This window comes from Gopherus flavomarginatus, chromosome 22 (genome assembly GCF_025201925.1).
Source record: "Gopherus flavomarginatus isolate rGopFla2 chromosome 22, rGopFla2.mat.asm, whole genome shotgun sequence".
NCBI lineage: Eukaryota > Metazoa > Chordata > Testudines > Testudinidae > Gopherus > Gopherus flavomarginatus.
The window spans coordinates 1,752,169-1,821,538 of record NC_066638.1 but is presented as its reverse complement, the minus strand read 5'-3'; the positions used below and the strand labels follow the sequence as shown (position 1 = coordinate 1,821,538).

General features: G+C 47.6%; 5 protein-coding genes across 8 annotated transcripts in view; 1 reads left to right on the top strand and 4 right to left on the bottom strand.

The window, feature by feature from the left end:
- LOC127039033 (uncharacterized) overlaps nt 1-4,290 on the bottom strand; it is a 9,421-nt gene extending 5,131 nt beyond the window's left edge. The window contains exons 1-5 of the mRNA XM_050932149.1: nt 4,159-4,290; nt 3,157-3,292; nt 659-758; nt 113-282; nt 1-21 (exon numbers count right to left, since the gene is read on the bottom strand). The exon at nt 1-21 is cut by the window's left edge and continues 103 nt beyond it. Of these exons, the coding sequence (XP_050788106.1) occupies nt 1-21; nt 113-282; nt 659-758; nt 3,157-3,285 (420 nt within the window). The 5' untranslated portion in view covers nt 3,286-3,292; nt 4,159-4,290. The remainder of the gene's footprint in view (nt 22-112; nt 283-658; nt 759-3,156; nt 3,293-4,158) is intronic.
- A 2,395-nt stretch (nt 4,291-6,685) lies between these two features.
- MEAF6 (MYST/Esa1 associated factor 6) lies at nt 6,686-16,842 on the bottom strand. 4 transcript variants are annotated; one of them, XR_007770856.1, is made up of 9 exons: nt 16,696-16,842; nt 15,725-15,840; nt 15,021-15,108; nt 14,280-14,325; nt 12,719-12,911; nt 9,465-9,507; nt 8,623-8,681; nt 7,947-7,980; nt 6,686-7,442 (listed from the first exon to the last, which is right to left on the bottom strand). XR_007770856.1 is itself a non-coding variant. In XM_050932150.1 (8 exons), the coding sequence occupies exons 1-8, from the start codon at nt 16,789-16,791 to the stop codon at nt 7,434-7,436; spliced, it is 612 nt and encodes a 203-aa protein (XP_050788107.1). In that variant the 5' UTR covers nt 16,792-16,842; the 3' UTR covers nt 6,686-7,433. The 4 variants fall into 4 exon arrangements, 3 of the variants coding, with proteins under 3 accessions (XP_050788107.1, XP_050788108.1, XP_050788109.1); XM_050932150.1 differs by lacking the exons at nt 8,623-8,681; nt 9,465-9,507 and adding an exon at nt 8,786-8,815; XM_050932151.1 differs by lacking the exons at nt 8,623-8,681; nt 9,465-9,507 and having other exon boundaries at nt 16,696-16,841.
- A 6,843-nt stretch (nt 16,843-23,685) lies between these two features.
- SNIP1 (Smad nuclear interacting protein 1) lies at nt 23,686-30,916 on the bottom strand. Its single transcript, XM_050932131.1, has 4 exons — nt 30,739-30,916; nt 30,252-30,354; nt 26,035-26,624; nt 23,686-25,320 (listed from the first exon to the last, which is right to left on the bottom strand). Exons 1-4 carry the CDS (start codon nt 30,900-30,902, stop codon nt 25,056-25,058), a joined length of 1,122 nt encoding a protein of 373 aa, XP_050788088.1. The 5' UTR covers nt 30,903-30,916; the 3' UTR covers nt 23,686-25,055.
- Nucleotides 30,917-31,365: 449 nt separating this feature from the next.
- On the top strand, nt 31,366-40,270 carry DNALI1 (dynein axonemal light intermediate chain 1). The gene is made up of 6 exons (XM_050932144.1): nt 31,366-31,758; nt 34,347-34,486; nt 35,343-35,512; nt 36,492-36,670; nt 37,123-37,287; nt 39,912-40,270. Exons 1-6 carry the CDS (start codon nt 31,678-31,680, stop codon nt 39,945-39,947), a joined length of 771 nt encoding a protein of 256 aa, XP_050788101.1. The 5' UTR covers nt 31,366-31,677; the 3' UTR covers nt 39,948-40,270.
- A 4,852-nt stretch (nt 40,271-45,122) lies between these two features.
- On the bottom strand, nt 45,123-68,694 carry GNL2 (G protein nucleolar 2). Its single transcript, XM_050932105.1, has 16 exons — nt 68,579-68,694; nt 67,196-67,280; nt 66,173-66,267; nt 64,373-64,512; nt 61,480-61,664; nt 60,685-60,751; nt 58,533-58,691; nt 57,893-58,006; nt 55,968-56,096; nt 55,486-55,590; nt 54,754-54,912; nt 54,461-54,568; nt 52,501-52,928; nt 49,048-49,127; nt 48,224-48,321; nt 45,123-45,304 (listed from the first exon to the last, which is right to left on the bottom strand). The coding sequence occupies exons 1-16, from the start codon at nt 68,640-68,642 to the stop codon at nt 45,158-45,160; spliced, it is 2,163 nt and encodes a 720-aa protein (XP_050788062.1). The 5' UTR covers nt 68,643-68,694; the 3' UTR covers nt 45,123-45,157.
- Nucleotides 68,695-69,370: the final 676 nt, after the last annotated feature.

Below are 69,370 nucleotides of genomic sequence, written 5' to 3'. Positions count from 1 at the left end.
GCTCCGTCCCCACTCCTGGAACTGGGAAGGGGAGAGCAGGTGAGGAAAGCCCCCTGCCTCCCAGCACACTAGGGAGGCAGCAGTGTCGCTGTGGCATTTGCCTGAGGCCTACCTGTTGATGGAGCTCCTGCTGCTCCCTCAGCAGCTCCAGGTACCTGCTGCTCCACAGTAATTTCTCTGCCCGCAGCTCAGTGCTGACGTACTTGACTTCAGCCTCCAGCTCCATGAGCCTTTCCAGGACGGCAGTGTTGGCATCCTGCAGCCTCTGTAGGTCCCCAGGGCCTAGGAGACAGCAAGACACCCCCTGCTTGTGCAAGTGGCCACAGCCCATGAGTGATGAGCCCCACGGGGATCCAGCCTCATGCTGCAGAGCTCTTGCTCCTCTCCCAGCTGCATGGCCTGACCCAGCTGATTGCTGCAGCCGTAGGGATGAGCAGACCACGTCCCCTCTGGCTATGTCTGCACTGCCCGGGGAGAGCAAAGTGACTAGAGACCCAGAAAGCATCCAGAGCCTGGCTCATTGCCTTCTGGCTGCTCGGCACAGCTCAGCGCCTGCATTACAGCCTTTGTTGTCCGGTGGGGAAAGCCCAGCACGCCCCGGACGCTGCAGGACACCGCTGAGCCGGGGCAGAGCTTTGTGGCTTCCCAGAGTACTCACCTGCCCCTGGCTGCTCCAGGTCAGGAACAGGCGGGCACGTGCCATCCCCCTCGCAAGCGTCGCTGCCACTCTCCAGCCATGATCCCAGCGCTGCACTGACCTGCAAGCCGATCAGCCCCAGACATAGTGCCGGCACTGTCACTAGGGCAGCACGTGCAGCCCCATATACGGAGATGGCTTGACCTAACCCAGCTCTCACCCCTCGGCCTGGGTACACTCAGCCAGGACTTGGCTACCAGACAGCACAGGGAACACAGCCCAGGCCATCACTGCATCAGGTAGTGGGGCAGGGGGACCCACAGGCTGCTATCTCTTTGCTTTGGTATCAGACACACACGCCTATGGCCCTTCCCAGAGGCACAGAGACGGGGGAGTCAGAGCAGGGCTGAGATGTTCCTGCTTCCAGAGCCAGGGAAGGAAAAAGGCTACAGCTCAGCAGCAGGAGGGCCAGGAGCAGGAGACTGAGCAGGAGCCAGCGGGAAAATTAACCCAGAAATGCCCTTAACTCAATCAGCTCAGCAATGACAGAACCACACATACACACATTTGGTGCCATGACCCACCAGCACCAGGCACAGGGCTGTACCGGGCGCGCACACACACACTGGGTGCAGGAGTGACACTGGGTATGGGATATACTGGATGCAAGCGAAACATTCTGGGCATCATGGAGGGCCCTCAGCAGGTGGCAGGTGACTGTCCCCCTCCCCAGTAAGTGCAGGGATCTGGTACAATGTGTATGAATGGGTCTGGGATCTGATTAATGCCCCCACACTCCCAGACCTCTTTCCGGGTGGGCACAGCCAACCTGCCCCTGTTTTATAAGCACATTCCCTCCACTCAGGATGCACGGGCTCCAAGTGTCTTGATCTCCAGCTCTATTGGCTCTGAGTGCACAGGAGGGCAGAAACGACGTGGAGACATTCGGCTTTGTTGGGTGCCCCAGGCTCTGGAGACTCGTGTACATGGTCACGGTCCGGAACAAGGAACACCGTGAGAGCTGAGCGTACCACTGCCGAGGGTATGACAGTGGAGGCAAGGGACAGAGCCAGCATTTGCAAGAGCCATTTACCTCCTGCACGAAATGGAACATGAGCTCCCAGAAAACCTTGTAGCAGAACAGCGCATGCTGGGGAGGAAGAGGAGAGATGGGTGAGAATAGCGTCAACATGAGACTTGGAGCAGCCCGGCCAGGACAGAGGACAGGCAGGCCTTCCCCTGTCTGTCTACCGGAGCCTTTCCCGGAGCACCTCTGGCTGTGCTGTCTGGCCTGTGCTGGGTCCGCCGGAGTTACGCCAGCCTGGGCACATGGCTTTCAGAGTCTGTGGGGACCAATGAAGCTGGGTTGTTAATGGGGCAGGGGAATAAACTCTATTGGGAAACGCAGAAAGCATAGAGGCAGGATTTCCCAGCTGCAGCACCACGAGGAGAATGACACCCAGCCAAGCCCTTCCATGGCACTCACAGCGCTGCCCTGCCACCTTTCCCAGCACAAATCCAGCATGGGCTGCACTTAGCTGGGATGGGAACACTTAGTGCTCCAGGCCTCAGCGCTGAGAGCTCCCCATTCCCTGCCCCAGGAACCACCAGCTATCCCTGCACTTCCTCCCCCAGCTTCCGAGCAGTGCCAGGGACCCTGCCCTTCCAAAGGGAGACATGACCCTCCACAGCCAGAGTCTGTTAACCCGGCCCCTATCTCACTTCTGCGGATGGCGGCGGGGTCATTGCAGAAGGTGCAGTCCCCACCTCGGGTAGGAAGACAGGCCCACATTAGATCTGGGTGACGTACGGTTTTTACATTGAGTTGGGACGTTAGCATGAGCAATAGGCATGGAACCAAAAAGAATGAGAGCATGAGAAAGACGACTCGTGTCAAACTTGTGGTGACTCTTCGAAATACCCGTTAGTTTTGTTAAGGTTTGGGCAAAGGAACAGAAATCAGAAATCCTGGTTAATAGGATACCAGATGCAGTAAATAATTGGCTATTTAAGAAACTTCTTCATCTGGCCATGGCTAAGGTCAGATGATTGGTAATGACAGCACGATTGTTAAAGGGGATGAAAAAAGTAACCTTTGAAAGGGTTCATTGCTGATACCTGCCTGACCATGGTGGACTCAACCAATATGGTGTCAGCACCCCTGGGGTTATTCTGAGTGCTGTGAATACATAGTCAATTGCTTGTTCTTTAGGTGTGTTTAGAGTAATTGTATAAATACCATTCGGCTTTGGATTTAATGAAGGAATTTACGGTTAAATTAGTGTCAGTGTGATCCTGTGCATAAATCATACCCATTCCAGCAGCCTGCCTGGCCTGGGGTGCTCCCAGCCACCCTGGGGTGCTCCCAGCCTTACCCGCCCAGGGGGCAAGCCCTCACACCCAGAAGTCAACACTCAATTTGTGTCTGTGAAACTTGCATTTCTAGGAAGGGCAGGAAACCCCCACTGGTGTCCGGGTGTGGCCCAGCTGCCCCCCTCACTGCCTCGGATGACACTAACCCACATCAGCCTCCACAGCACCAGCAGCCCAGACAGGGACGTCCTTAACAGAGACAGGAGCCACCTGCACCCGGCTCGTGAGCGAAGCAGCCACTGCTGGGGCAGTGATGGGGAGCTAGGTTTCCTCATCAAGTCCCTAAACAGGAGAAACCAGGAAGAAGAGTCAAGGCCAGGCTCCTGCACTGCCATCACATGCACCCCCGCCAGCTGCTGCCTGATCATCCTCATTCGCTTGATTGTTCCCTCAACTATGTGCTGCAGGAAGCTTCCAAGAGGGCTAATGGCGTTGGGGGGAAAGGGGTGCTAACTACAGCGCTGCACGTAAGACACGGGAGGGCATTGTCCCACTCTGTTAGGCAGTCCTGGGGCCTCAGCTGGAGTTCTGTGCCTGGCTCGGGGTGCTACACTTTAGGAAACACACGGACAAAGAGTCCAGAAGGGAACAACAAAAATGATCAAAGGTTTAAAAAACCTGACATGTGAGAAAAGATTAAAAAAAAAGGGCCCATTTAGTCTTGAGAAAAGATTGTGGGGCAACCTGAGAACAGGCTTCCAATATGTTAAGGGCTGTTAAAAAGAGGACAGCGATCAATTGTTCTCCATGGCCACTGAAGATAGGACAAGAAGGAATGGGCTTAATCTGCAGCAAGGGAGCTATCATTAGAAACTTTTCCTAACATCTAAGGACAGTTCAGCTCTGGAACAGGCTTCCAAGGGAGGTGGTGGAATCCCCATTATTGGAAGTTTTAAAGATCAGGTTGGACAAACACCTGTCAGGGATGGTCTGCGTTTACTTGGTCCTGCCTCAGCAAGCGCAGGGAACTGGACCTGATGACCTCTCGAGGTCACTTCCAGCCCCACATTTCTATGATCCTTTAATTACAGCCAAACATGAACTATTCCCTGAAGAGGCTGCGACGCCCTTTAATCCAGACAACTAGGCTCCTGTATAGAATGGTGCATACAGAAGAGGGCAGGTGCCAGCACCACCCCATCCCCTACCTGCCTTCAGGGCGCCAGAGCTGCAGGAGTTGGGAAGTGCTGGGCTTGGAGTGAAACACTCGATGGAAGAGTCTCGCTCTTTGCAAGGAGCCGAAAAGGCTGGGGAAGGCAGTGACCGGATCTGCTGCTTTCTCTCCGCTGTTTATGAGCTCCTGGCTGTTGCTAGGCCACCTGCTTGGGACTGATAAACTCCTGGCTAATCCTCTCGGTGACCAAGGCAGTGAAGGGAATTAGTGGATTTTCCCTGCTCCCCCTGTTGTGTCTATGAGGAGTTTTTCCTCTACCAGCCCATGCCCTGTGCAATGGGGAGGAGTGGGTCTGCTGCGAGGAAAGGATGTGTCCTTCTCTTCAATGCCTTCTTCATTACCATGTATTCAACACTGTCTACATACACAACCCTGTGGGCATATGCAATCAATGCACAGGGCTAGGGACAGCACACCTGGGTTCTATTCTTCCACAGCTCTGAAATGTTTACATTTAATAATTTCTGTTCATTAGAAAAAAAGCACACAGAGGGAAGAGCAGAAGTTCCATGTTCAGGAGGACACGGTCAATTTCTGAATGCTCCTTTCCTAACCCTAGAAATTAACTGGTGTTTGGTTAATTGACGTTAAATAGCATCTCATCTGCTTTCCACGCTGAATACACAGCTGGGAGGCTGCTAGTGAAGTGAAGGTCACAGTGTTGGCTCTTACTCTGACAATTAGATGTGGGAACGAGTCCCTCTGGCAGAGCAAGCCCTCGGGAATGAGAGCCTGGTCGTTTCATTTCTCCTGTGTCTAAATGGTTACAGTGCTGCTATAATTCAATATGGCCTGAAAGGGAGCTGCAGGATATTAATATAACCAGATTTGCTTTGACTGTGAGCAAAGCATTTGCCATTTCATTTGCACACTCCAGTCACTGAGGAGACTCCTGAAATGTCAGAGGCTGGGGAAAAAACATTGCTTGTTGAGGAGGGAGCTTTGCCTTCTTTTTTTTCTTTACAGGGACAGATAACAGCTACAGCTCAGACTATCAAACCTGCCTAGGGCAGGGGATTTCTGCTCCCCTACATGCCTTTAGCACCCACACACACTGGGATAAAAAGTGAGTCAAAATGTCAGCAACTGCCCGGAAGGCCGGGGAGGAGCGAGCAGCTCCAGGAGGTAATTTCAGTCTATACATTTCATAACAGGGCTTCAGCTCTAGAACGAAAACATCTCTGCAGCCAGGCGGGGTTGGGCCCAGGACTGATGGATGGTCACATCTCTGTTGGCTACACTATTGTTAAAGAGAATGAAAACCACATTGCATGGGGTTGCAGTTCAGTGTTTGCACAGGTACAAAGTTATCGTCCCATGCCCTGCCCTGCTTCTGCTATCACAGGGCTCCTGGCCCAGTCTGAGTTCTCTGCCCCTGTTGCTGAGCTGAGTAGGGCACCAGACAGTTTGCATTGGAACAAAGAGATTCAGGAGGTGGGGCGGCGGGGAGCACAGGCCTCTTGGGAAAGGAGAGAGTTGATTATTTGCTGAGTCACCTCCCACAGATTCAAAGCCCAGGCCCCAGCCCCAAAATACCAACCCCTACCACTTTGCTGATGGCTCTGCATTAACCTCGCCCCCCTTTATGATCATTTCAGTACAAATCTCCTTCTGCATAAGTGTCTACGGAACTATAAGTGATATAAGTACATATCCACCAGCCAGAGCACAGAGTGGACAGATGACTACATCCTGCTGTCACAATCAGCGCAGCTTCCATTCCAGCACACGATGCCCTGCAGTCTCTCTCCTTTGTATGTCCATCACATCCTTCCCACAGACACTGGCTGGGAGAGGCAGCAGTTTTTCAGAGGTCAGAAAAGGTTCACCAAAGATTCTCTACCAAGTTCATGCCTTTCTGCAATCCCTGCTTTGGGCCAGGATACGGGGAATTAGCACAGGAAAAGCTGTTGTGGGTCTTCCATGCCACCCAGGCTGAGTAGCCAAAAACTCAAGGCCAGGGCTTTGGAGAGGTTTAAGCAAGGGGCACAACTCCCTTCCAGAGACTGTAACATGAGAACAAAGGTGCTAAAACCCCACTTGGCCCCAGGTAACACCGGCAAGTGGCACTCAAAGCTCTGCCCACAGGAAAAGGCAGTACCATGTTCCTGATCCTGGCTAGGACACTCATCCCTGCATGTGGCCGCACTGGTTCTGAGAACAGTCAGAGCTGCTTGCCCATTACCAAGAGGTATTCCTGCAACGTCAGCAAGTGGTCACTTCTGCCCAAGATCTCTCTAGTTGTGAGTCGTGAATAGTTAGCACATAAGGAGGCTAGTTCCTGGCTCCCTTGACAGTCACCACTGTTGTGTGTATACAAGGAAGAGTAAAGGAGACAATTCTTAAGAGGCTCATGGAGCCGCATAAACATGCAGTATCTGAAAGTAGAGGAATTCAGGAAAACCTCACAGAATAAATGGAGAAGAGTGATAGAAATTCTTGAGTGGCTTAGAACAAAGAAAACATAGAAACATCTCCAGCTGCACAGCAAGACACGAGAAGAGAGACAAACGTGACTTTTATTGTTTTATATACAAATGACAGACGTTTGTATTAAAAAGAGAATCCACCCAACCTTTAAGAGCAAGACGGCTTTGAGCTCCAACCGTGCCCTGAACAAACTGGAGGGAAAGTGTTAAAATCAAAGATAAAGGAAAAGGGTGAGCCACTGTCTTCTCTACTAAGGTAAGAATTCAAGTGGATTGTTCTGCAAAATGAACAGCCTAATCAGATTTAAGGAAGAAAAATCAAAAGCCAATTTGTCAACTGTACAGTTTGCTTTAAAACCAAACAAACAAAATATCAGTATTAAAAAAATAACCTAACAGATTTATAACCTGCATGGGACACATGGAGCCACGCCCCCATTCCGGTATAAAATGAAACAACAACATCTCTCAATGGTTATTACAGACAATGGTGATGGCAGCAGCAAAACCAGCTGATTGCAGGGTGAGTGTTGCCAGCTGTGAGGGAAGAATGTCGCACTCGGGAACCAGAGACTGGTGACACCACAGCTTGGTCCTCCTGCATTTCAGGTGATTTTAAATGACACAAAGTACATGGTCCAATGTAGCCAAACAAGACTATTCCCCCCCCCACACGCTTTAGTACTTTTGAGTGAACTACTCCTATGTGCAGACACTCGGTGGGAGAGCTGCCCACTGTGCTCATTCAGTCGACTGATCTTTTTCTTAGTGTGGACTCAATGTGGGGGCCTAGATCCAGGAAGCTTCGGCACCGATGAGTCTAGTAGTCCTGCAAATAGAGGAAAGGGCAGGACATTAACATCCCCCAAAGTACAACCCTGCTCTCAGAGCTGGGAAACTCAGCTTTCACACGCAGCCACGTGACGCACACACATCACTCCTTGCAGGCAAACAGAGAGAAGAGAATTTTATTGTAGCTGAACACCCTCATCTGCACATCAAAATCTTCAACTCAGAGCTACGCCGACCAGTCACCAACAGGTTTCCATTTACTCGATTAACAATCACAGCCAGAAAGGGGTGGAACCATTTTTCTTGAGTAAAACACATGGGGCTCTGAATTGTCCCCAACACCTGGTACCAAGCAGCAGATAAATCTAGCTATGATAAACTCAGAAGGAAATTCCTCATTTCACACCAGCTAGTCCCCCACCATGAAAATATAAGAGCATAAACCATGGAGGATGCAGACTCTAGAGTGCTGGGGATTAGCCTGCAACCTCAGAGTATAGACTAACAATAAAAACAGTGACACAGCAGGACTGATACTTACAGCTCGTGGCTTTTTGTTTAACTTGAGATCAATCCTGTGATGGGAAAGATAAAAGAAATGTCCATTTCAATACATTACACTTCAACAGGGGTTCCGAGAACCAGCTACAGCATATGGCACAGGCTACAACAAAGGCTATTTGGTTAATTCAACCCACGTTCTCCAAATTGGCCGAGCCAAATCATTGTCCCAACATTACTGGGCAAGGACCAACAACATCAATGAGAGCAGACTCTTTACACCTTGCCAAAATGCATAATCCACCCACTCAATCACAGAAACAGTTATCAAAGGTTCATAATAAAATCACAGAGAAGTTATGCAGCGTGCAACAATGGGATTAAAATGCATGCTCTATGTTAATTTGTTAGAGATAGGTGTAACTATGCCACAGGCAATTATTCAGACATAGTGGTAATAGTTACTTACTTGAAATATACAGAGAGAGAGAGAGGATTTTGAGACAACAGGTATTATAAAATCAAGGGGATTGGCTTTATTACATTTCTCCAGAGGGAGATATCCAAATTTACGCCACTAATCTCTTTAGGAAGCAAAGCCAGAAATCAGTTTTTAACTATTTATTAAGATAAAGTTTCTCTACTTAAAAACGAAATAAAGAGGCAGAAGAGTAAAGTTGATTGAATTTTGCTGAAGTTATTAAATGAAATGTTACCTCCATCATGTTTTTCTGTTTTTTTAAAAAACCTTCCCAGCCTAACCTAATATACATACCTACAATTAAACAGATAAACTACGGGTTAGAAAGGTCTCAGAAAGGCACATCGGTGTCTACACACTAACAAGACAGCACAAGTACTAATTCAAGTCAAACTTACTCAAAGTCATAATCAAACATGCCAGGCGGGCTGAGGGGCAGCATTTGAAAGGAAGAAAGCAATAGCCATTAATATACTAATGAATTCAATAAATAGGTTGATTAGCCACCCTAGCGAGAGTATTGAAAAAAATAAAGCCAATGTCCAAATGCCATAAAGTTCTTATTTTATATAGAATATGTTATTTATTTATTTACCAGAATTTGGCACAAAAAAGCACTCCGGACTTGGCAGTGCACAGCCCCCCTCCCCAAGTGGATTGCTGGGAAATGAGATGTTAAACAGAGGAAGAGTGGTTTATAGAAGGTATTTTTATATGCAGAGAAGGAAGCCATCAGCTATTTGGAGTTGCGCGTTAGCTCCCAGACAGAGACAGAACTTTCTATGCACGCCAAGACAACCAAGTGTGCATTCAGAAAGCAAAGGCTCTCTCCAGATTCTTAGGGCAGAAGCAAAGAAGTTGGTTCAGGCAGCTAGATGGAGGCTGTCATAGAAATATCTAGCAATTCTGCATTCAAATACGGTTGCATGCACATGAGCGCACGCGCACACACACACACTCACACTTTTCACTTATAAACCTAAAAAGAAAACATTGTGAATTGCCTGAATCTAGTTACCAAACAGTTACACTCCCATCAGCGGACTCTAGCATCCACATCCACCCACGCACACCCACCATGGTGCTCTGTTTCCAGAGAGCTCCTCCTGGAAGCCACCAACTGTGTTTGTTAGAAAGAGGGAAGTTAATACCATTGAAATGTCATGTTAAGCCCTAACGTAGTAGCCTCATTGCAACTGAACTTCTAAGAGGAAGCAGCATTCCTGTTGAATGTGAGATAGTCCTCAGCTGATGCAAGTAGCTGAATATGGGGCGTTTTGGTAGGTAATGGTATCTCTGGCACTTGCACAGCAGAGCGGAACTAAGGGCCCCACGAGCAATGGCCAGCACCTTTCACCTGGTTCACAGTGTACAGATGCCAGACATGAGAGCTGGATATTGAGCCACGCCGGACCAGCACTGCTAGCAGCGCTAGTGAGGTGTAACATAGGAAAGCTTGGACTACTTTTGCAAGCAGTGTCAACCATGCCTGAAGACAGTCCATTCCAGTGGCCCCCAATGCTTCAGTCAGCACTCGGCTTATGCAAACAACTGGGAGAGCCTTGAATCAGGATTTGCAGAGGGCAGCCCCAGTGACAGACTTTCAAGATTTCTTGTACAATACTTTAAGCTCAGGACAGTCAGGAGAAATGGGCAAACTGGCAGGTGTCTGTTTCCGAAGAGCATTTCCCACTATATGTCATTTCAAAGCACCTAGAGTTACATTATTAATTTCTGACGACTAGCTTCATGTTCCTGGTTGGTGCCTGGAAATTCTCCTTTGCTGGAAGGATTTGAGGAAGTAGTTAGTAAGAACAGTCAGTTTTAATGTCACAGAGCTGTATCAAATACACTTAGTCTTGTCAGATTCAGTAACTGGCCACACTAAGGCATTTTAGAACAACAGTCAATTAATTGTAAGTGACTTTGTATTACACCTCTACCTCGATATAACGCTGTCCTCGGGAGCCAAAAAATTTTACCGCGTTATAGGTGAAACCACATTATATCGAACTTGCTTTGATCCACCAGAGTGCGCAGCCCAGCCCTGCCCCCCCGGAGCACTGCTTTACCGCGTTATATCTGAATTTGTGTTATATCGGGGTGGAGGTCTATTTAGATTTCTCTCTCTGCTTTACATTCTAGGATCATATGAACTGCCATACCAGATCAGATCAGGCTTCCATCTTGTTCAATGTCCTGCTTCCAACAGTAGTCAGAATCAGCTGCTTCAGAGGAAGGTACAAGAAACCCCATAACAGAATAACTGGCCCAGAGGGGGAGTTTCTTCCTAACGCCTGTCGCTAGTGGTTGGCTTATGCTCTGAAGCATGAAGGTTTATAAAGCTTTTATCAGTGTGTCAATGTAACTGTGAACTTTCTCATAGCAGTAAGCATTTACGGGGGCAATCTGCATCCTACTAAGCCTTGGTCTCAAAGATATCTCATAGATGTGAGTTCCACAGGTCAAGTATGCTTTGTTTCAAAACTAGTTCCTTCGGGCAGTTTTAAATGTGCTGTCTATTAGTTTTACAGGATGTTCCTTTCCTCTTATATTGTGAGAAACTTATAATGTTATTTATCTCTTCATATAACACAAGAACCAGTGGTCACTCAATTAAATTAATAGGCAGCAGGTTTAAAACAAACACGTGGAACTCATTGCCAGAAGATGCTGTGAAGCCAAAAGTATAAATAAGTTCATGGAGGATAGGTCCATACTTTGCTATTAGCCAAGATGATCAGGAATGCAACCCTACACTCTGGGTGTCCCTAAATCTCTGACTATCAGAAACTGGGACTGGACAACAGGGATGGATCACTCGATAATTGCCCTGTTCTGTCCATTCCTTCTGAAGCATCAGACACCAGGTCACTGTTAGAAGACAGCACACTGGGCTAGATGGATCATTAGCTCTGATCCAGTATGGCCAGCCTCATGTTCTTAAATTATTGTTACTTCGGAAATTGTTTCTAGCTACCTACAGGAAAATCCAAAAGTCTTTCTAAACTACTTCATGATTTCTAGCTCATGAGGAACTAAAAGGAGATATAAGTGAGCAAACATTTTTAAATGTTAAGATTATAACAGGAAGGAAATCCTGGATCTAAGAACTAAAGAGACACTGACACCACAAAACCCAGTCAACTTCAAAAAGTGAGTTACAAGTATTCAGTGTAGTACTCAGGCAAAATACCTGCCCATAACCCAGCAATTCCCAAACTGTGGGTTGTGACCCCAAATGGGATTGCGCCACCAGCAGATGGGGCAGCAGCGATCCCTAGTGTGCGGAAGATGTCATTTTGCTCTGCAGTGTGTCCTCACATGTATGGCGCACGCGAGGTCATGAAGCCTGAAGGACACCATTTTGCTCTACAAAATGGCATCCTCCGCACAGAGTGACTTTGCATGCACCATACGTATGAGATCACACTGTGCGGAGGACGCCATTTTGTAGAGAAAAATGGCATTATCCATGTGGTGTGACCTCACACATACGATCTCTAATAGGCTATCTCTAAAGCCACCTATTTCAGAATTGGCCACCTAAGGGCAACCAAGTGAAGGCTGTGAGATCTTTACTACTTCTTACATGGTTGTGAGGCCAGCTTCCTTCCAACTGCATTCAAATGAACATGAAAAGCAAGGCAGCTCCAGAACACCACATAGAATAAAGGCTCAATCTGGAGCCAAATTACAACAGAAATGGCTTGGAATCAAAAGTTTGGATGAAAATATCCAGGATTTCCAGGACTTTTATAATCACTGGATTCTCAAAACACTTCCTGATCCTCGTCCCCAAACAGATATGCCAATGTCCCTACCTCACTCAGTTCCAGAGAACAAGATGCAGGCATCAAGGAGACTGGATTGTAACCTCTTCCCTTGGGAGCGAGGCCAGTATTATTCTGCTTTACAGACTGAGAAATTGAAATGGCACAGAAAAGGGAGGGGTCCTGTCCCAAGGCCATGCAGGTATCTTATCAGAGCTGGGATTAGAAATTAGGAGCTCTTGCCATCCAGTACCCTGCTCAGTCCACTAGCCCAACTGTTTCTAAATGCCTCCCACTCTTGTCCCTCCTGGAGATTATGGGAGGGGGGCCAGATAGGTTGTCTGATATCACCCAATGAATGTAATAAATTTGATTTAGTGACTTGCAGGTTAGCATGAAGAGAGAAATCAGATTGTCATTTGAGCTTAATGACCCCAACTAACCAGTGGTCTGAACTGCTCATTGCTCTAATACATTTGGCTACTTTCAGGCAATAAAGCCATTTTGGCAACAACCAGCTGTTCAGAGGACGTGGTGAGTGCAGCTGGCCCCACTAACCTGTGTCGATTTTTGTTCTTCCGTTTTTTGTGGCTGCTGTGGTGACTCCCCGAGGAGGTGGAAGAAGCCGCTTTCTGGGGTTTCACTCCCTGCACAGACCCATCCAGCTCTTCAGTATCCTCCTGGTTGGGCTCATTCTCCTGATTGTGAAAGTCTGGAGAAGTATCACTCTCTGTCCCACTACCTGGCTCGCCTAGAACACAACAAACCCAGAAGAGCACAGCTGTTACTTTCCAGCAGTTCAGCTCTGGTGAATCCCTTCGCACTAACAATAAGAAAGCGCTGAAGCCAAATCCTGAGTAGAGCAGCAAACCGCATATGGAAGCCACATGGAGGGAAGCTTAAAGTCTTCAGTATATAGCACAGAAAAAGGTCACTAAGCGTGACTAAGCAGCATTTCCTCAGTGTGGCAAGTTACCCCCTTAGAAACTGATGCATGCTAGAATCAAATCCAATTAAATCAACACCTGATTCAGGAACAACCCCAGTAAAAATGTATTTACTGCATAATTTAGTATTTCTATAGTATATGCCACACAATGCCCTTAAGCACCCAAGAAACGAAGCCATAAGAGCAAAAATTCTCAGCCCCAAAGGCAGAAAGCTGGCACTGCACCTAGTTGTGCCAACAATCCATTTTATTGTGGATTAAAAGTTAGTGCATGTAAAACTCAACCTCTGCATCAAAGCCGAACAGTTAGAGGCTGTGCTAACTCAGGAGGGAAGATGTAAACTTGTGTGAACCTTGTGACAGATGCCAGGAGTTCTGTGCGGAAAGCACTGAGATCCACTGACAATTACTTACCATTTAATGGCAGGGGAAAAAAAGTGCCAGAGCTCCAACCCCCAGAGCCTCATCTCCTAAAAATATCAAACCCACTTCACTTGCAGACAGCAACTCAAGCAGCCACAAAAGATAATGCCATTGCTAAAAGAAAGGTCTACATTTTAATTTTAATGTCTACACTTGTAAGAGTACAATGTGACCTTTTTTAGAGCAACACAATTGCTGAGGTGTGAAAAGAAACACACCTAACTGACAGGGAATCACAAGGACTAGTAAAACAGTGCTGGAAGGGGAACTCTCTAACAGGACCATAATTACCCTCGGTCACGCATGTGGTAAGGGGAGAAGCATAGGCGCTGACTCCATGGGTGCTTCAGGGCTGGAGCACCCACGGAAAAAAAATTAGCAGATGCTTAGCACCCATCAGCAGCCAAACGCCCCCTCCCCACTCAACACCTGCCTGCAGGCAGCCCGCACTGATCAACTCCTCCCTCTCCCTCCCCATGCCTCCTGCACGCTGAGGAACAGCTCCGTGGTGTGCAGGAGGTGGAGGGAGGAGAGGGGGTGGGGCGTGCTCAGGGGAGGGGGCGGAAAGAGGCGGGGAAGGGGCAGAGGTAGGGTTTTGGGGGAAGGGGTGGAGTTGAGCACCCCCAAGGAAAATTAGAAGCCGGTGCCTGTGGGTGAAGAGAACTGACACGTGACCTAATTCCTCAGGAAGCAGTTTGCTTCATTCCAAGTTAGTCAGATGGTGAGAGGAAAGAAGAAATAGCTTACGCTTTTCAATGAGCTGGTCCTGAACACCGGCCAATGCACTGACTGCCTAGAAAATCAGAAGGCGCATTAATAAAGACAGATTCCCATTTTTTATTTTTTTCAAGCTCTCAAAAACATGCAAGGCCCCTCACAGAACAAGAGGTGGTTCTTTGGTCTCTGCTCCAAAGAACTTGCAGTCTTAACTCAGCATGTCATGACAGGAGGGCATTAAAGCCAAAAAGGAAGAGGAGGGAGAATGACAATGAGGACAGGAATAGGATTGTGAGGCCCAGAAGTTTCTTGATTGGTCTGTCACCCACTCCCTCCTCTCAGAGGCATTTGGGCATTGTGGCAGGTGTGAATTTTATGGGAGTGTGGAAGAAAGCTTGGAGATGCTTGTGAGTGAAAACAGATCAATATAGCCATTGAAAGGGCACAAACTATGCCCAGGGGACTAGTCCTAAGAACAAGGAGAGATCAGCCACTCCAGGGTTTCCTCTCAATGAGGCCAAAGACAACAGAATAAACAGGCTATTATCCCCCTGTGAACAACTGAAGGAAACTCCATGAAGAACAATTCAGCACAACCTGGAAGAAAGGAGAAGAGTGAGAAATGACAGAGGGTACAGCACACAATATATGATCTGTCAGCTCAGATTTGTCCATCCCAATGTTCATGGGCAAAGGCCAGGCAGTTTTGCCCAGGAAGCTCAGGACTTAAGTTGGCATTGCATGCTGTCAGGTCGCAAGCACTGTACTCACTGCTGCTGAGGTGACCGAAGATTTGCTGAAGAGTCGTTCAGCTTCTTTAAATTTCCGGTTCCTTCGGTCGTTTTTGCTGTTCGAGTTTCTGAAATACACAGCATAGTGTAATTGCAAATACTCAGTCACCATGTCAGATGGTGTTCTGTTCCCTTACCTACCTACACAAGGCATACCCTGCAGGTTAGGACAAGGCAGGACAGACACTGCAGCGCAAGGACACTGCACAAAAGTCCCTAGTGGACCAGCCACTAATCCCTGGGAATGCCCTGCACTCATGTCTTTACTGTTATCTGAAGAGAAATCATGACTGCTACATGCTGTGTCCCCTGAAAACATATGGAGACTTGGGGAATTCCACAAATCCCCAGTACCCATATGGCTCCCGTTGGTGCCGGGAAGAGGGGATTTAGATACAAGTGCACAGAGAAGTTTCACTGGCTGATGTCGTTTCAACTGGTCCACAAACAAGGTATCTTAAGAGAAACAATGCCCTGTGTATTCGCTAACCTCAGGGATCATCCCAATCTATTGTGTTTTTGTTTTGTTTTTTAAGTTCTGCTTATCAAAGCTGTTTAGAAGCCAGAACCTCAGGACTGGGATGGAAACATATTACAAAAAGAAAAGCCCAATTGTTACATGCCAGAGTGAAACTACTATCCCCTGAACCAGGGCACCCAGAAAAGTCACTTCTCTTCACTCACTTCTGGTTTGTCAGGTAGCGGTCCCAGCCACGGATGATGTTGCCGTACATCTGGGTGTCCTCTAAGTAGCTGCCCTCAAAAGCATAGATCTGCCTCTCCAAATTCGCTAGGGTCTCCTGGTATAAGAAGCACAGAACAAAACAAGAAGAGGCTAATGCCAGCATATCCCCAAAGCTGGTCAATGACAAAGGGGTACCGTAGCTGGCTATAGCCACGGGACTCCCAGGAGTCTGCAGAGGCTGTGAGAGCTCTGGATGTGGGTCAGCTCCCCCAGATTTCGCAGTTTACGCCTGCTGCAAGGGAGCAGGCAGGGAGGGGTGGGAACAGATGGAAAAGGGGGAGGGGAGAGGATGCAAGAGATGACTGTGGATTTGTGCCTGTTGCCATGGAAACGGTACCCCCCCATACCGCTACTCTCCAATGTGCTTTCTATATCCCTCCCCCTTTTCCCAATCCCACCCCCTCGATTCCCCAATCCTCAATGCACCCAAGACCCGGTGCACCCCACCCCCCACCCCAATCCTCACTGCCCCCCCAAGACCCGGTGCACCCCACCCCCCACCCCAATCCTCACTGCCCCCCCAAGACCCGGTGCACCCTAATTCTCACTGCACCCCATCCCCCACCCCGACCCTCACTGCCCCCCCGAGCCCATGCACCCTAATTCTCACTGCCCCCCATCCCCCACCCCGACCCTCACTGCCCCCCCGAGCCCATGCACCCTAATTCTCACTGCCCCCCATCCCCCACCCCGACCCTCATTGCCCCCCCAGCCCGTGCGCCCCGGTGCTCTCTAGCCCCATTCCCCAGAGTCCCCCTCGCCCCACGGCGGGGCTGCGGACCCAGCTGGACGCGGGGCGCTGCCGGGAGGGCGGGGGGGCAGCGCGGCCTAGCCGCCCCCCGGCCCGCGGCCTCTCGTAGCGCGGGCGGCGGCGGGGCGGGAGGGGGCCGCCGCGCTCCCTGCCCCTCACCGCCAGCTCCTGCTTGCGCTTCACCAGCTCGGCCAGCTCCCGGCGCGTGTCGGGGATCTGGGGGGGGCCCCCGGCCTTGGTGTGCAGCGCCGCCATGATGGGCTGCGGCCTGCGGCGGGGCGGGAGCCGCGCCGGGAGGAGGGGGCCGCAGCCGGGCTGCGCTGCCGGCCTGGGCCGCCGGGGGCAGCGCTGAGACCCGCCCGCCCGCATGGGCCCTGGCCCGGGTCCCGCGCACCGGGGCCCCCTCGCACCGGCCCCCCCACTGAGCCCCCCCCCCGGAACCGCCCCCCGGAGCCCCATGCACCCCGCACCGAGCCCCCCCGGGACCCCCCTTGCACTGACCCCCCGTCCAGCCAGCACCGAGACCCCCCAGTACCGCCATCCACCCCGCACAGAGCCACCCCCCGGGACCCTCCATACTGAGCCCCATCGACCCCGGGACCCCCTTTGCACCGACCCAACCCCGCACCGAGTCTCCCGCCCCTGGACCTCCATCCACCCCGCACCGAGCCCCCCCCGGAACCGCCCCCCGGAGCCCCATGCACCCCGCACCGAGCCCCCCCGCGACCCCCATCCACCCCGCACCGAGCCCCCCCCGGAACCGCCCCCCGGAGCCCCATGCACCCCGCACCGAGCCCCCCCGCGACCCCCATCCACCCCGCACCGAGCCCCCCCCGGAACCGCCCCCTGGAGCCCCACTCACCCCGCACCGAGCCCCCCCGCGACCCCCATCCACCCCGCACCGAGCCCCCCCCGGAACCGCCCCCTGGAGCCCCATGCACCCCGCACCGAGCCCCCCCGGGACCTCGCTTGCACTGACCCCCCGTCCACCCAGCACCGAGACCCCCCAGTACCGCCATCCACCCCGCACAGAGCCACCCCCGGAACCGCCCCCTGGAGCCCCATGCACCCCGCACCGAGCCCCCCCGCGACCCCCGTCCACCCCGCACCGAGCCCCCCCCGGAACCGCCCCCCGGAGCCCCATGCACCCCGCACCGAGCCCCCCCGCGACCCCCGTCCACCCAGCACCGAGACCCCCCACTACCGCCATCCACCCCGCACAGAGCCACCCCCCGGGACCCTCCATACTGAGCCCCATCGACCCCGGGACCCCCTTTGCACCGACCCAACCCCGCACTGAGTCTCCCGCCCCTGGACCTCCATCCACCCTGCACGGAGCTCCTCTGGAACCCCCCTTCACCGACCCCCCCATTCACCCTGCACCAAGCCCCCCGCACCAAGAACCCTGATATCCCCATCCACCCTGCACCAACACTCCCTGGGACCACCCCACACTGAGGACCCCAATATTCCCACCCACCCTGCAATGACCCCCCCTCTGGACTGAGAATCCCAATATCCCCACCCATGCTGCACTGACCCCCCCCCCCAGGACCACCTCACACCAACCCCCTGGGATCCCCTGTACTGAGCCCCCCCTGCACCCCAAGCTCCCCCAGGACACCTATCCACCCTGTGCCAAGACCCCCACCCTAGAACCACCCCACACCAAGAACCCCGATATCCCCATCCACCCTGAACCAAGCCCCCCACCCCGGGACCCCTCCACATTGAGCCCCCCAACCCAAGACCCCCCCTTCACACTGCATTGATCCCCCCTGGAAGCCCTCTGCACCGAGACCCACCCCCCATCTCCGTCCACCCCGTACTGAGCACCCAGAGCCTTCCCCAGCCACTCTGCACTGAGTCCCCGACGACATCCCTGTTCACCCTGCAACCAGAGCCCCTACCCCCACTTACATCCGTCCAGTTTCCCACCCCCAGGACCCCCATCCACCCTGCACTGAGCCCTCTATGGCACCTCATTCACCCTGCATCCAGAGCCACCTAGCACCTTGCACCTCAGCCATGCCCCCCACTCCCATCCACCCTGTATGCAGAACCCTCCCCAGCCCCTGGCACCCTCATCCCCCCTGCACCAGAGCCCCCCACCCAATACCTGGCACTGCCACCAGGGATCCCCTCCCCAGCCCCTGGCACCTTCATCCCCCCTGCACCAGAGCCCCCCACCCAATACCTGGCACTGCCACCAGGGATCCCCTCCCCAGCCCCTGGCACCCTCATCCCCCCTGCACCAGAGCCCCCCACCCAATACCTGGCACTGCCACCAGGGATCCCCTCCCCAGCCTCTGGCACCTTCATCCCCCCTGCACCAGAGCCCCCCACCCAATACCTGGCACTGCCACCAGGGATCCCCTCCCCAGCCTCTGGCACCCTCATCCCCCCTGCACCAGAGCCCCCCACCCAATACCTGGCACTGCCACCAGGGATCCCCTCCCCAGCCCCTGGCACCTTCATCCCCCCTGCACCAGAGTCCCCCACCCAATACCTGGCACTGCCACCAGGGATCCCTTCCCCAGCCCCTGGCACCTTCATCCCCCCTGCACCAGAGCCCCCCACCCAATACCTGGCACTGCCACCAGGGATCCCCTCCCCAGCCCCTGGCACCTTCATCCCCCCTGCACCAGAGCCCCCCACCCAATACCTGGCACTGCCACCAGGGATCCCTTCCCCAGCCCCTGGCACCTTCATCCCCCCTGCACCAGAGCCCCCCACCCAATACCTGGCACTGCCACCAGGGATCCCCTCCCCAGCCCCTGGCACCTTCATCCCCCCTGCACCAGAGCCCCCCACCCAATACCTGGCACTGCCACCAGGGATCCCTTCCCCAGCCCCTGGCACCTTCATCCCCCCTGCACCAGAGCCCCCCACCCAATACCTGGCACTGCCACCAGGGATCCCCTCCCCAGCCCCTGGCACCTTCATCCCCCCTGCACCAGAGCCCCCCACCCAATACCTGGCACTGCCACCAGGGATCCCCTCCCCAGCCCCTGCACCCTCATCCCCCCTGCACCAGAGCCCCCCACCCAGTACCTGGCACTGCCACCAGGGATCCCCTCCCCAGCCCCTGGCACCCTCATCCCCCCTGCACCAGAGCCCCCCACCCAATACCTGGCACTGCCACCAAGGATCCCCTCCCCAGCCCCTGGCACTCTCATCCCCCCTCCACCAGAGCCCCCCACCCAATACCTGGCACTGCCATCAGGGATCCCCTCCCCAGCCTCTGGCACCCTCATCCAGCCTATACCCAGAGAAGCACTAAAACCTGCCACCCCATACTCTGTTCCACACAACAGCCCATCCACCCCTTACTATGCATTTTGAATTAGAGGAACTTCTGTATTTTCACTACTTAATACTTTCCTAACAGAAAGAGTTTTCATTACCCTAGTCAACACTTGCTGTTCTCTGGAGTCAGGTTAATCTCTTACAGTGACCTTACTGTAATCTTATCAATTGTTCTCCAAATAAGCTTGTCTTTAATTAGCCCTGGTTGCTAACTACGCAAACCTCATATTACTTTGTTTTGCTTCTCTAGCGAAACGATCAGTTAAGTATCTTGTAAAGAAAACGAACCTCCCAAGGGGCATTGTTGGGTAGGTCAGAATTTATTGAGATTTTTGAGTGAGTGTGTCTGGATGTTTGTAATGTCCTTCCTTGTCCCCTTGGAACATACTGTAGCTTGTTAATGGCTCTGCTCCTGCTACACACAGGGTACGTCTATACTACCCACTGGATCAGCGGGTAGGAATCAATCTATCGGGGATTGATTTATCATGGCTCATCTGGATGCGATAAATCGATCAGTGAATTGATGCCCGTCCTCAGCCTCGGCAGGAGTAAGCAGCGTCGGAGGAGCCGCAGCAGTCGACACCCCGCCGTGAGGACAGCCAGGTAAGTCGAATTAAGATACTTCAGGTAGCTAAAGTTGCGTATCTTAGATTGACAACCCCCTCCCCCAGAGTGTAGACCAGCCCACAGCAGTGTGCTCTTCCCTCTCTGATTTCTATGCATTACCACTTACTTTCCAGAAGATTTAGAAATAGTAAAGCTACATCCAACACGTGGCTTCATTTGCTCCACTTTTGCTGAAGATTCAAGTTACTGACACCAACTAATAAGCATGTGACACACAGGAGTGCCAGTAAGGCCCTGTCTGCACTGAGAAGTTGTACTGCTCTAGCTATATTGGGATAATTAAAGCAGTACATGCCTCTAGTGTGCATGCAGTTAGGTGACTGGAAAGCTGTGCTAGCCCCATATAGCTAGTCCTGTATAGGACAGGGAATAAGCTATACTGGTGTAACTGCATCCACAGTTTGTAGCCATGTTAGTCTGGATCTGTAAAAAGCGACAAGAGTCCTGTGGCACCTTATATACTAACAGACGTATTGGAGCATGAGCTTTCGTGGGTGAATACCCACTTCATTAGTATATCTGTATCAGTTAAAATAAATTAAAACAAATATCAACTCCCCCCCCCCACCCTACATAGTTACATTACAACTATCAGTGTAGACAGGCCTATGGCAATGACTTATTTCATAGCTTGTCATGTAACATGGATCAGGGTTATTAAAGTTTCTCTCTCAGCAATAGTCAGATATCCAATGGGTCCACTAATTAACAGCATGTCTCTCATTTGTTCTCTTTGTAACCTCTACAGCTGCCCAGCTGATCCCAGCTTCCTCAACGCCCCTCCCCCCGGCCATTGATCTGGGAAGGAAACACAAAGAAGTCAGCCAATTAATGATGGCTAGATTAAAGGGTATATGAAGAAAGGCTTTAATATAAGAAATGGAAAAACTATATTGATGTGTTCCCTTCCCCTGCAGTACTGCAGTATTAATAAGTACAGTAATATCCGTGCACTGGCACCTTTGTTAAAAAACACATTCACCATACCATTTAAAGCAGGGTCTGATGAAATTCTAGAATTTTAATTTAAAATGGATTTTATACATTTGACTTGATACAAACTTAAGATACTTTTGAATATACTGTATGCTAAATACTGTGCCATTTATAACGAAGTGTAGACACAACTATTCAAGAAAGATACAACTGGTATATTTCCACATACTATAGTAAAACAAAGGTTTCCCAAAAGGTAAAACCCAGTTCCAAATGGAAAGATGTCACAAAACGTAAACCTCTGTGATGCTTAGCAAATGGCAGCTAGCTTGAACTGCCTTAAGGTATTTTTTAAAGATGCAGGCTTTTAAAACATTTAAGGAAAATTAAAAACAGATTGGAACCAATACTTCAATCACTAACAGTAAAACATTACATTGCATTGGTAGTCACTGGGCTGGCACATGCCCACATTGGGGCAAGCTAGTTACCAGGAAAAGCAGGACAGAGTGATGGAAAGAAATACTGAGTAAAATTCTAAAATTGTCCAAGCAGGTCAATTTATGGGCCCAATCCTGCAAACACTTAAGCACATCAGTTGCATATTAATAGTCTTAACTTTACATACATGCATATCTGTAGGCATCCTAAGTGTTTTCATGGCCTGATACAAGGAGTCATCAGACTTTACACTAAAAAAAGGCAAGAAATCACTTGCACGTAAATTTGGATGTTGCATTTAGAAAGAGGGTTGCTTTGGTTTTCACACCACCACTCAGTGTTGATGTACTACAGTTGTTGGATTCCGCAAGAAACCTGTTTGGTCTAGCATAAACACCCCAACTGATGCAGTACAGCAAAATCAAAATAATAGTTTTGTGCTATTGTACACAGTGTAATCAAGTCTGAAAAGGGGAATTCACAAATTATCACATCGTACAGTATTTAGGAATGTCATTAGACATTTCATCATACTTCCAGACCCATGACTGGACATGACTTCAACCTGAAGCAAATCGATGCCACTCCTTAGATGGAGCTGATCGGGTCACAAATCAGCAACATTCAGGAAGTGTATAAATAGTGAACAAATCAGAAAAAAAGTGACCTTTACATCACAGCTATGAGTATCTGAGCTCTGTCTCTTCTCTTTGTGAAAGGAATACCCATTCTAATGGGCCAGTGTTGCATTTATTAAAAAGATATAAGTACTGCACTTTATTAGACTTTATATATTCTGTTTTGTCTAACTAGGTTAAATTTGTTGAGCTAGTTTCAGCTAACATTTTAATTTTAAAAATAATCCAAATGTGTTGGTGACATTTTCTGAAAAAAGTAAAGATTTAGGGCAAAATAGCCCATCTTTCATAGTATTGGTCAAACCTGTCAGGTCATATATCTAATACGTTTGGTGATCTCAGCACTCCTTAATGGATATATGTCCACATTCCAGAAGATACAACACAACACAAGTGGAAATCACAGACACTAAACTTGGTTAGATATCATATAGCCACGCAAGGGTTTCAGGCATTGCCCAGCAATAGCAGATGTGCACACAGCTCTGGTTTGAGCCATATGCACCCCTCTCACTTTCAAAACAAACTCACTGCATTTTTAAGACTGTACAGATAGGATCTGCCAGAGAAGAACATAAAATCACCTAGCTGGAGTCTTTGGTGACCTCAGTTCCTGATGGGTGTACATGCAGATTACAAAATAAACATGCAACAGCACAGGTGGCACACAGACATCAAAAACTAGGATGGCTGGCGTGCTGCTGGTAGAAAAGAGAGAGTGCTCAGCTCTGTGAGAAGTATACTCAGCGCTGGTTTGAATTACATCTGATCACTCTGATTTTAAAGCAAACACACAACATAATCTTCAAGTGTACACATGGAGATCTGCCACTGAGCCATGAAACCACATTAATGCCATTTGTAAAGATGAGAGATTTCATCCTATGACTGGAACTCCTGCTTTTTATGACAAAATAAAGTAGTACTATAGTATTAACAAAAAATAAAAAGTAATGAATTAGCAACTGTAATACAATTCTAGAATTACCTATGTTTCACCTATCTAGCCTTTCCTTGCTGAATGTATTACAGCATTCTAAACAATTTATACTCTCAATATTAGAATCGTCCCCACCCTATCTTTTTGTATTTGTGGGTTTTTATTATAAATATATATATAGTATCTATTTCAGAGAATATAAAGCAAAACCAAACTGGACACTAGAAAAATGTTACAACTAAAGGCAGCTAGGGCTAAATTTATAAATTCTTTATTTAAAAACCCCAGAGTACATATAAAGGACAGTCTGCTATCCAAAGCATATTCTTCTTATGCCTACTGTTTGAAAACCCGCTTTTACACCCATTATTTACACAATAAACTTTAGTTGTGTGTGTATATAATATACAACTTACGTATATACACACAAGACAGTATGTGCCCATAAATCACAAATGCAAGGGAAAATTAGTAATCAAAGTGAAATAAGTTACATTTCTTGTGTCAAGGTAAAACTCAGAAGGAAGATGTCTGAATATATGCAAATCTAAATAGTTCCATGTTTTGAAAATGTTTCTCTGAAACAAACTTTTCACAATTATAAAGTATTGACTGTTTTCTGTTACATGCAGGTGAAAAAGTATTTTAGACATGACAGTATATTTTCCATAAACTAAACTTAAAAAATTATAATAGTGCAAATTATGGTTAAAACATTGGATATTTTTCTTTTTGATTGTAACATATAATTAAATGCAGAAATTATGTGCAATGATTCATGGGACAGAGTGGTGTCAAAACAACAAAAAAACTAGCTTCAAATTTGAACAAAAATCAGTATCCAGAGGCAATGTCTGCAAACATTTACAACATATTGAGTGCACACAGCCTTTGACAGCAAGCCACACTATTATAACTTAAGGTCCCATGAAGCATTCTCTTTCATTTCAAGCTACACTGCCTATAAATTACAAGGTATTCCGGTGAAATGTCCTTCCCTGAAAAATCATTTCAATGCAAACTGCCTACCCAAATCATATGAATATAAACAGAAAATTTGTAGCATATCTTCCTTTTCAATGGAACAAACTCAGTCAATTCCTCCACTTAGTGAGTTGTTTGCTTTGGGTGTACGGTTCAGCAAATCACATCAAATAATTGGACACTACAAAACATCAGATCATGTTCACTGTAACTAAGATTCTAGTTAAGAATAAAGGAGCAATTTCAAAGGATTGTAAACAAAACAGTTTGCAAAGCCATGTTTTTTTTAAAAATGCCTATTTTGTTCCATATCCTTTAAGTACAACCGTACATATTTATTTTTACATCTTATGAAGAGCTCCATTACTGGAACTCTCACTTCCAGGTGCCTTCTATTTTTTTTTCTTCTTTTTATTAGGGAGAATCCTCTTAAAGCAAAGGCTGTATTTCCTGATGAGTTTCAAAACTACAAAGGAGATGAGTAAGTCAGGAGTTTCCCAAAATAAACTAAAGTGAGAGCTGATCAGCAACAGAGCAAAGACTTTAAGGCAATAAGAGGCATCAGTGCTGTGATGCTCCAACATTCATATCCAGATTCAAGTTCTATTGAAAGAAGATCTTTGAAGTCTCTTTCTGATCTGTTAACTGTCTGACTCTTCCTCCTCCTCTTCCTCCTCCTCATCTGGTTTCCTGTCCACCTCAGATGTATCTGAAGATTCGTGGAGAAGGACATACTCCCTGCTGCTAAATCCAAACTTCAGCACATCCTTTTCTTTCAATTCGTAGTAACGTTGAGGTTCAATCCGTTGGTTATTTAGGAAAGTACCATTGCCAGAGCCAAGGTCAATGATGTAAGGCTTGACTCTGCGGCCAACTGTACCATCGGCACGGGTGTACTCCACAAGCCTGGCAAGAACAAAAACAACCTTTAAACCATAATGGAAGAAGTATAAACAGCCACTTCATGCTGTTAATAAAAACGGAGATGGATATTTCAGAATAACCTCAAGATAGCTAATACCGCAATTTCCAAAAAATCTCATTAAATACAGAAAGTTAAGTCTCTGAAAAGATGTGAGGCACTCAGCCTGCCTAAAAATTTCTCACCATGAGCTGAAGATAAATGAAAGCCTATGCCATGTTTTAAACATTAAAAAGATCAAGATTAGTAACATACAAATTGTTAAACCAGAAGAGAATTCTGTCAAACACCTCCTCTGCCTCCAGTGGTGGGCAATCCCTGCTGCTTCCAAGGAAAGCCAGCACTCCATATTGTGTTGGGCCAATCTGGCAATGCTTCTTTTAACCTTTAACCTATCAAGCATGACTGCAAGTGTTACCCCGTTTCCAACAGATGTCTAATTCTATTGCGAATACTGCTGTACTCTTTGCCTTACTTAAAGGCTGCTTCTGTTTAGATGTGAGGAATCAAAGGTAATTTTGATTACCACTAAAAGGATACGCAGCTGTTGTACATAAAAACTGGCTAATTCTGAAATGGAAGATAAATTTAGAGAGATTTACTAGTTTTCAGAGGGTTTTGAATACCCAACATACTATTCACTTCTAGCCTCCACTACAATGCGGTTTCCTGGGCAAGGCACAGTGAGTAACACTTACCGATACTGAAACACAGCATGCTGTTTGGAGCAAGAGGGGTGGTCAATAGGAATATCTGCGATTCTTCGGTGCCTGCCCAGCAGGTAAGCACTCTGTCTGTGAATGTACATGACTGGGAGAACCTCATCATTCTTAAAAGGGTAGAGACGCCATCGTTTCTTTGGAATCCGAGCTTCCGGGGGCTCACTATATTTAATCACAACACCTCGGAATGTGTTTGAATCCTCTAGGAGTGCACCAGAAAGTTCAAAACTTGGTTTCTCCTTATTTGATGGATCTTTGTCTTTATTTTCACCATCAAGTTTAACAAGGTCCAGAATCTCATCACCACTGCTTGCTTCATTCTTCTGGCGATGCTCATGTCTTCTCTCATTATAAAATTCCCTCTCCACTTGCTGCTCATGGAGATTTTGGACATCCCTCTCTCTTTCATACCCTCGACCTCCTGGCCTTGCACTGGGATTTTTCCTTCTCTTTGAATGATCTCTGTGTCTGTCTCTGTCACCATTTCTATCTCGTCTGTGTTCTTGCTCTGATTGATCTCTGTGCTGTCGTTCCTCATGTCCTCTCCGGGAATGGTCATCTCGCTCCTGTAACAAAGAAAACCTTACAGTGATCTATTTAGAATTAAAGATAAAACACACAGGGAATTTTATTTGGTCTTGAAAATTTGAATTTAATATGAGACTACAGAACAAAACTCAATCATCAAGTATACAGGTTTTTAAAAAGTGGATGAAAATGAATTCCTCATTCACCTGCTAAGACCCATGTTTAGGTCTCTGAGTTACAGTAAATAAAATTAGCTCCAGAAGAGAACGCAGAACTGCATTCCCTGCACTGAATTAGGGGTTGATGAGATGACTGACTGTTCAGGGAATATGTGACCATGAACTCATGTTTTGTAAGATAAATATAAGCAGAATCAGTTTTCAGTTACTTTATTCTAAAAAGTAGAGGTTCTTGAGTTACCTATAATTTACTAATATTTGGCTTCTTAGCTTAATTATTATAAACATTTATATTATGGTAGCACGCCAAATGCCCCACTGAGGATTATGCTAGGTCCTGTACAGACAGAAGATAATCCTTGGCCTGGAAAGTTTACAATCTAAAAATTAAATTAAAATATTTGATATTTTCTATGCTCTAACAGTTTGGTCACTTCCACACATGGAAAAATACCACTTAAATCAAGCTTCCAAATGACTGCTCCACTGCTGACATTTCACAGACCAATGTGTAGAATAAAGTTTCCTAATATTTTATCTATTCAGTTTTCTGCACGTTTCGGTACTATTGATACTTGCATAAACGTTAAATCCTTCTTCCCTCAGAATTCTTCTGCTTTGCCTGCTTATTCCCTGCCTGAACTCAACAGCCACAGTTTTCCAGTCATTCCATTATGCAACCCTCTCTGTAAGAGTCCTCTCATGGTTTATCTCACTTACCAACATCCCATATCTTGGTTCTCTGTTTCCCCAAGAAGGGTACCATGAACCACATATATGAGTAACTCTCTTGTATAGTGCTCTTGCATATTAAAGTTGGAAAAATAATCCCTGACTATAACTAATTTTTATGTTAAAGATTTAGGCCCTGTCTATACTACAACTTACGTCAGCAAAACTTACGTCGCTCAGGGGTGTGGAAAAAAAAAACCCATCCCCTTGAGCAACGTAAGTTTCGCCGGCATAAGTGGCAGCTGGAGAGCTACTCCTGCTGACAAAGCTACCATCGCTCATTAGGGGTGGTTTAATTATGTTGACAGGACAGCTCTCTTCCATCCTCATAAAGCTGCTGACTACACAGAATCATAGAACAAGAGGTCATCCAGTCCAGTCTCCTGCACTCATGGCAAGACTAGGTATTATCTAGACCATTCCTGACAGGTAATTTCCTAACCTGCTCTTAAAAATCCCCAATTCTACAGCCTCCCATGGCAATTTATTCCAGTGCTTAACCACCCTGACAGTTAGGAAGTTTTTCCTAATGTCCAACTTAAATCTGCCTTGCTGCAGTTTAAACCCACTGCTTCTTATTCTATCCCCATAGGTTAAGAAAAACAATTTTTCTTGCTCCTCCTTGTAACAACCTTGTACATACTTGAAAATTGTTATGTTGCCTCTCAGTCTTCTCTTTTCCAGACTAAACAAATCCATTTTTTTTCAATCTTCCCTCACAGGTCATCTTTTCTAGACCTTTAATCATTTTTGTCACTCTTCTCTGGCCTCTATCCAATTTGTCCACATTCTTCCTGAAATGTGGCGCCCAGAAGTGGACACATTACTCCAGCTGAGGCCTAATCAGAGCAGAGTAGACCGGAAAGAATTACTTCTCATGTCTTGCTTACAACACTCCTGCTAATACATCCCAGAATGATGTTCACTTTTTTTGCAACAGCGTTACACTGTTGACTCATATTTAGCTTGTGGTCCACTATGACCCCCGGATCCCTTTCCACAGTACTCCTTCCTAGACAGTCATTTCCCATTTTGTATGTGTGCAACTGATTGTTCCTTCCTAAGTGGAGTACTTTGCATTTGTCCTTATTGAATTTCATCCTATTTACTTCAGTCCATTTCTCCAGTTTGTCCAGATCATTTTGAATTTTAATCCTATCCTCCAAACACTTGCAAACCCGCCACTCCATCCAGGGTTGGTATCGTCCGCAAACTTTATAAGCGTACTCTGTATGCCATTATTTAAATAATGGATGAAGATATTGAACAGAACTGGACCCAGAACTGATCCCTGTGGGACCCCACTTGTTATGCCCTTCCAGCATGACTGTGAACCACTGATAATTACTCTCTGGGAAAGGTTTTCCACCCACCTGAATGTAGCTCCATCTAGGTTGCATTTCCCTAGTTTGTTATGAGAAGGCCATGTGGGATAGTATCAAAAGCTTTACTAAAATCAAGACATACCACATCTACCGCTTCCCCACTTTCCACAAGGCTTGTTACCCGTCAAAGAAAGCTACCAGGTTGGTTTGACATGATTTGATTTTGACAAATCCGTGCTATTACTTATCACCTTATTATCTTCTAGATGTTTGCAAACTGATTGCTTAGTTATTTGCTCCATTATCTTTCCAGGTGCAGAAGTTAAGCTGACTAGTCTATAATTCCCTGGGTTGTCCTTATCTCCCTTTTTATAGATGGGCACTATATTTGCTCGTTTCCAGTCTTCTGGAATCTCTCTCATCTTCCATGACTTCTCAAAGATAATCACTAATGGCTCAGATCTCCCCAGTCAGCTCCTCAAGTATTCTAGGATGCATTTCATCAGGCCCTGGGGACTTGAAGACATCTAATGAGAGATCTTACAGTGGTTGCATTGGTACAGCTGTGCGATGTACAGCTTCTAATGTAGATATAGCCTTAGTCAGCAAGAGACAGAAGTAACAGAACATTCAGGCAGGCAACTCTTTTAGAGAAACAAGCATATTTGACATCATCCTACTGTGTGGAAGAGACAGGATGGCTAAGGAAATGAAGATATGGAAGTACAAATTACCACATCCAAGATGGAAGTCAAACTCAAACAGTTTAATGGGACCAATCTGGGAGGCCAGGGTAATCTTCATCCAATAATATTAAAGGAACTGGCACATGAAACTACAAGGCTAATAGCAAGCATTTGTAATGAATCCCTAAAGAAGGGGCATAAGCTATGACTGGAAAATTGTTAATATAGTACCATTTTTTAGAAAGGCAAAAAAGAAAGTGATCTGTGAAACTACAGACCTGTTATTTTGACCTTACTTGTATGCAAGGTCTTGGAACAAATTTTGAAAGAGAAAGTAGTTAATGGCCTGGGAGTAACAAAACTGTAATCAACAGCACTCTGTGCAAATGGAACAGCTTGCAGGGTAAAATGTACCATGACAAAGTCCTGACACTCTTACTAAATCAAAAACAGCTAATTCCTGTGGATACTTAACCATTTACAGCAAAATCAGCAGTAGTTATAATTTGTTCATTTTTAAGAATTAAATATATGTTCCTAAATGTACAAATTACAATAACTGATAAAAAATATTGGGGTAACCAAGTGATAAATTGGTCACATAACCCCATTTAGACCCGGTTCCCACATTTACTCCATGCAGACAACTGTGGTTTCACTGACCCTCACTGCCTTCAAGGAGGTTAGTCCCATTGAGTAATTTTCAAGACTGGGGCCTTAGTGTTTAATATCCAGTAAATTACCTGCTTTACTTTGACTACAATATGATGAGGGCTTCTACTTCTTTTACTTCGAGGAGACTTGCTTCTTTTAGCAGAGGACTTGTTCTTTCTTTTTGCTGGTGACCTTTAAATATTAAAAAAATGATTTGTTGGGTCCACAGTCCCCAAGAAAAAAAGAAAAGGAAAAGAGTCTGTGCAAAATGCACATGATAATTTAACCTTACCCTACAGCTACCACTGCACTGTATTGTGTCGTGGGAGGCTGGGATGGTGAAGGGAAGGAGTCTCCCCACTGTGTGTATTTGGGGGTGGGGGAGATGAATTGGCCTTACAGGAGGAAGTGGGGGGATCTCGGCGGGGGCGGGGAGGGATTGGTGGGCTCTCCCCAGGGGGCACGGGGTCCCCCCAGCACAAGGCGTCCAGCGGAGCCCCAGGGCCCGCCCGGGAGGCTGAGCTGAGTCTCCCCACTAGAAGCAGCGGGGTAAGCGCAAGCGCTGGCGGCCGGTACCTGCTGCGGCCCGGCCGGGCCGGGCCCTGCTCCCGCTCGGCAGGGGGGGACTGGCTGCCCCGGGCGGAGCGGGAGCGCCGGGGGCTCCGCTTCTCCGCCACTTCCTGTTGCTCCTGCTGCCGCCGCCGCTTCCGCCGCCGGCGCTCGGTCTCGGCCTCTTCCATGGCCGCGGCCGCAAGTCCCCAGCTGCGCAAAGCCTCCGCTCACACGCAAACCGGAAGAGCGACTCCGCCTAGGTTCACTTCCGCTTCCGGGGCAAGCGCGCACTGCCCGCCGGGAGCACTCCTGCCAGCGGGCCCGGCCTTGCTAGGGCGGCTCTCGGGCCAAGGGACCCGCCCGGCAACGGGCTGAGGGGCGGGGAGTCCGCCCCTGCCACCGCCTGATTTGCACGGGCGGGGGGGGGGAATGCAGGGCGTTAGGCGGCTGTAAAGCCCTGATCCGCTTGGTGTATCTGACCCCTCTACCAGCGCCTCGCTCCTGGGCGCCACTGCGCCTCCCTTTAGCCCTTCGCCTAATGCTGCCGCCAGCTGCCTGGCCACCCCCCTGTCAGCCCCTGCCAAGCGCATCCGCAGACTCTTATGGCTTCAGCAGATGTACTGAGCATGCCCAGTGCCGTAAGTCGCCCAGAACTACGGAGAGTGCTTTAGGACAGCGCGTTCCGGCGCTCTGCGGGAGCCCGCCCTGTTCTCGCTCACTTCTGAGGGACTAGCCGAGACGCTGTAGACTCTGCGCATGCCCAGGTGCCATCGTCTACCTTCCGCACGCACGGCGCATGCGCGCCCAGCCAGTATCTCATTTCTTGCACATGCATCTTCCTGCCTTTGCCGCTCCCGAGGGCGGGGTGTGACGTCATGACGCTCGGGCGCGGCGCGGCTCGGCTCGTTGTTGCCACGGTGACGGTACACAGGTCAGGGGGACAATGTTTGCCTCCGCGCCGCCATGATCCCCCCGGCGGACTCGCTGCTCCGCTACGAGAACCCGGTGCTGGTGAGCCGCAACCCGGAGAAGCGCTCCCCGAAGGTGAAGGGGTGCGGGCGGCGCTGGAGGAGGGCGAACGGGGATATTGAGGGGAGCCGCTGGGGGCGGGGAGGGGGTCAGGGGTGAGCTGGGGGTACATGGGGAGAGGGTGTGGGGAGGGACGTGGGGGGGGAGGGGAGGGCTGAGCTGTGGGGAGGGGGTCGGGGTGAGCTGGGGGTACATGGGGAGAGGGTGTGGGGAGGAATGTGGGGGGGCAGGGAGGGCTGAGCTGTGGGGAGGGGGTCGGGGTGAGCTGGGGGTACATGGGGAGAGGGTGTGGGGAGGAATGTGGGGGGGGCAGGGAGGGCTGAGCTGTGGGGAGGGGGTCGGGGTGAGCTGGGGGTACATGGGGAGAGGGTGCGGGGAGGAATGTAGGGGGGCAGGGAGGGCTGAGCTGTGGGGAGGGGGTCGGGGTGAGCTGGGGGTACATGGGGAGAGGGTGCGGGGAGGAATGTAGGGGGGCAGGGAGGGCTGAGCTGTGGGGAGGGGGTCAGGGGTGAGCTGGGGGTACATGGGGAGAGGGTGTGGGGAGGAATGTAGGGGGGCAGGGAGGGCTGAGCTGTGGGGAGGGGGTCAGGGGTGAGCTGGGGGTACATGGGGAGAGGGTGCGGGGAGGAATGTGGGGGGGCAGGGAGGGCTGAGCTGTGGGGAGGGGGGCAGGGGTGAGCTGGGGGTACATGGGGAGAGGGTGCGGGGAGGAATGTGGGGGGGCAGGGAGGGCTGAGCTGTGGGGAGGGGGTCGGGGTGAGCTGGGGGTACATGGGGAGGGTGCGGGGAGGGATGTGGGGGGGGGCGGGGAGGGCTGAGCTGTGGAGGGTCAGGGGTGAGCTGGGGGTACATGGGGAGAGGGTGTGGGGAGGAATGTAGGGGGGCAGGGAGGGCTGAGCTGTGGGGAGGGGGTCGGGGTGAGCTGGGGGTACATGGGGAGAGGGTGCGGGGAGGGATGTGTGGGGGGCAGGGAGGGCTGAGCTGTGGAGGGTCGGGGTGAGCTGGGGGTACATGGGGAGAGGGTGCGGGGAGGAATGTGGGGGGGCAGGGAGGGCTGAGCTGTGAGGAGGGGGTCAGGGGTGAGCTGGGGGTACATGGGGAGAGGGTGTGGGGAGGAATGTGGGGGGGCAGGGAGGGCTGAGCTGTGGGGAGGGGGTCGGGGTGAGCTGGGGGCACATGGGGAGAGGGTGCGGGGAGGGATGTGGGGGGGCGGGGAGGGCTGAGCTGTGGGGAGGGGGTCAGGGGTGAGCTGGGGGTACATGGGGAGAGGGTGCGGGGAGGGATGTGGGGGGCAGGGAGGGCTGAGCTGTGGGGAGGGGGGTCGGAGTGAGCTGGGGGTACATGGGGAGAGGGTGTGGGGAGGAATGTGGGGGGGGGCAGGGAGGGCTGAGCTGTGGGGAGGGGGTCAGGGGTGAGCTGGGGGTACATGGGGAGAGGGTGCGGGAAGGGATGTGGGGGGGCAGGGAGGGCTGAGCTGTGGAGGGTCAGGGGTGAGCTGGGGGTACATGAGAGGGTGCGGGGAGGAATGTGGGGGGGGCAGGGAGGGCTGAGCTGTGGGGAGGGGGGCAGGGGTGAGCTGGGGGTACATGGGGAGAGGGTGCGGGGAGGGATGTGGGGGGGCGGGGAGGGCTGAGCTGTGGAGGGTCAGGGGTGAGCTGGGGGTACATGGGGAGAGGGTGCGGGGAGGGATGTGGGGGGGCAGGGAGGGCTGAGCTGTGGGGAGGGGTGCATGGGGGGGTCAGGGTTGAGCTGGGGGTACACGGGGAGAGGGTGCAGGGGGGCAGAGCTGGGGGTAGATGGGGAGGGATGTGGGGGGCAGGGAGGGTTGACCAGTGGAGAGGGGGTTGGAAGGGGGTCAGCGTTGAGCTGGGGGTACATGGGGAGGGGGTGCGGGGAGGGCTGAGCTGTGGGGATGGGGTGGGAGGGGGGTCAGGGTTGAGCTGGGGTACATGAGGAGAGGGGGCGGGGGGCAGGGAGGGCTGAGCTGCGGGTATGTGGGGAGAGATGTGGGGGGGGCAGGGAGAGCTGACCAGTGGTGGGGGTCGGGAGGGGGTCAGGGTTGAGCTGGAGGTACATGGAGAGGGTATGCGGGGGGGACTGAGCTGTGGGGATGTGGGGAGGGAGTGGGCGGAGGAGTCAGGGTTGAGCTGGGGTTACATGGGATGAGGGTGCGGTGGGGGCAGAGAGGGATGTAAAGGATGGAGCATGTGAAAGGCCTGAGACAGGGACTCTAGGGGTGATCCTGTTGGGGGTGTGTGTATGAGACGGGGACATAGGGAGGCTGTGTGTGTTTGTGAGAGAAGTCCTTAAAGGGCCATGAAGAGCCTGCTTTTCCTTCCCCAAGTGTGCTGACAGTCTTTGTGGGGAAGGGCTTTCTCTTTTCTCCTGACTTGCATAGATCCTCTAACATGTGGGAGAGGGGTGTGTGAATGGGGGAATGGGCAGGAAGGAGTGGGGGTAGCGGAGGATGAGGGGGAGGTTGGCTTCCCTTGTGGGATCAGTGGTCTTCTCTGCCCCAGTGTCTCTCTGGGTCTGCTTCCCCACACATTATTGCTGGAATGTGCACCCTGCCTGTATAATCCCAGGATGTTTCTCATTTGCAGGCGCGTTCTTTGAAAGTGAGTCCTCAGCAGCCTGTGTCAACAGGACCTGTGCCACCACCTCCAAAACCCAAGACAACTCCTACAGCTGTAGATCCAACAAAACAGGCAGAAGAAATCTTAAACGCAATCCTGCCACCGAGGTAAGAAACTGTCTTTCCCCCTTTCACCATGGTCCTAGGATCCCAGGAGGAGTCAGCAATGTAAAATTCTAACATGGAGGGCGAAGGAAGTTGGGATTCAGTGAATGCCACAAAATGGTGTTGGGGAGAAAGTACAGGATGGATTTCTAGCTAAATGAAATGTTTGTGCCTGTCAATGAATGTGGCCCATTTAATACCTGGTTATTTGTGCTGGGTGATGAGTTGTCTAATTTGTATCAATATTGGCTCTTTCTGAATCTGACAAAGATGCTTTCCTCAATGACGTATTGAGGTAGCAAATGCCCCTGATGAATTAAACATCAGTTTTAAAAGTAATAAAAAAAATTTCCTGACATTGCTGTATTAGACACAAAGCAGCAGTCCCCAAGCCTTTTTAAGTCCTGTGTCTTGCTTGATGGTCATGTAATGTGCAGTTAGCCATGTTTGCTGTCATCCAAGCGTTGTGTAGCTAAAAGTTCCTGCCTTGCTCCGTACATGTGTAAAATGCTGTCGCTCCCTCTGTTGTTGAAATGCTAGTTCAGTGGGGATAATGAAAGATGCAAAGGAAGTATTTGTTTAGGGATCAGGACAAGCTGTGCTGACATTCTCTCAATTGTACTGACTATGGAGGGTAGAGAGAATGCTTGTATTGCACACTTCTGTGAACAAAAAAAAAAAATGGGATTCTTTCAGTTTGTGGTGGAAATCAGTGCTTAAGCATATGCTTGATTAAACCTTATCTGGGGCAGCTCCTAGGTTGTTGCTGATAGCAGACAATGCTTTTATTGGCAGTGAAGCTATGATGAAGACAATGAATATGGCTAACAAACTCATCTGTGCTGCTTTTGTGATGCAGAGAATGGGTGGAAGACAATCAGTTATGGATTCAGCAGGTGTCCACCACTCCCAGTACCCGAATGGATGTAGTTCATCTGCAGGAAGAGCTGGATCTCAAACTACAGCAAAGACAGGCTCGAGAAACTGGGATTTGTCCTGTCCGCAGGGAACTCTACTCACAGTGCTTTGGTTAGTGAAAACATCCAGGTCCCAGAAACCGTAACAAAACACTTATTTGAATGATACTAAAACACCTAAAGTTTCTGAATAGCTCAGGACATAGGGAATGGGAAAAAGATACTTTCATGTAAGGTGTATGGGTTCCAATCCACCCTGGTTAATAGGGAATGAGTGTCATTACCATCCCATGCCTGTTTGAGGACCTGTTGATCTCAATTCAGTTCCTGGTGCAGAGGTCCACATCAGAATTAACACAAGTAGGCCCCTGTGTGAAGTCTCAGCAAAGAACCCAAAGTCAGAATGGACACACACTTTCCTCTTTCAGCCTTAATGAGTCCCTACAGGGCAGGGCTGAGGCACACTGGCAGGAGACAGTGCATGTGGGAAGCTTGCACTGTTATTAAACGTACTGTACTTGCCCTCTTGAGGCTGCCCAGTCTGTCACTCTAGCATCTCTAACTACCACGTATAGGTGAAGCCCAGTTGCTGCAGGAGTGCTTCCTCTTAGTGTAAGCTTGTATACAGAACAATATTTTTTTTAAAAGTCTATATACAAACTGACACTGAGGAGGTGTTACTGTGGCAACAGGGCATTGAACAGTAAGCTGGGATTTGTTGCATATTTGCATGGGAGGGAAAGATTCATCCAACCACACTTAGATCATACTCCAATAACTAGATTAATTCATCTTTAAATTATTAAACATCATGGTGACACTATGCTAGTCCTCCAGCTGTTACAGACCAACCCCAGAGGCTGGAGGAAGACACCAGCCACTGATTTAGAGAGAATTCTTATTAATATAATTGATTTGTTAATTCCTTAGCAATAGGAAGCTTCAGGTCTACACTGCCTGGCCTTGAACACCTCAGATGTCATGGCCATAACTACCTTGCTAGGCACACTGGCCCATGTCAAAGTGTTTGTCTTGAACCCACGTACAACATTTTCCCTCTCTCTTTACTGTTATGCCCTTTTTATTTGAAGATGAACTTATCCGTGAGGTTACGATTAACTGTGCAGAGCGGGGACTGTTGCTGCTTCGAGTCAGAGATGAAATCCGAATGACCATCGCCGCCTATCAGACACTGTATGAGAGCAGTGTTGCCTTTGGTATGAGGAAGGCATTACAGGCTGAGCAGGGCAAATCTGACATGGAAAAGAGAGTAAGTAGGACTGTTAACATCATAATGTACCTGTGATCTGGTACACAAATGTCTCTTTTATCTTCCCCGTGCTGACTCAGTAGATCATATTTTCTCACATATCTATTAGAGCATTGACAATTTTTTGCAGACAGAATTAGCAAAACAAAACCTTCACCATTTTTCACTCAGCTCCAGTACTTACATTTGAGTCATTTTCTGATTTCATCAATAAACTCATTCAAAATATGCTGCTTAGATTTTTTTTTTTTCTAATTTTCTAGTTCCACTGGGTGGCAGTAAAGATCATCAAAACACACATCTTGCTGATTCCCCGAGGCTGCTTTTTAATGGATAAATGGGCTGCTATTATTTTTTTTATTCTTCAAAGACTGTAAAATGCATAACTTATATCTTCATTGTATTTGAAAAACATAGCAATGAATGTCAGGCATGTCTATATTCTTTAAAAGATTGCAGAGTTAGAAGATGAAAAACGAGATTTGGAAAGACAAGTAAATGAGCAGAAAGCTAAATGCGAAGCAATTGAAAAACGTGAAAGTGAAAGGCGGCAGGTAGAGGAGAAGAAACATGGTGAAGAGGTGCAGTTCTTGAAACGAACTAATCAGCAGTTGAAGGTTAGTAAAGAACCCTGACTGCAGTGTCTTAGTAGGAAAACAACTTTGTAAATAATGAGACCTGAAAATGAATTTTCCTTTAGTATTTTGTTCTCTTAATGAAAAGGCCATATGTGCATGTATTAATTCCTTTCTAACTTGCATTAATGTTGCAAATTCTCAAAGCTCCCTGCAGCTCCGTAGGGTGAGGAATAATGCCATTAGTTCAAGTGACCCCAAATCTTTTATGGCTGGTTAATTGATCAGTTATTGAATGCATGAGTGCAGTTGTTTCCTAGACACAGGGGCATTTTAGATTTCAGAATTTAAGGGACTTTTTAAAAACACGTTTGTGCTTTAAACCTGACTGATGCTCAAGGACCAAATTTTTTGTGTAGCCCTGACTCTAGAACAGTTGGCTGTCAGCAGAAGACACCAAGAATCTGAGAATGTTTCATCTTTAAAGCCTCATAAGTACAAAACAGAAACAGACAAGGAAGACAAAATTATTCCTTTGTTGCTGTAGGTCTGAAAACACTAGAATCCTCTCCCTTACGACAAGGGACAGTTGAAAATGAACTATTGCAGTAAAGGACAAAAACTCCTTTGGGTTTCAGTGCAATGGAGGCTTTTCTCCCATCCATGTCTGGGGTTTTCTGTGAGTAACAGGTAACAGTAATTGGCTCTTATCTATCACTGAAAGAGTAGGCTGTAAAATATTCATATACTCTTGGAGTGGAGTGGGGGGTGAGCAGTGTACCTGCAATTAGAAACTACCCCAGAAAGTAGATTTTTAATAGCTAAAAATTTAAAACATTCCACCTTATTTCTTTGGTTTATAAATGACGCAGATTATCAGGAACAAACCCTTCTATAATGATACACATAGTAAACTTTCCTAGCTTTAGGGAGGTAACTTATAAAAGAGCACAGAAATCCATTCATATTAGTCTGTGGCTTACATCTTCAAAATGGATCCTACTAACTTGTTGTTTGGTCTCACCTCTGTAGCCGGGGGGAGGGAGTGGGTTCCTCCTCCTTTCCTCATGGGCTGTGGCACTTGTCACAGGAGTGCTAGCTATTTTACCTAATGTAAACAACTGGGAAACAGCTCTAGCTGTGCTGTCTGACCTAGACCATGGCAATAACTACTTCTACCTATCCACTTGCTGACCTTCACACCTTGCTTGTAGGTCCGAGGCAACTCTGGGACTTGGTTGAAGAACTTTTGGATAGGTGCTTTTGTTACACATGTAAATGTGTATATTTCCACTAGAGGGCAAAATAATGTTTGGAAGAAACTTGAATCTGAACCTGTCACATGGGCTGAGTCTGTGAACCTTTAGTCTTTTCTAACCACGTCTTCAGCTCCATTGGAATCATAATCCTCATGGGAACTTGATGGCAATAGCACTACATTTTCTGAGAGCTTCCAGTCTGTCTCCTCTGTTTGCACCAGAATTACAGATAGTAAATGGCAGGGACACATTACTAGCTGGGTTCCTAAGGCAGGAAGCATTTGCTTGGATCAGATTAAAGCATAACTACTGTATTGTAACTAGTCGTACTTCTCCAGTTGTCTGCTAGTGCTCTCTCCTGGAGCCAGAATATGTCAAAATAACTCTTCCTGTGGCTATCCTGGGCTGGTTGATGTGTGTGGATCATAGCAGTCTGGTTCTCTTTGAGACAGAAGGAATAACTCTCACTCTAAACCAAAGCATCCTGGTTTTGGCAATTAAGATGGTTCTCCAGGCCAAAAATATTTAATTTGACGAAAGCAGGGTTTGTGTTAGCTGATCCCAGGATAACATGTCTTTGCTGTTGAAAAGTTACCTCATGCTTGTGGTAAAAATGTCTATTTAAAACAACCCAGAACCTCCTGGCCAGATCTAAATCTCTTTACTTAGCACTCAGAGCTACTTTCCTTATCTTTGACTTCATCACATTTACACTTCCTCAGATAATCTGTTAGCTTCAGACCACCTTGCAGAGTCTTAGGCCACAGAATGAGGTAGCCATTAGGTCAAGAATATGTTGCTACCAAATCCATATTCCTTTCCTGAGCCAGAAGTATTTATAAAGAGCTGTACACTTACAATTGCTACCACTTCTTTTGTTGATGTAAGTTTCACACAGTACAAGTTCCCTGTGTATTAGTAACAAGTTCTTTTATCCAGGACTTGGGCGTCAAGTTGTCTCTGTGACTGAAAAATTTGCAGTTCCCAGATACTTTTGTCTCTGAGTCAGAGCTTGCATTCCAAACCCCGAGAGCCAAATGTTTAATTTAGCAAGCATAATAAAGCCTGAAATCAGAGAACAAACCACTTTTTAAGCAACTTTTATTTAATTTCCTTTTCAGTACTTTACATTATAAAATGGGTTTTTCACTGAATGGAACCAAGGCCAGCTTTTAGTTTTCTTCTCATAATGCAACACGTCTGTACCAAGAATGAAACAAACTAATTTATAAAACATGGAGTAAGGGATGAAATAAGCAGGAGGAAAATCCTGGCCTGGTTCCCCTGGAGTATTCCAGTAATTTCCTAGCATCCTCGTTCTGGAAATAATGAACTGTCACCTTACAGCAATGGGGAGTGGGATGTGGATTGAGTCTAGTTGGACTTAATGAGTTGTTTGTCTTTCAGGCCCAACTTGAAGGCATCATTGCACCAAAGAAGTAGATTTCCTTGTGGGGCCCTGCAGGAAGAACTCACGAAATCTTTCTTTGAGCAAGGCATTTGTGGTTAGTGACCCAGGTCTGTCTCATTCATAAAGTGATCCTGATTTCCATACTTAAAGTAACTAGAAACATTGGAATTGTATTCCTTCTCCCCTTCCCTATTCTAATAGATTAAAATGTTTTGCTAATTACTGTGACCTCATTTTCAGTGACTTTTCAGCATCCAGCTCTTTGTATGCTGAACACGTCTGGGATTTGCCTCTGTGATTCTCTAACCTAGCACTGTTAAGGTCATACTATTTTTAATAAACTTTTTTTACAGTAGCACCTCTGCCTCTGTTGATCTGTTAGATGCTGTACAGATTTCAGAAGTACCATACACAAAGCATTGGACTCCTATCAAATGGAGGTTACAGTTCAAATACTCAGTCTGCTAAAATGAGTGTATTTTGTTGGGGGGTGGGGTGGGAGCAGGTCCAGACTCATGAGCTTTCTACTAAGCTGTACAGCTGCCAGTAATGCTGGATGTGAATGGTAAGTGGCCAGCCTGCTTTCTGCTCTTCTGAGCTGCATATGTGGGAAAGAATAGTTCTTTCAAGCATGCTGTAACATTGCTATCCTTTCTACTTGGCTCCCTGCTTTTCCTCATCCCAATCACTTGTCTGGGCCAGCACCTTCATTGCTATTGTGTAATGAATCCCACATCTGACTATTTTCAGTGCACTTTGGAGACATGCTTTACTGTTTGCTGAGCCCTAGCATACATCACATGTACCTCCCTGGTGTAAGAATGTGTAAAACAGGACAGAATGTAACTGGATACCTTTGGCTCAAGTGTTCACCAGGCAGTTGGTGGGGCACTGTGACAATTTAAAAGTGCCAGTCTTAGTTAAGGAAGGCCTAGATTTGGCCCTTCACTGTGGGCAGGTTTTTGTGCATTTTCTGCCTTTCCTAGCAAGGGCTACATCTACCCCGATGGATGGATGGTTAACTCTTGTAACCTTATGGCCTAGAGCCCAGCTTGGTTCCAGCCCTGAGTTCTCTTTACCGTGCATCACTACTGTTAAACATGCACAATTACCACATTACTTGGTGTCCTCAGTTCCTTTCAGCAAATAGAACACCTATAATTGTTTGGTTTTGGTATTGTATCCCCATCTGTCCAGCCAAGGGGGTTCTCTCTTATGAGTAGCCACTGCAATAGCATTTCTTTCCTAGAAACTCTGTTAGTGACAGCTTCTGTACATGCAGCTCTGTATACGAGAGGAGAAATAGCCAGCAAGGAGCTGTGTGCATTAAGCAGCAATTGTACAAATATCAATCAGCCCCAGCAGCAGTCACCCTACTTCATATGAGCTTGCCAGGACAGTACCCTGGCTTCTAGGCTCTATCATCACACAAATAACAGCTAAAAATCCTTAATGCACTTGTGCTTGCTGGTATACCAAATTTCAGTGCCTCAGTTCACCCTTTGAAATCTGATGTAGCAGGATAGGGGATATAAGATACAAACCCCAGAACTTATGCCCCAGTAGTACCTGATCATAAATATTGCAGGTTGCAAATAGCTATATTTATCTGCATTACCTATATCCCATATTGGTTAAAACAAGCTTTATTTTAACTTCAGGATGTTTGCTGAAACCTGCTTTTGTTCTACCTGACAAAGACAGCCCTGCTCTCAAACCCAAGATAGCCAATTAACATTACGTAATATTTAGGGTCATCTTGAGCAGAGGTTCTGAACCTTTTCCTTTCTGAGCCCCTCCCTCTTCCAAACTAGATGGTCCACCTGTGCCTCAACAACTTGAGGACTAAAGATCTCTTTGCTATGTACCATTCAGAACCAGAAACTAGACACTAACTTTTCACTAATGAAAACTTAAAAGGCATTTCCCATGCAGCTGTGTAGGGTTTTGTTCTTCTGTTAACTAAAGAGGAAAGTAATTAGGAAATTAGAGTTCAAAGGAGAAAGCTACTGTTAACAATCCCAGAATCCTCTAAAAATAACAATTGTTATTCCCAGTGCACCTTGAATTAATTCAACATTAAAAATGAATCTGGACTTAATATCATTGTAAAAAGGGAGCTTGGGGCTCATCCAAGCACAAGTTGTCTTACCAAGAGTGACTGAAATCTTCACTTGTAGCACTTGCATAACTAGCGGGTTCTATACAACCAGATATTGTTGAAAAATGACCCATTTTAAGTCATGAATTGGAGTCAGAAAAGCTCATTTCAGAATCTGCAGACTTTCTAAAGAGCTTTGTGACAGTGGCTGCTGAAGCAAGTTTTAGCCTACATTTTGGTATTACCAGCTGTACTTTGTTCAGCTGAGGAGGAATGAAAAGGATCATAGGATAAGTCATTTAAGTCATAATTCACAGCTTGTTTTCACAGCATAGGGAAAGTTATTGCAAATGAGGGCTGCATCCTTTTTTTCCATTATCTTGGACTCTAATATCCAGAAAAGAAGAAATTTTGAGGGACTTAAGATTTTACAGGGTTTTCTAAAGAAAAAATTCATGCAACCCATCCTTCAAGCAGAAGATGCAGGAAGGAAATCAGTTAGGGACAGGTTACCCTGCTCATGGGATCGTGGGTTTGGTGTTTATCGTCCCACAGACTAAGGGCCTTTGTTCTAGCAATATCATCTTCCCTCTTTCAACATTTTCACAATAGGCCTTGGTACAGTCACTACATCAACTTGAATTTTCTTCTTTGTTAAGGACATATTGAAAGCTGTGTTCAGTCAGTTTGATTCTCCTGCAGCCTTCAGTATAGTTCTGCAAGAGCCTCAGTTAAAGTATCCATCTCCTATTTCACTGCAACCACACAATCTTCCACAGCCAATGGACAGAGTTTTGTTCAAATTCTCTCAAGAGAGGTGGTTTTATCCTGCCGTGTCCATTACTGCCGTGATGGTACAAGTTGTAGCAGGAGAAGTTTTTGAACAGGATGTTAAAAAACCTACCCTGAAGTTGCCATGTGACATTACGCATTTCTCAGTCACTCTCCAAATTCTAAGAAAGGTCAATTTGATCACTCTAGTCCCTGCTACCCAACTGCTTCCTACTGAATAGTGGCAAAAGTCCAACACTGGAGACTTTAGTCTCCTGCAGAGACTTCCATTCTGTGAATGACCTAATTAACCAGTATTTCCTGTTACTGCTTCAGTTTTTCCTTGCTCATTTTCAGCCTGAAAACTTAATTTATCCCAGGCTCATTCCTTTGCCAGAATCACTCGTGGGAGCTGTGGCCCTGAAAAGCTGTGAAGTAGTTACTCACTCAAGCAAAGAATTAAGACAAGGGATTCATTTTAAGTAAGAGCAGGGCCCAGTGATTCTCTAGCTCCAAAGACACAAGAACACTTCCAAGGCATGTGTCATTCGGATGCTCAAGAACTGTGAATGGCGGAATGTCCCATGAAGTGGACAAGTGTTTGGTTTTAGCAGTGTTTAGAACTCCCAGCAAGATAACCTCGCACATCTCCCCTTACAGATGACTACGGGGAGAATTTCCAGGTTCTCGCCTTAACTTTATGCCATGCCTTTGATTTCTAATAAAGATTCCCATTATTGCCATTTCCAGGGGCACAATAATTTGTGCCTCTGGACCTTATTGTGACAAAGGCACTAGAACATATGTGCTGCTCCTACTTCAAATCCCACAACATGGTCCTTAATAAAATTCTGATTAAAAACAGCTAGTAGGCTGGAAACCCTGTGAATGCATCCCTGCCTCAGACACATGTCCAGCATCTCTTCATCTGCCATAGCCCTTCCTTTCCCGTTCCCCAGGTCTCTAGGCAAACAGTTGTGCTGAAGAGTGCCTAATTGTGTGGTGGTTTCATGATATAGAGATTGGGCTAGCAGAGTAAGTGGCAGTTAATGAAGTTAGAGGCACTATTTATCTTGAATACATGGCTAAACTCAAATGAGGTAGAAAGCTTAACCTATGGCATGAATTCAAGCAATCACTTCCGCTGGTCCAACACTATGATGTTTAGAGACTCCTGCATATACAGCAAACTGCAGCTCTTAATTCACCCCTTCTCCAAAGCAATTTTGTAATTACGTTTCTAGGTTTTAATTTGGTGCTAGATCACAGCATGGACTAATGTTAGCCGGGGCACTTTGACACAGAGCTGTTGTGGGAATACCATGTACTCATTTGAATGCTTTTTATGCACACAGAGACCATAAAGCAAATGTGATGACATAGTGGGGGGGAGGCTAGTTCAGTGATTTGAGCATTGGCTTGCTATAGCCTGGGTTTAGAGATCAATCCTTGAGGGGACCACTTAGGGATCTGGGGCAAAATCAGTACTTGGTCCTGCAAGTGAAGGCAGGGGGCTGGACTCAATGACCTTTCAGAGTCCCTTACAGTTTTATGAGATAGGTATATCTCCATATATCACCGCTATGTAAATCCATGGTACAACCACATCTTGAATACTGCATGGAGATGTGGTCACCCCATTTCAAAAAAGATATATTGGAATTGGAAAAGGTTCAGAAAAGGGCAACAAAAATCATTAGGGGTATGGAACAACTTCCATATGAGGAGAGATTAATAAAACTGGGACTTTTCAGCATGGAAAAGAGATGACTAAGGGGGATATGATAGATAGAAGTCTATAAAATCATGATTGGTAAGAATAAAAAAGTAAGGAAGGAAGTGTTGTTTACTCTCTCATAATACAAGAACTAGGGATCACCAAATGAAATTAATAGGCAGTAGATTTCAAACAAACGAAGGGAAGTATTTCTTCACACAACACACAGTCAGGCTGTGGAGCTCTTTGCCAGAGGATGGTGTGAAGGCCAAGAACATAACAGGTTTCAAAAAAGAACTAGAAAAATTCATGGAGGATAAGGTCCATCAGTGGCTATTAGGCAGGATGGGCAGGGATGGTGGTCCTAGCCTCTGTTTGCCAGAAGCTGGGAATGAGCGACAGGGGATGGATCATTTGATGATCACCTGCTCTGTTAATTCCTTCTGGGGCACTTGACATTGGCCACTGTTGACAGATAGGATACTGGGCTAGATGGGCCCTTGGTCTGACCCAGTATGGACGTACTTATGTTCATCTATCACTGTATCAAGACACAAGGCTGGCTTTGAATACAGAAATGCAAGTTGTACATGAAGAAAACTCTGCTAGTGAAAGGCACTGGTTTATGTTAAATTTAATAAAAGCCCCAGTTATTACTTAGGTTTAAATTTCTTGTGTTTTGATCTCTGTCCCTCTGAGTCACTTTTTTTCTTGTTCCTGTTCTTATTTTTCACATTGTGAGTTTCGTAGTATCGGACCCCAACTTTCTTGGTGTGCTGCTGCCTCTCAGCTCTTCTCCTCTGCAAAGAGATGCAGTCACACATAGTAAAACCAACACATTCGGCAGAGCTTATTTTGTTTGGCTTTTATCACATTCTTCTTTGAAATGATCAGAAATAAATTCTTCACCATGAGCTTTAAATGGCACAAATAAGCTTTCGCATTTAGATTTTTCTTGTACAGATCTCAAAGTGCATGACAGAGATGGGTAAATGATACCTCCATTACACAGCAGGGGAACAGAGGCTTGGAGAGCTAATGGGCTTGTGTAAGCTTGTGGCAGAGCCTGCACCATAGATTCATAGATTCTAGGGTCAGAAGGGACCAATGTGATCATCTAGTCCGACCCCCTGCACAAAGCAGGCCACAGAACCCTACCCATCCACTTCTATAACAAACCCCTAACCTATGTCTGAGTTATTGAAGTCTTCAAATTGTGGTCTGAAGACCTCAAGCTGCAGAGAATCCACCAGCAAGTGACCCATGCCCCACCCTGCAGGGGAAGGCGAAAAACCTCCAGGGCCTCTGCCAATCTGCTCTGGAGGAAAATTCCTTCCCGACCCCAAATATGGCGATCAGCTAAACCCTGAGCATGTGGGCAAGACTCACCAGCCAGCACTCAGGAAAGAATTCTCTGCAGTAACTCAGATCCCATCCCATCTAACATCCCATCACCAACCACTGGGCATACTTATCTGGCAATAATCAAAGATCAATTGCCAAAATTAGGCTCTCCCATCATACCATCCCTTCCATAAACTTATCAAGCTTAATCTTAAAGCCAGATATGTCTTTTGCCCCCACTACTCCCCTTGGAAGGCTGTTCCAGAACTTCACTCCTCTAATGGTTAGAAACCTTCGTCTAATTTCAAGTCTAAACTTCCTAATGTCCAGTTTATACCCATTTGTTCTTGTGTCTACATTGGTACTAAGCTTAAATAATTCCTCTCCCTCCCTAATGTTAATCCCCCTGATATATTTATAAAGAGCAAGCATATCCCCCCTCAGCTTTCTTTTGGCTAGACTAAACAAGCCAAGCTCTTTGAGTCTCCTTTCATATGACAGGTTTTCCATTCCTCGGATCATCCTAGTAGCCCGTCTCTGAACCTGTTCCACTTTGAATTCATCCTTCTTAAACATGGGAGACCAGAACTGCACACAGTATTCCAGGTGGGGTCTCACCAGCGCCTTATATAACGGTACTAACACCTCCTTATCTTTGCTGGAAATACCTCGCCTAATGCATCCTAAAACTGCATTAGCTTTTTTAACGGCCATATCACATTGGCGGCTCATAGTCATCCTGTGATCTACCAATACCCCAAGGTTCTTCTCCTCCTCTGTTGCTTCCAACTGATGCGTCCCCAATCTATATCTAAAGTTCTTATTATTAATCCCTAAGTGCATGACCTTGCACTTTTCACTATTGTATTTCATCCTATTACTATTACTCCAGTTTACAAGGTCATCCAGATCTTCCTGTATGATATCCCGGTCCTTCTCCGTGTTAGCAATACCCCCCAGCTTCGTGTCATACGCGAACTTCATTAGCACATTCCCGCTCTTTGTGCCAAGGTCGGTAATAAAAAGGTTAAATAAGATTGGTCCCAAAACTGATCCTTGAGGAACTCCACTAGTAACCTCCTTCCAGCCTGACAGTTCACCCTTCAATACGACCCGTTGTAGTCTCCCCTTTAACCAGTTCCTTATCCACCTTTCAATTCTCATATTGATCCCCATCTTTTCCAATTTGACTAATAATTCCGCATGTGGAACCGTGTCAAATGCCTTACTGAAATCTAGGTAAATTAGGTCTACCGCATTTCATTTGCCTAAATAGTCTGTCACCTTCTCAAAGGAGATCAGGTTGGTTTGGCACGATCTACCTTTAGTAAAACCATGTTGTACTTTGTCCCAATTACCATTGACCTCAATATCCTTAACTACTTTCTCCTTCAAAATTTTTTCCAAGACCTTACATACTACAGATGTCAAACTAACAGGCCTATAGTTACTCGGATCACTCTTTCTCCCTTTCTTAAAGATAGGAACTACGTTAGCAATTCTCCAGTCGTACGGTACAACCCCTGAGTTTACTGATTCATTAAAAATTCTCGCTTAGGGGCTTGCAATTTCATGCGCCAGTTCCTTTAATATTCTCGGATGAAGATTGTCCGGGCCCTCCGATTTTGTCCCATTAAGCTGTTCAAGTATGGCTTCTACCTCAGATGTGGTAATATCCACCTCCATATCCTCATTCCTTTTTGTCATCCTTCCATTACCACCAGATCACCTGGCTCCCAGTTTCATGCCCTATCAACTGAAGCAGGTTGCCTCTCATGGCAAGGCCCTGAAGAGAGATTTGCTACATCAGTCATGTCATATTGAAGTGACTGTGTTTGAGGCCCAGAATTGCATTCATGGGGTTGATTCACGTATTACACCAGGATGATCCTTTCAGACTTTACTGCAGCACCCAGGTATCAACAGCACTAGACGTTTTAGTTGTGAAGGTGGGGGCTGACCACACAATGGAGCATCCATTGACTCTTGCTTCCTCGAGGCCTAATTCTGCCCCCTACTCCCAGCGCACCAACCCCCGTTCTGTCATCTGTCTGCTTTGTGTGTGAAACACACTGAACATCCGCAGGAGAATTCTCCCTTTCAAATCCCTCCCTCTCACAGATGTATGCAGACTCCTCATCCACACCGAGGAGGCCTGGTCACCTGTGAGCACATCATGACTGTTACTGTTGGCCAGAGGGAAGGCCATGTAGATTGACCGTTCTGCCAGTGCCAAGCAGAGGCACTGTGCATCACCCACCATCTCCCAAGACCATCCCCAAAGCTTTGACATGCAAGAAGCTGAGGTATCTGAAAGGAGCCAAAGCTTCCACTCCCTGCCCTCTGCAGCTGGGATTATAGGCGGTAACACTTACTTCTTTGGATGTAAGCTTCTTGCAAGGCTTTTCACCCTGAAGGGCATCCTCCTCCTCGCCCTCTTGTGCTTTCCTTTTCTTTCCCTTTTTGGTGCACCCTAAGAGCAGTATTTTAAACAGTCAGAGACACCTTCCCGCACTGATCTGTTTGCATAGGTTGAGGCAGCTGGCTCCATGCCAATCCTGCGTTTCAGTACATGGAACAATGCTAGAGTTGCGCCAGCCACATTTGTAATACACGTGGCCTGTCTGTCAGAGAACTATTAGACATTTGATATAAAAGCTGCTATTAAGGGCAGATTTTCGAAGCGCTGTGCAAGATTCTATCTAATGGAACAACTCCACTGCACACTCATTGTGTCAGAGTCAAATCCCCATCTGCTGATTTCAAACCTTGACTCCCAAATCGAGCCCTCTTGGTGCCTGCAAGGGAAACAGGATCTTGGAAGCCATCAGATCAAGCCTCACCACGTTTCTCTGGGAAGGGAAACTACTGGGCCAGGACTATTGCCAAGTACAGGGTGTGCTATGTGAGCTGTCCATCACCCCCATCTACACCTGAAACACACCAGGACTCTTACACCACCACTTGGCCCTCATTGGCACAGCCAGAGGGCACACAACACTTGACAATCAGGTGAGAGCTCGGAAACCAGAGCAACCTGCAGCTTTGCAGGGAGCCCACAAGTCAGATTAGCTCATCAGCAAGTTTTAAATAGTTTTAGGGAAAGAAGAAACTGGTCCCTGAGACTAGCAGTAAATGCCTCCATTTCTCAGGGTTTCTGCACTAAGACCTGGGGCGGACTTAGACCTTTTCATGTTACCTCTGGCCTCTGGTTCTTTGGTTTCTTCAGACTTCTGCTCAGATGTTGTGAATACCTTTTCACTGAGCCCTCTGGGGATTCTACAACAGATAAAGCAGAGAGACATTCTCATGGGATTGTGCCCAAAATAGCAGCATGATGCTACCTTTTCTATAGGCCTGTCCTGCATATAAACAAACAGTGCTCACGGTGCTCAGCAAAAAGCCACTTCTAAAACCAGAGTTTTATTAACAATTCAAATAAGTCTGCAAGATACCCAAAACTTGAATAAGGTCATATGGCTTTGCTGGGAGTTCTCCTCTGGCTAAGACCTAGAAAGTCCATTATTGCCAGATAGACTCTCTTACCCAAACTCCTCTGCATGCATGCAAATTGAAGACAGTAGCATGAGAAAGCAACAAAAATGATTAAAGGTCTAAAAAACATGATCTGCGAGGAAATACTGAAAATATCAGGTTTGTTCAGTCTGGAGAAGACTAAGGGGGACATAACAGTTTTCAAGTAGTAAAATGTTGTTATAAAAAGGAGGGTGATAAATTATTCTCCTTAACCACCGAGGACAGGACAACAAATAAATAGCAAGGGAAATTTAGGTTAGACTTTAGGAAAACCTTACTGTTAGGTTGTCCACCATGATTTCAACAGCTTCCACCCCACCATCTGCCCCCTACAGAACTGTTACTTGTCCACCACGATTTCAACAGCTTCCACCCCACCATCAACCTCAGCCTGGACCAATCTACACGGGAGGTCCACTTTCTTGACACCACGGTGCAAATAAGTGATGGTCACATTAACACCACGCTATATCGAAAACCTACCGACCGCTATGCCTACCTTCATGCCTCCAGCTTCCATCCCGAACACATCACACGATCCATTGTCTACAGTCAAGCACTGAGATACAACCGCATCTTCTCTAACCCCTCAGACAGAGACCAACACCTACAAAATCTCCACCAAGCATTCTCAAAACTACAATACCCACACGAGGAAATAAGGAAACAGATCAACAGAGCCAGACGTGTACCCAGAAGCCTCCTACTGCAAGACAAACCTAAGAAAGAAACCAACAGGACTCCACTGGCCATCACATACAGCCCCAGCTAAAACCCCTCCAACGCATCATCAAGGATCTACAACCCATCCTGGACAATGATCCCACACTTTCACAGGCCTTGGGTGGCAGGCCAGTCCTTGCCCACAGACAACCTGCCAACCTGAAACATATTCTCACCAGTAACTGCACACCGCACCATAATAACTCTAGCTCAGGAACCAATCCATGCAACAAACCTCGATGCCAACTCTGCCCACATATCTACACCAGCGACACCATCACAGGACCTAACCAGATCAGCCACACCATCACTGGTTCATTCACCTGCACATCCACCAATGTAATATACGCCATCATATGCCAGCAATGCCCCTCTGCTATGTACATTGGCCAAACTGGACAGTCTCTACGGAAAAGGATAAATGGACACAAATCAGACATTAGGAATGACAATATACAAAAACCTGTAGGAGAGCACTTCAACCTCCCTGGTCACACTATTGCAGACCTTAAGGTGGCCATCCTGCAGCAAAAAAACTTCAGGACCAGACTTCAAAGAGAAACTGCTGAGCTTCAGTTCATCTGCAAATTTGACACTATCAGCTCAGGACTGAAGACTGTGAATGGCTTGCCAACTACAGAACCAGTTTCTCCTCTCTTGGTTTTCACACCTCAACTGCTAGAACAGGGCCTCATCCTCCCTGATTAAACTGACCTCGTTATCTCTAGCTTGCTTGCTAGCATATATACACCTGCCCCTGGAAATTTCCACCACATGCATCTGAAGAAGTGGGTATTCACCCACGAAAGCTCATGCTCCAAAACGTCTGTTAGTCTATAAGGTGCCACAGGATTCTTTGCTGCTTTTACAGATCCAGACTAACACGGCTACCCCTCTGATACTTTACTGTTAGGTAGTTAAGCACAGGAACAAATTACCTAGAGAGGCTGTGGAATCCCGGTCAGGTTTTTAAGAACAGGTTAAACAAACACCTGTCAAGGACGGTCTAGATAAGCCTTAATCCTGCCTCAGTGCAGGGGACTGGACTAGATGACCTACTGAGGTCCCTTCCAGTCCTACATTTCTGTGATACCATGAAGATTAGTAGCAGCTCCAGGAACTCTGTTAACTCCCCCACAGATCCTAGTAGCCGAAACACCAGCAAAGCCATAAGCTTCAGCCGCGTTCAGGAAATAGATGCTCATGGCCGGTCACTTTGTGCAGTGCAAGGAGAGTGAAAAAGTCATCCATAATACCAGGGAGGGCATGGTATGGACCAGAGGTGGTTTCTACTGCCCCAGAAAATACTAGTTAATCCCAATTCAAGGCATTTTCTGGTTTAAAATCTGTTTTGTTTCTGCACACTGCATTACACTTAGTTTTAGTTACACACTGAAATAGTGGTTACATAAGGCAGCAGATTCAGAGATTTATTTAGGGTTTACAAATAAAGAGTAAAACTGAAGTGGGTGTAATACTAATAGATGTTATGTAATACTAAACATCAGAATGTCTGTGCCGTTTGGGTCAGTATTTTTCTCAAGGAAATGTCACAACTTATTTCAGTTTTCATTATCATCTGCATTGCAAAACTATCAGCAAATTGCTAAATATTTTTCAGTAATTTTCATGAGTATATTTTAAATAATATTTATTTATTTATTTTACCAGTTTCATGGTTTTAACTGAGCTGAAACCAGTATTTAGCTGAGCTCTCTCCTAAACCAGTTTTTCTGGAAAAAACTGTCAACCCTGCCTGGTCCCCATCCCCTTTATCTGCACAAAGTTGGTGGGAGATCTCTAACTATCCATGCAAACCCAGTTATGCCCAAACTGGGCCAGCAGTATCCACCAGACAGGTCTCAGGGATGCAGGCATGTCCACAACCGCTGGCCTCACTACATCAAAGATCAAGCATGATCTCAGCATAACTGGTTCTAGCGTAGCTATCAGCTAGAGTTCAGTGATTCTAAGGGCCTTTGACTAAGGACACCAAAATGAGGCAAACTATGGCTTTTCCACTGGCTCATTTCCCTCCCAAGAGCTGAAAAACTGAGCATGGAGCAAAGTAAATGCTTTGAAAGAAGACATCAGCCCAAGCTAGCAAAAACAGAATACTAACTCACTCATGACAGCTAAAGGAGCTGTTTTCCCATAAATGTCAGAGCATTAGATGTTTTTAAGATGATAAACAGGCCTCATTCAAAATTCAGTTAAGTAAACGTTTGGTTTTGAGAGAAGATTATTCAATTATTGGCCCAGAATAGAAATCCTAACATACAGGAAAGCAGCTGAATGATATGTGACTTAGTAACCCAATAATAGACTGAATTCAGCCTGATCTTTTCTCTTGTGCAATTCTTTACTCTCAAAACTGAACAGAATCCAATACCTTATTGCTGAGAATCTCTTGGCTTTGGCTTTGGCCAGGAATTTTTTGTATTTTGCAATCTTTTCCTCCAAAATCTTAACGACTGCCTTGGAGCCCTCCCTGGCAGCTTCTCCATGGGAGTCGAAGTCATCCTCAACTAAGTTTTGCTGCTGTTCTTCCTCTTCCTCCTCCTCCTCTCCTCCAGAAGGATCACTGTCCATCTTGTCAATAGCTGATATATCTACAGGAACCAGGTCTTCTTCCAAGAAATGAGTTGCCACATTAATCTTCCCAAAGTTCTGCCGGACGTGAGACATGAGTTGCTTCATTTCTGTGTTTGCTTTGTTCTCCTCTTCCTCTACCAACTCCGTGTTCGAAGCTACGGCCTCTGAGCTCTGCTCCTCACTGTCAGCTTGGCTTGGCATTGCAGCTACTTCTAAAGATGAGGGCTATAAGCAAGAGAAGGAAAGGTGAGACTTGCACCCCAGGCATTTTACCTACAGGCAAGATCTTAAACAGCTATTACCCTATTACATTCCAGACACTTTGACCACCAACAACCTGTACCAAATCAGCCATGTGACCTTGTACAGCCATAGTCTCAGGTATGGTTGGAATGGTAAATTGACTCAAACAATTAATATCTTCAAATAATTTGCCTTCAGTTACTGCATCCTACAGAATGGATCCTCTATCCCTTATGTATCACAGCAATTCACATTCACTTACATTTCTCAAAAAACAAGTAATCCTGAAAGAGTGCACATAATTCCAGAAACTCCATCAAGGGTCACAGGGCTATCAACTGGGACTGGCCATAATGCAATCCCTTAAAAAACAATTATTGGTAAAAATATCCACAGTTGCTACTGAGTGGCAAAAGCTGGAAACAATCCAAGAGTCACTGCAATTCAGGAACTACCGAATAAGTAATTCATGTGCTACACGTCAGATAAAAGCTTCAAAGCACCATTTGAAACAAAGTGAACTTTCAAAGTTACGTGGGTTTCCCAGGAAACCTCTAAGGGGAGAAGTATGCACACGTAACCCTTTTGGTTAGGCAAGAAATCAGCCATTTGGAGCTTTGCTCCAAAAAGGAACCCACTGTCTGTGAATTACTTATTCACAGCTCTAAGTCTTAAACTGTATAGAGGTGTGTCTCACAGACCCACAGGGATGCTTGTTCTAAGCTAACAAGCTAAGCTTGTTCTAAGCTGTTATAAACATGTGACCCCAGAAAACCCCGTGTGGGGTTTGAAGGACTGATCACCTGCCTTGCTGGAGTTGGCGTGATCTCTGGTAAGTGTATTAGCATGCATGTAGGTTTTTATCGTTTTTTGTGTGTTTTCTCTGTAGTTTGTGTGTTTTCTCTTTTATCTTAAGGACAAGTGTGCTTGCTTAGAAAGAGCGGTGTGGTAACTTAACTGTGGGCAATTATGCTGTTTATAGCCTGAGGAGAAAAGCAGAGCAGGCCTGCTTAGGCGTGGGGAATTGACTGTGTAGGTAGGGAAGGGTAGCCTGGAAATACCCTGGTCAGAAGGGAGAGATGCAGGTCTCCAGCTAAGAGAGGTGATGGCCAGGCCCTAAGGGTGGATGCTCTTGGTGGGCCATAGAGAGGGAAGAGAGGGGCCATGGTCCTGAATGGTTACACTTATTGCAAAACAAACTCTAATCCTATGCACAACTTTCCAATCATCTCTTTGAAAAAGAGAATTTATTTGCCACCCAAATTTAACATCAGTTAATACTGTGAAAGTTGCTGAAATGTCTGCACGTTAACCAATACAAACCAGCTTAAACAACCAGTCAGGACATTGCTACATTCCTGCTGTGTGTTCTCTCTGTTTAATGAATTCACATGAGCATTACCTGAAACATTGAGGGAAAGCCATCCTCAGCGATGCTAGTGAAGCTGCTAAGAAATGGTGTGCAGAAGGGAAATGGGTTACCACATCTGCAGAATGGAAGTAAATGTTCTCACCTGACGGCCTGGCTCTGTGTTCGGTGGTTTAACGAAGAATGGTATACGGCCCCTCTGCCAGTCGTTGAGGACCATTTTGCTCACAGTCTGCATGTCAGGTTCTCCACCCTGGAATATACAGTAATGATCTGTGTCTGAACTCACAAGGGCAAATGTACCCGTCACCTCACCTCAAAGGAGCTTGGAGAGTTGAATTCCCCATGTATAATGTGGGACTTTTACTCAAACACTCCCCACTCACCCAAGGTTACAAAGAGCTGTGAAAATGCAGACAGTGTTTTAATCTGGCTCACCTTTAACAGTTTTCCAGTCCGGAAGGCTAGCTTCTCAAGGAAATCCTCTGCATTTTTCCAGGTATCAATTTTGTACGTCTTGCTGATGTACTCTGGCTTCGCTTTTTCGAGCACTGCACTGATATGGTCTTCAGGGCTCTTTATTTTTTCAACTTGAACCTAAAAATGAGGGGGAAACAGAGCGCCTAGCCCCTGTGAGCATCACTCTGGGTCAGCCAAAAGTCAAAGGCTCAGAGGCTCTGGGCAAGCACAGCTGCAAACTGATTTCAGCCTCAACAATTCCTCTCTAACGTCCTCCTCCAAACCACAACGGAAACTCTTCTAGCTTGATTTTAAAGGGAAAGCCAGCACTTTGTTATGCTCTAATACTGCAGAAATTCTACAGAGTCCCAAGCAATGCAGAGATTCTAATGAAGGGTCAAACATCACCCTCCTCACCCGCCCCAAGACACCCTGGTTCACTTTAAATGTGTAAAACTTCCCTTTACTCTGTACGTTAACTAAGATATCATATGTGTGCACACTGCTTCGGCTCCTGGAACTCTACCCCATCCTATGGTCAGACCAAACAGCATGACTACTGCCCTCAGCCTCATCCCCATTCTGAAGTTTGTCATACGTACAGATCACAAGTTGTCCCTGGGGTGAGGAAGTCAGTATTAGAATCTCTTCAAATCAACTGCATCAACAGTAGAAAAACGGGCCTTTCCAGCATTCTCCGCAGATACTCACCACTCCCTTCAGCACAACGTCAGTTTCTGTATCCTCCGATGGATAAACTACACCTGGGCAGTCAATGAGGAAGATCCGCCGCATCAAGGTGATGTACTGCCAGACCTGCAAGAGACCAACAGTCCTCCTGCTTTACCCTTCTTCACAAGCAGCCTTGGATTCTGCATTTTAAAGGAATGAAACTACCCTTAAAACGGGCACTGCAATTTATGAACTTGAGGGACTGAGAGACCCAGAGCTAAGGACAGTGACCAGCCACTGCCCAGCCCCAGGAAGCTGAGCACTATGTGGGATTCAGAGGCTAGATCCAATCACAAGACTGGTGTCCATCCAGACAGCAGGACTGGACCAGGTGGTGACACTATGTCCATGTATTTTTGCATAAATTCAAGTCCATGGTTTGCCCCAGGGATTATGTTTATATTCTGTGTCTAGGAACTCTTACCTGCCCAAAGGCCAAGGTTCTTTCATGGCCTACCTACCTTTGTTTCACCGGCAATGGGAGCCACATTGCAGACCTTCTTGGATCGTAACGTATTAATCACTGAGCTCTTGCCAACGTTTGGATAGCCAATGAAGCCCACGCTGATCTGTTTCTTGTCTGTGTGTAACTGTTAAGAAATTACACACATTCATGAATGCCTTGTAAAGAAAGGCACGGTTGCTATTAAAATTCCGAAGTGGGAATTCTCAGCAGTTCCTCTCCTCTTAGAGAAATGGAGTGCAAATACAGTCCCAATGCAAACCTGATCACAAGGAACAGGGTCTCCCTAATACAGGGGTCTCAAACTCAAATCACCACAAAGGCCACATGACGACTAGTACATTGGCCCAAGGGCTGCATCACTGACCCCCTTTCATACAACGATACAAAAGTATAGCCAGAAATGAAGAGTAATACAGTATGCTATTAAAAGTCAACGTATTACTTTTTTAAAGTCAGTGCTAATTTTGACATCATTTCATTTTTGGCCACTTAGCTGGCCAGCGTTTTGCATCAGCCAGAGCATCCATATTAGGTTCGATATCCTGAGACGAAACCAATCTCAGTGTTGCTTGCAAATTGCACCACATTGCATACAGAAAACGACACTAAGAGAACGTTAAGACTGCACAGTTAAGCACACGTGTCAAAGTCAGGGTTGCACACACAACTTTTTCTCTGCCCCTTTGAGACTATATGTTATCACATAATCTTTTAATTACAGGGTCACATACTGTTTCTTAAATTGTATAGCACCTTACAGTGATTTTTTACTGACTTTTACTGCTTTGTCACAGTAGCCCAATATATGCTTACTAGCAAAGGACTTGCCACTTAGCCACTCAAGTTTATGGTAAGTATGAGTGAGGGTGGGCAAATGTGTGTTGTGATGGGAAGCTGTGTTGATTTGTGCCTGCAAAGCCCCCATTCCACCCCTTCTATGAGACTCCACCCCTGCCCTGCCTCATCCCACCCCTTCCCTGCCCCTATTCCAACTCCTTAACCAAATCCCTGCCTGGCCCCGCCTCTTTCCCGCTGCCTCCTCTGAGCGTGCCGCGTCCCCACTCCTCCTCCCTCCCCCCTGGAAAGTCCTAAGCACTGCCAAAGAGCTGTTTGGTGGCGGGGCGTGCTGGGAGGTAGGTGGAGGAGCGGGCACGCGGCGTGCTCGGGGGCTGGGTGGGGTGAGGGGAGCTTGGTGGGCCGCAGGAAATAACTCCGCAGGCCGCATCATGTGTTTGAGACCCCTGCTCTAATAAGAGAAATTTATCACAGCTAACAGGCCTTCAAAGAGCTGATTTCAAGTGCTGAAGGAAATATTCCAAAACCTTTGTTTGAAGAGCCAGAAATGAGTCACTTGCGTTTTCAGCTGCTATGAAATTACTCATCGATGTCTTAAGTTAAAAAGCACTTGGGTTGAGAAACAAATATAAATCGGAATCTGTTGACAAGATACAGATACAGATGTAGGACTCGAAAGGAAATCGGTCCTCTACAAAGGAAACTATTCTGTTGACTTCTCTCTCTCAAGAAGATGATTACTTCAGAGAGGCATCATCTTCATAGGATAGTATCAGTTTGCAGGGCATAAATGAGCCGCACAAGTACGTTCTTCCCCTCCACATGCTCATGTGTTCCTAAGTAGTGTTAATGGGAGTTTCCTGGGTGCCTAGAGACGACACCCCCTGGCTAGTATGTATCTGGGTCAGACTGAGTTTTGAGCCTGCCTGGGTTGTGTTGCACATTTCTCAATAACTCACAACAAACAGCATGTTCCAATCACTCCCCAAAGGGCTCTTCACAGGTGGAGTCAGCCACTGATACGCACAGCCCAGTGTCTAGGCTGCTGCAGAAAGACATCTTCCACCTTGAAGCCCAGCAACTAAGAAAAAAAAAACAAAAAAAAACTAAAAACCTGTTATGTACCTTTCCGAACTGCCGTAACAGCTGTATGAAGGCTCCTTTGCCAAAGGGATTTGTGAGACTGGCGTGGAAAGCAAGTGTCGGATAATCCTGGGAGAGGACTGCAACCCAGCGTTTCTAGAGAGAAAGCACACTGCTGAGCGAGGAGGTTCATGCTAGGGACCCAGAAAAACAAGTGCAGCGACTCAGCCTGATCACAGGACTCGGTTTCAAACAACTGTCTAAGGAAACTGAAAATTCAAAGATCTTTGAATTGTTTCTCAAACCCTACAGTAAATGCTTTGTCTTCCATTTTATACATGCAGGACAATACTCCAAAAATGGTTCATTGCTAGCTAAACCCAATTAGCTGAACAATATAAAACAGGCTAGCTCTTAAGAGGACTAGCACTTAGCATACTCGCGAGAAAAAAGCTGAACTGTTACAACCAGCCAGAGGAAGTAGAGAGTTTGTGGCTGGTGATTGTTGATCAGCTAAGCAAAAATTGGGTGCATTTGCAGTGTAACTGCTACTCTGATGGCAGGAAATCCTCGAGGAACTCCCACTGACCAGTTACATTGTACCCTGTAGCATGAGGACTGACACTAGCACCAGAGCATAGGCTACAAAAACCCAAGACACTGCAGGAATGACAGTACTTACGGTGGCCCAAGTAGGGACAAGGTCACATTTGTTCAGGACGAAAATGAGATGTTTCCACGGTTTCTCCTTTTTGAGGTAAGATTCGACATGTGGGGAACGAGTCCCGACGGGATCTCTAGCATCAAGAACTTGCACAATAACATCAGACGAATCAATCACCTGAAAATCCATGGGCAGAGAGGAGTTTGGACCCTCAAGCTGAAAGCTAATGCAGCACTTGAGGGCAAATGGGCAAGCTAAAAAACACATATTTTCCCCCGCTCCATGTGCGACTCGCACTGTCCCTTCGGCTAGTCAAATAGACTGTCATCCAAAGGGTTTACTTTTCCCACTGAGGCCGTGGCGGACAGTGAAGTTACTCGTGTATATAGACTGTCACTGGCTTCCTGTGTGCAAGGATGATGCTATGACATTTTGGTTGCAAACACTCCAGGGAAAGGCTCTAATTAATCACCTTAATAGACAGAATTAAAATGACTCTGCATAAACTAGTACAGAGTCACTTTGATTTTGTAAAACTGCACCTAAATGTGGAGCCTAGGCCACTTGATCATGTTCCTTTACTGGCACTGTTTCCAGCAATCAATCAAGTTGAAGAGCAATCATTTCCTAGCAAAAACAATGAGGAGTCCTTGTGGCACCTTAGAGACTAACAAATTTATTTAGGCATAAGCTTTTATGGGCTAGAACCCATTTCATCAGATGCATGAAGCAAAAAATACAGGATCAGGTATAAATATATGAAAGGATGGGGGTTGCTTTACCAAGTGTGAGGTCAGTCTAACGAGATAAATCAATTAACAGCAGGATACCAAGGGAGGAAAAATAACTTTTTAAGTGATAAGAGAGTGCTCCATTACAGACAGTTGACAAAACGGTGTGAGTAATAGTAGGGAGGCACTAATAAAACCTTGACTGGAGTACAAACGCACTTCCAGCAGGCCAATTCCAAAATCACTACCACCATTTTACAGGTGATCATGATGCAAACAATGTTTCTTGAATCAGTAGTAACATGCAAGAAACAAAGGGGAATGTGCAGTCAGTCGGCTAACCACCTGCAACAGGGAGCAGTCATTATGCGGCTTGATTCAGGGCCAAGTGAATTTGTTTCATATCTATGTCTTGCATTTTTGGCACCCATTTAATTGAAAACTGTTCAGGTTGCCTTATTGTTCTCAGCATTTACACAAGGTCTCTAAGTGGAGAGGTGGCTGTACAGGTTATAAGCTGCATTTAGAAACTCAGAGCAAGAAGCAGACGAGCAACGTCACGTTAGTCTAGCAGTAACTAAGAGGATGCACATCTGGTCCTGTTACTGCTCTAACCATGGCTCGTTCCCATTCCTCCAGCAGCTGATGCAACTCAGAGAGAGCTGAAGGTCAGAGCCTTCCAGAAGAAACCCTGCCAAATCTGATGTTTTAGCCTAAACAACCTTGACATCACTATAGATAAACCATTTAGATGAAGACCCAGGGAAGGTTTGTGCCTTACCCCTGACAGTCACCCATTGGTTGTACGCTTATGAGATCTCCGTCTCCTTAAGGTAGGGGTTCAAGGTCAGTCTGAGTGAAGACTGTGGGAATCTCTATCCTTTTACACCTTTCTTCTCCCATGTTCTAGTTGCTGTTGCATGGTGGTACCAGACCTCGTGGTTAAGATTAGACTCTTTAACAAGCTGAGGAGAGAGCAGGCAGGCAAGCAACATACCTGCCACCCTTCCTTATAAGGGAAACCATCACTTATTTTGTGGTTGCAGTGAGCTTTAACCATGGGAATGCCGGGGGATATGGATCAATGTTCATGTCACGCTCCCCATGAGTGCCTGGGCAGGGGAAGTTAATGATCCAACCTGCAGAACAAGTTTGGTGATAAATTCTAGTCACATGCCGCCTGAGGCATGCTGTATATATGCTAAGAAGAAGGAGGGAATGCCGCTACGCCCACACTTGGTTTTTTACAGTCCAAATCCATCAACAAAGGGTCTTCACAGAGCCATCCCAATAACTGTTCTATGGAGTTACTAGTTTGTGCAGGCTTGTGTGCTGTTGCATTTGGCTGAGTGATCACCAATTTAAAATCGCCTCCCATGAGCAAGTTGTGGAAATTCAAATGTATGAATCTCTCTCAACCTCTGCATGATTACACTTACTTTGTAAAGCTCGCCCCAGATTCTTTTGGACTGTCCCTTCTTGTAGATCTCCTCTCGTGCTTCATCCCTAAGAAGTGGATTATCAAACACATGTCAGCACCTAAAAGACCAGGAAGATGCATTTTCTTACGCCATCTACACACACAGGAGATGAGGCCAAAGTGACAAATACTTGGGTTTTACACAGTCCTGATCAGCCTAGGAATATGCAGAAGGAATACCAATAAAGCGGTTCCAAACAGATATACCTTTTCACGTGCCTGTATTTGTGCACCTACTGGGCTCCTGTTACTCTCAAGACACCCTTGGTAGATATTCAGAGATGTTATGCATCATGAATTACACTTGAAGACAAATTAAATTAATGGAGATATCCTATCTCTTAGAACTGGAAGGGACCTTGAAAGGTCATTGAGTCCAGCCCCCTGCCTTCACTAGCAGGACCAAGTATTGATTTTTGCCCCAGATCCTTAAGTGGCCCCCTCAAGGATTGAACTCACAACCCTGGGTTTAGCAGGCCAATGCTCAAACCACTGAGCTATCCCTGCCTCATGCATATGGAAGCAGCCACTAGGTTAACTATGCAGGCACACAGACAGCAAGAGAAAAAATCCAAGTAAAATATTGACCATGTTGGACACCTTAAATAGTCTAGCTCCCCTCAGCCTCTCATTTTCTCTAAGCCTCCCTACAGTACGAGTAGCACAGTGGACATTTTCAAGGGTGAAACTAAAACATGCATTGCTCTTAAGGAGTTTAAACACTGACCGTAACTAACTCTGCCCAGCTTTTTACCTCACTCCAGTATCTTCCATCACCAGGTCTCGGTCCTTGCCCTGGTCATAGGTCCCTGCGGAGGCCTCAGCGTTCTCCAGAAGAGACTGCACATCACTCGCAGAAAGATTTGGTCTTTTCCTTTGCGATTTGGGGCCAAAGGTAGTTTCAAAAGTTTCTGTGTCAAGAATGTGGACTTTGGAATTCTGAGGGAAGATAGGTTCGTAAAAAGTAATAAAAACATGCTTTAACTTTGCCATGGCTCAAAACATGCAACATACAAAGGCTGAGTTCAGGTCCAAAGAACTGTCTCAAGAAGTGCTGTACGCACTATCTGGATGTCTTAAGTTTTTAACTCCCTTTGAGAAATACAAGAATAGTTGTTTAATAAAAAGGAAAGCAAACAAATTATGTTACACTTGCCAAAGAACTGTGTTTCATGTCTTTTATTATAAATTCAGTCAAATATAATTGAGACTACAAGGATGAAAAATAAACTTATCTTTGATCAGTCCTTTGTTTTTCTAACAAGTGCACAAATCTCGCCAAATTCACAGATTTTGTCAAGAATAATCATGCTCAAATTCATAGTTTTTATTTTAGACCAGCAACAAATGCCAACATTTTCTTGGAAATGAATCTACTTCATGGATAAAAAGAATCACTTATTTTTTAATGTGCATTTTAGTTTCAGATAACATTTCACTTAATTTAGGTAAAAATTTTATTAGATGCACATGGAAAGTCTTCATATGAAAACATCTAGCAAGACTCCAAAATAATAGCTTAGATATGATAAGAGAAACTTGACCCTAACTAAAACTTGATGTGTCTGAAAGAAAGTTATATGCACAGGAATTTTTGACTCAGGATAAAAACACTAATTTGAGTTAGGATCTATCACGCAACAGGAGGCAAGCAGTGTGAGACCAGCCTCCTCGAGAACTCATTGTCAGGCTGTCACTTGTGCCATCACAAGCACTGGAACCAGAGAGTGCCTGGGAACAAACTGCCACAGCCATCTTACCCTGGCACTTTAACACAAACTGCTTTAAGGCAAATTTCCTGCCAAAAGAGATTAAGTCCCAACGGATAATACAGACCTTCTTATTGGTTACACACAGCTAATAGACTTGCTTTATTTCATTCATATTAATTTTATACATCTTCCCAACCCCTGGGAAATATTCCAGTGCAGTAACCCACTCAAAGTACTGCTAGCTCCAGTCTGAGTTCACAGAACATCAACTATGAACCACAGAGGCTATTCAAGGGCAAACAAGCAGCCTGATGAAAACCCAGAGTCAGGCCTTCTCACTCAGAACACTGAACCATACGCTCACCAGTCACCAGACCAAGAAGCCAAATGTTACAACCACCTTTGCCTGCTCATAAGCAGGATCCCAGAGCTACATTTGAATAGATCATTTTAGGGGTACTGAAAAACCAGACAGGGTACTGATTTACTCTCTGTAGCTGATTGAACATGAGGCAGTAACTATGCCTTAATTTCTATTTTGTACTAAGAGGAAAGTTCTTTGAACTCGTTTGATTTGTGTGTCTGGTTAAAAGTCTTCTACTAATAGGAATGTTGCTAGTAACTACTCTGCAAGGCATGGGAAATGTGACCTACCAAATATCAGGCTATTTTGCTGTTTTGTGAACAGCAGAAATGTCACAGCACTGACAAACAGAAAGGAATAAGATTTTGGAGCCACAATGCACAGGTGGAAGTGCCCACTCAGGATGTGTTACTTAGAGGTCCATGGCAAGTTTAGCTCTGTACAACCTCAATAAAATCCAAGCCTTTAGAGACCAAGACCAATTAAGACACAGATTATCCTAAAGTAAGTGGCTAAGGACTTGTTCCCATCCAAGGGCCCTATTTACAGGTGAAGAACAAAGAAGTGGTCTAATATATCTAGGGGTGCAGAAAGATGCCCTGGCATCCTTCATCTGGGGAGACAAGCTTATGAAAGGAGCGTCTGAGCCATCCTGCTGAAAAGAGCTGTGATAAGGACTTGTGGTAACCAATGCCTTATTAGACAAGAGGACATCTTGTTAGTGAAGTTTAGGCTCTAGAACGTGTGTGATTATTTAATTTTATAATTAATCCTTTGTTTCCAATATTTCTGCTTGCTGTCCTTTGAATCTCTGTTCTGTTCAATAAACTTAGATTTTGCTTTCGCTATAAAAAAACAAAGAGCTGTGTGTGATCCAGAGTGTAAGTGGTAAGCTAGGGAGTACTGTTCCTTTGGGAGCAGAGGATCTGGGAATTCTGTGAGTGCTCAGTACATCAGGGGCTGGGAACTCCAGGGGGATGCCCAGAGGACTCATGAGTAGGAGTGTATCTATCGCTAACCTGCAAAGAGCTGGCAAACCGTGCACAGGCTGAGCGGAAAGTGCTTGTGTTGGCTGTGGCTGGTAGAGTCAGGGAGCTGACCCTGGCAAGCACAGACAAGGCTCCCTCACACTAAGAGCAGGTGGTAGTGAGGTGCCTCACAGGCCCACTCCCAGTTCAAAGTGTAGACACATTGGGAGTCAGCACCAGCACTGTCTGAAGCACCCTGTACTCTCCCACCCAAGTCCTGACAGGATGATACACTGCTTAGCTTATAAGACCACAGCCCGGGATAGCAAGCTGTTAGGAAACCTCAGCTCACTCAGTGATTCCTTCAGGCTGACACAGTGGCACTAGCAGGCACCCAAGAGAGCTGTATCCATCCTTCCTCTGCCAGAGAAGAGACCGTGACATTGAATGGGGGAACTGAGTCTGCCCTTAGAGGACACCCTACAGCTCTTCACCAAACTGAACAGATACAACACGACCTCCAGAAAATAAACCGAGGCTCCTGCCCAGAACTATCCTTAGTTCCTAACGGGCTTTTCTTGTGAGGAAATGAGCGATACTCACATGAGGTCTAATTCGATCATGGAGAAGGGACATGGGCAGCCTGCTTTGCTTCATGACCACTCTGTACGGATCCCTCATAACAGTCTCCATTTCCTCTTGGAATTTCTGCAGAGACGACTGCTTGATCACACGAGTATTTCCTAGTATAGAAAAATAAATATTGCACCTTCACACATCCCCACACTGGGCATAGGGCACACACAACCCAAATGATGCGCTAGAGCTCTGTCTGGAGCTGAAAATACCAAGGAGAAAAACAGATCTTTCACTGGATAGAGGCACAGTCAAATTTAACCCTTGACTTGCCCACTCCATTCTTTCCTTCCCACCACCTAGAGACACCTTTAAAAAAGCATCTCCTAGCAACAACACACCCAGTTGTTTATTGGGCAAATGCAAATGAATGGTACAAAGAGACAGATTATCATTCATATGCCTACAGCACACATCTTCCTCTGCAGCATATGGTGCTGGTCATTATTGGAGACAGGACACTTGGCTAAATGGACCTCAAGTCTGATCCAGTCTAGCAGTTCCTACAACCCTTACAATCCTGCCCTGGTCACAAGTCCGCCATTACAGATTGGTTTCAACCATTGATTTAGAGCTGTTGCAGCCCTCCTGCTTAAAAGGGTGCTGCTGTGCAGTTGCGTTTCTGTACTAGTATTAAGGAGGCTCTAAATTAATGTGTGGAGAAGAGAAAAAGGGGCAAATTTTGCATCATGCCAATTGTAACAGTGTCTATTTGGGCAATCTTCTTAAACAATAAGACTCAATTGAAAACTCCCTGCTTCAGGGGATCTCCCTGATCAGAGTCTAAAATGTAAGGGAGATGGTATTCATGAGTTTCAAATATGTTTTTATAGTCTATATTCCAAATGAATGTGTGTGTCCTTTAGCAATATATGGAGCCAGGACCACACAAGGATTCCCAGGGCTCTAAAGGCATCATTCGCATTACATTGCCTTAGGACAGCAGGGACTCCCAATAGGCAGATGGAATGCTGCACTCTTCCAGTGTATGCCCAGTGGCCACACACACAAGAGGAGAGAACCTACGGGAAAATGGGACATCAAAACAAATCCAGTGCCACTGGGGTTGCTCTTGGCATGACAGTTCAGTGCAAGGACCAAGGCACAGATTTAGAAAGGAATTTAGGTACCTTTGAAATCCCACCAGGCAGCTATCTACATCTTCAGGCACCTAAATACCTTTAAAAATCCTGCCCTAAGAATATAAATGCTACTGGCTTTTACTGTAGCTTTTTCCATAAATATACATTAGAAGTCATAAAACATTAAAGGGATCAAAACCAAGATAGTGGCATGACGTGAACTTTCCTGCATCCCATTCCATCAGTACAGACAACTCAGGTTCTTAACCTTGCCAGGCAAATGCTGCAATGGACATCAGTCAATGCTCTCCCTATGAGAAGCAAGAGCCTCTGTTCTTTCAGCGGGTAAGGAATGTGCTTCCCTCATCAATGGGAAAAGCTAGTTTCTCTTTACACCATAACAGTGGCCAAGATGTGGAAAAGCAATCAGTGATTTTGGAGTCCCAATTTTATACACCTTGAAGAGGCCAGGTTTTCAGAAAAAGCTGGGAACCCACCGTCTGAAAACTAAGCATATTTAAGGCATCTCAAGTTGGCCCCCCCTCAAATCAATAATCACATTGGAAACGTTTGGCCAATGGATCTTGTTTCCAGGGAACAGGGACATACTGTGCACATCATCCCCTTAGAACATCTGAGTGACCGTTATTTTAACCTCACTGAGTCACGAGGTAGAAACACTCACCAAACCATTTAATATTTGGTTCCACTCTTGCCACTGTTCCTGGTGCCACTGTGGACTGGTACTGCAGAGGCCTAATCACTTTACCACGATTGTTTCTAAGAGAGAAAAATGAGAGCTTGTGTAAGTACACGAGCAGCAGAGACACACAGTTCACTCTTTCCAAGACAACACAAAAACCATGTGGCTTGTCTGAATGAAAGTCCTAAGCAAAAAATCACTGTATACACAAGGGCACTTTTACCAGCTACAGTACTATTTGGAAGGGCAGGTTAACTTGTATAGCTGAGACAACAGGAGGATTTAAATCAGCCAGCATATCCTCGCCCACACTGGAATTTGGCCAAGATGCCAGGGTTATTCCTGCAAACGTACCACAGGGCCTTGTGTGACCAGGATCTCAGTGTGCCATCCAAGTACTGACCAGGCCTAAACCGACTCAGTTTACTGAAGAAGGGATATGACCTCAGGCTTTAGGCAATCAGTTTTACTGCACAAGGCATATTTGGATGAAGCCGTTATGTTTGGCAGTATATGCCAGTGCCAATGGAACGAGCGCACACAGACGTGCTCCTTCAGTGAACCTTTCCTCCCACTATCACTATAGGTGAACAACTGGAAACAATAACTGCCCATTGGCTCATAATCAGATCAGGAGACATCTGGGTCACCCAGGTGGGGGACAAGAATAGGAATCATCAATGAGTCTTCATTGGCATGGCAAGCTATATAAGTGCTGCCAACCCCCATAACACTGAGCGTAGGTTGGTGGTTTGGGAAACACCTAAAAGACCTGAAGGAGACTTACACCTGCTCCACTGGTGCAGAAGAGCAGTGGCCCTTCACGGCCCAGGTCTGCCCCCAAAGGTTGACCCAAGGCTGCCACCAGGGAAGCTTTTATTCTGGACCCAAGTGCATGCGCAGAATGGGGCTGCTGAGATTCCCACTGCCCTGGGTCACCCACAGTTACAAGCCAGGGGAGGTGCTCAGCTGGCCGCCAAGAGCCTCGACAGCTGCCAGCCTCACCTGCGCTCCTTCTGCCGGTACATGTTCAGCCGCCGGATGGTCGCCCGGTCCCGCACATTGTGCCCCCCGGCACCCAGCACCCGATCTAGGAAAACAAGTCAGAGTTACGGGGGAGGGAAGGTGGTGGGCGAGGGTCGAGGCACAGAGGATGGGTGAAGGGAGAGAAGTGTGTCACGGGGGGGTTGGGAAGGTGGGAGGGAAGGTGGCGGGGGACGGTCACGCGCAGCATGGGAGGCGGAGGTCGCAGGAGGGTGCAGATGGAAGGTGGTGGGGGAGGGTCGCTGTGCACCATGGGGGGGCAGAGGATCGGGGCCCAAGGGAGAGGGTAGCAGGGGGGCACAGCAGCCCAGGGCGGTTCGCAGAGGGGTGCAGACCAGGAAGGTGGCGGGGGAGGGGGGGTTGTGGCGCAGCCCAGGGGGTTCGCAGGGGGGTGCGGATGGGGAAGGTGGCAGGGGAGGGTCGTGGCCTGGGGGGGGTCTCAGAGGGGCGCAGACGGGGCGAGTGGCAGGGGGGGCACGCAGGGGGTACAGATGGGGAAAGTGGGGGAGGCGCAGCCCAGGGGGTGCAGATGGGGAAGATGTGGGGGGACACGCGGGGGGCGCAGATGGGGAAGGTGGGAGCGCAGGATGAGGGCTCCGGGGGGAGGGTACAGACGGGGAAGGTGGCGGGTGAGGAGGGCGGCCCGGGGGGGGGCGCGGCCCGGGGGGGGTGCAGACGGGGAAGGTGGGAGCGGAGGATCAGGGCTCCGGGGGGGGGGCGCAGACGGGGCCAGTGGCGGGGGGGGACGCAGGGGGTACAAATGGGGAAGGCGCAGCCCGGGGGGGCGCAGACGGGGAAGGTGGCGGGGGGGGCGCGGCCCGGGGGGGCGCAGACGGGGAAGGTGGCGGGGGGGCGGAGGGTCGGTACCGGGGGGGGCGCAGACGGGGAAGGCGGCGGGGGGGGCGGAGGGTCGGTACCGGGGGGGGCGCAGACGGGGAAGGTGGCGGGGGGGCGCAGGGTCGGTACCGGGGGGGGCGCAGACGGGGAAGGTGGCGGGGGGGGCGCGGCCCGGGGGGGCGCAGACGGGGAAGGTGGCGGGGGGGGCGCGGCCCGGGGGGGCGCAGACGGGGAAGGTGGCGGGGGGGCGGAGGGTCGGTACCGAGGGGGGGCGCAGACGGGGAAGGTGGCGGGGGGGGCGCGGGGTCGGTACCGGGGGGGGGGGCGCAGACGGGGAAGGCGGCGGGGGGGCGGAGGGTCGGTACCGGGGGGGGGGCGCAGACGGGGAAGGCGGCGGGGGGGCGCAGGGTCGGTACCGGGGGGGGGCGCATACGGGGAAGGCGGCGGGGGGGCGCGGCCCGGGGGGGGCGCAGACGGGGAAGGTGGCGGGGGGCGCGGGGTCGGTACCGGGGTTGGTGCTGGCGCCGGACGGGTTGACGCTGCTCCGGCCCTTGTAGCGGGGCTTCACCATCGCGCGGCCGGGGCTCTGCGGGGCGCGGCCCGAGCAGGAGGCGGGGGGGGGGGGCAGCGAGGCTCTCGCGTCTCTCGCGGGCGGCCCCACGCGCTGCGCCGAACCCGGAAGCAGCTACAAGAGCACTTCCGGCGGCGACCGTGACGTGTTTCCGCCGTGACGGTTACTTTGGCAACCTCGCCCGCCCCCGAACCCTGCGGCGTCGGTAGCTGGGCTCCGGGTTGGATCTGACATCGTGACATCACCCCCGGCCCTAGTGACACGGGGCCATGACGTCACCACCTGCCCTGCTCACACTAGCCATGACATCACCCCCGGCCCTAGTGACACGGGGCCATGACGTCACCACCTGCCCTGCTCACACTAGCCATGACATCACCCCCGGCCCTAGTGACATGGGGCCATGACATCACCACCTGCTCTGCTCACACTAGCCATGACATCACCAGGGTCGTGGTGACATGGGGCCATGACATCACCACCTGCTCTGCTCACACTAGCCATGACATCACCCCCGGCCCTAGTGACACGGGGCCATGACATCACCACTTGCTCTGCTCACACTAGCCATGACATCACCAGGCCGTGGTGACATGGGGCCATGACATCACCACCTGCCCTGCTCACATTAGCCATGACATCACCCCCGGCCCTAGTGCACGGGGCCATGACCTCACCACCTGCCCTGCTCACACTAGCCATGACATCACCAGGGTCGTGGTGACATG

Excerpts from the sequence above, each read along its gene's own strand:
- MEAF6 (XM_050932150.1), bottom strand. The coding sequence starts at position 16,791 with ATGGCGGCGCTGCACACCAAGGCCGGGGGCCCCCCCCAGATCCCCGAC. Across the intron at positions 15,841-16,695 it reads AGCGCAAGCAGGAGCTGGCG|GAGACCCTAGCGAATTTGGA; the intron begins GTGAGGGGCAGG and ends TTCTTATACCAG. Across the intron at positions 14,326-15,020 it reads CTTCGGTCACCTCAGCAGCA|GCAGTCAGTGCATTGGCCGG; the intron begins GTGAGTACAGTG and ends CTGATTTTCTAG.
- GNL2 (XM_050932105.1), bottom strand. The coding sequence starts at position 68,642 with ATGGTGAAGCCCCGCTACAAGGGCCGGAGCAGCGTCAACCCGTCCGGC. Across the intron at positions 60,752-61,479 it reads ATGGAAGATACTGGAGTGAG|GGATGAAGCACGAGAGGAGA; the intron begins GTAAAAAGCTGG and ends TCCACTTCTTAG. Across the intron at positions 48,322-49,047 it reads CAAAGAACCAGAGGCCAGAG|GGTGCACCAAAAAGGGAAAG; the intron begins GTAACATGAAAA and ends TACTGCTCTTAG.
- SNIP1 (XM_050932131.1), bottom strand. The coding sequence starts at position 30,902 with ATGGAAGAGGCCGAGACCGAGCGCCGGCGGCGGAAGCGGCGGCGGCAG. Across the intron at positions 30,355-30,738 it reads GCCCGGCCGGGCCGCAGCAG|GTCACCAGCAAAAAGAAAGA; the intron begins GTACCGGCCGCC and ends TAATATTTAAAG. Across the intron at positions 26,625-30,251 it reads TTGTAGTCAAAGTAAAGCAG|GAGCGAGATGACCATTCCCG; the intron begins GTAATTTACTGG and ends TCTTTGTTACAG.
- DNALI1 (XM_050932144.1), top strand. The coding sequence starts at position 31,678 with ATGATCCCCCCGGCGGACTCGCTGCTCCGCTACGAGAACCCGGTGCTG. Across the intron at positions 34,487-35,342 it reads AACGCAATCCTGCCACCGAG|AGAATGGGTGGAAGACAATC; the intron begins GTAAGAAACTGT and ends TTTGTGATGCAG. Across the intron at positions 36,671-37,122 it reads AATCTGACATGGAAAAGAGA|ATTGCAGAGTTAGAAGATGA; the intron begins GTAAGTAGGACT and ends ATTCTTTAAAAG.